The following is a 72,089-nucleotide window of genomic DNA, read 5'->3' as shown; positions in this document are numbered from 1 at the left end:
CTTCATGGTGACTTAGAGGAGGAGGTCTACATGACATTACTTCCGGGTTTTCGGGCTTCTGGTCCAAATAAGGTTTGTCGACTTCAAAAGTCTTTATATGGCTTACGGCAGGCACCACATTGTTGGTTTGCCAAGTTAACTACCGCCTTACTCGGGTATGGTTTTGTTCAGACATATGGTGATTATTCGTTGTTCTACTTAACACAGGGTGATATGCAGTTATATGTTCTAGTATATGTGGATGATTTGTTGATTGGTGGGAATGATTCGGGTGCTATCTGTCGATTTAAGGAGTATTTGAGTGAATGCTTCAGGATGAAAGATTTGGGTCATTTAAAATACTTCCTTGGTATTGAGGTTGCTCATTCACTGCAGGATATTTACTTGTCTCACCGGAAGTATATTTTGGATATTATTGATGAATGTGGGTTATTAGCCTCTCGACCGTTTCAAACTCCAATGGAACAAAATCACCGGTTAAAAATCGATGAAGATGGTCCCTATGCTGACCCAGGACGGTACCGTCGGCTGGTCGGACGATTAGTTTATCTGACGGTAACTCGCCCTGACCTAACTTATGTTATCCATATTCTTGCGCAATTTCTCAAGAAACCGCAAGTTAAACATTGGGAAGCTGCCCTGCGGGTTGTTTGTTATCTCAAAGGTTGTCCGGGACAAGGTATTTTGTTGAGTGCCAATAGTGATCTCACACTCTCAGCTTACTGCGATTCTGACTATTAGTCTTGTCCTCTTACACGGCGATCTTTGTCAGGTTATGTCATTTTTTATGGAGGTTCCCCTATTGCATGGAAAACAAAGAAGAAAAAGAAAGTTTCGATGTCCTCTGCTGAAGCTGAGTATCGGGCAATGCGTTATGCGACATGTGAATTGTAACGCCCGCGAACCAAAACTGTTCGTTTTGGGGGAGGGTGTCGACACCCACCAAGACACCACTAATTTCTGGTTCGACCAGATCGAGTTTTTGATCGTTTTGGTCCGGTTTGGTTTAAGGAAAACCATTGAACCGAGGTTTAAAAGGGGGAAAACGACCTAGGGTCGTGTTTTTGTTGTCTTACGCCGCTTGAGAGTGAGAGGAAGAGGAGAAAACAGTTCCTAAAGGTTCTTGAGAGAGTTTGTGAGATTTCAAGGTGTTTTTGGTGAGATCTTGCTGTGAGAGTGAAGATCCAGGGCCAAGAACGTGTTAGAAGGTTGCTGGGAGTGCAGGATTCGTTGCTGTTGGTCCAAATCTTCCTGCAAAGAGGTGAGTGCATGACCATGGCTAATCTAAGCCTTTGATTTCCTTGTTCTTGCTTGTGTGTTGTTGTTTGTGTGTTTTCTTGCTGGGGAATGGTTGCTACAGGTTTCTAAGGATGTTCCGGCTTGGTTTTTAAGTATTGGACGAGTTGGTGGAGTTTGGGAGCGAGATTCGACTCTCGACTTTGCAGCGGTACGCAGTTGCAGGTGGAGTGTCGATCAACACCAAGTGGTGTTGGTCGACACCAGCAAAATGGCATCGATCGACACTGTGGGATAGTGTCAGTCGACATTTGGCTAGTATCGATCGACACCTCCCTTCCAGCGAGACGACGTTTGTTTTCCTGGTTTGTATGTTTTGTTTGTTGTTTGTTTGGAACATTGGAATCACTGTTGCTTGTGTGTATAGCCCTAGTAGATGGGAGGATTATCTCACTGAGTGTTTATCAAATACTCATGCATCTCAATATGTGTTTGTGGTACAGGTAAAGGCAAAGTGTGATCGTGGAATCAAGGCGATGAAGAGGAGGATGTTCTAGGGACTCGATTATATGTTGTCTGACATTGCTAGGTTGCTAGAGTTGGGTTTTTAGGAACATTGTTAGGTTGCCGGTTTCTTGTTTCCTAATGTTTGATTATTGGATTGTTGTTATGGATATTTATTGGTTATATTATTATTGGATATTTATTGATATTACTATTTCCGTTGTTGTCTGTGGTTGTGGATAGGTGGCTAGTGGGTATGGGACCACTAGTTGTAGTTTATATTATATTTATATTTATTACCTATTAATTAAAAAAAAACGGGTCGGGTCGTTTCATGAATTAAAATGGGAACATGAACTCCTCTTTTACTTTGGTATCCAATATGCTGATCCTATACCATTTTTCTGTGATAATCAAGCAGCACTTCATATTGCTGTCAACCCAGATTTTCATGAGCGTGCCAAACACGTTGAAATGGATTGTCATTTTGTGAGAAATGCAATCAAGGCAGGACTTATTGCTACTTTCAAGATCCATACTACCAACTTACCCGGATTGGCCTTTTCGCCTTAACGAGCCAGACTATTAGTTCGTTCTGACCCGAGCTATTAGCCTCTGGAACAATCATTTAGGCGAAGTAGCCAATCGAGGTACCAACATATATTACAAATTAGCTATGGATCGAGTATTACAGATTCAATAATGAAAAAAAGAAAAAAAGCTATCAGTGATGTAGTAACTTTGAAGAGGTCACAAATCATATCAAATTAAAACTCAATATGGTGCTATCATTTTAAATTTGTTGTATTTATAAAAATAGGGGAATATGTAAGAGGTCACAAATCGAGGTCCTCTGCACGCGAAAAGTAAACTCCTCTTTCTATAAATGTGAACACGTCCTTGATTATTTAATACAGCTATGTAACTTGACTGAATAATATTGAACATATATAATATTAGGGAAATTTTAAAAATACCCTTTTTACAATACCACTCTTTTAAATTTTACAAAAAGCTACTAAAAATTGCTAATTTTCAAAATTTCTATGTAAATTTATAAATATATACACAAATTACCTTTATATGTGTAAACTTTTTTATATATTTTATAAATATAGTATAAATACCTTTTAAAAACCTTTTAAAAACTGTTTAAAAATCTTTTAAAAACTTTGTAAATCTTTTAAAAACCTTATAAAAACCTTTTAAAATGTTTTAAAACTTTATAAATATTTAGCTAGAGTCTAGAGCTAATAGTTATTATCCAGAAGTAACTTGTGAACCATATAAAACTTTATAATTTTTCATATTTAAAAAGAGTATTTTTGAAAATGGCTAGTTAAAAATGGTATTTTTGAAAAGGAATACACCAAAAAGAGTATTTCTCAAAATTCTTTCATTAAGGTTCCACCATTTCTTATCAAATATCTCATGATATCACTCTTATTTCTTTTGCAGAAAAAAGTCTCGTAGCAATCCAAAAGATTTGTGAATAGAAAAAGTTAGAATTTGGTTTTCAATTAATCGTTCCAGTTTGAAGTTTAAAATTTGAAAACATACGTTAGATGTTTAATCATCTACCACTGAATTAAATTTCAATAGCTATTACAAAATATAATGGCTAATTTAAGCATATAATCAATAGAACATGAATAATGTTAAAGGAAATAATACAACATATTGAAAAGGATCTTTACAAAAAATACCGGGTTTGTGGGTTTTCAGAAAACATAGGTAAAATTAAAATATAATAAATAGTTTTCTGTAATTAGTTGCACTGTTATGTGAATTAACTGATAATCCAATCTTAAATGTATATTAAAGTTTGTATTAGATAAAAGAATTGAAACTATAAACTTTGGTTAACTTGTCTGTTTCAGTATATAAACTTCAAATGTATTATTTTCACCTTGCAAATGTCAACCCATATATCTATATGTGAATATAATAAATAATATCTAACTTGAAAGTGATCTCTAATCTTCTGACTCTATCTAGGAATGTGTTGTACGGTTCCTTCTATCTAGGAATGTGTTGTACGGTTCCTTATATCTAGGAGTGTGTTGTACGGTTGCATTGACCTTTTGATGGTATATCTATATGCTTTGATAAGGGGGATCAAAATATCACATATAAACCACAATTTTCTTAGCTTTCTCGAGGACACAAAACTATTAAAAAGCTATAAGCTGGAATTTAGTAAACTATTATAGAATAGTACTAACTAAAAAAAAGGTATATAAAAGTTGTAAGAAAAATTGAAGGAAAATCAATATAAAATAATAAATTATTAAATATTCAGTTCCGGTTAATCGGAAAAGGTAAAAAACGATCAGAAGAGAGTAAAGGTGGGAAACACCGTTTTATTAATCTGATCCTAAAGTTTGTTACAATTGTTAACCTCAATTAATGTTCATCCTGGAGCTTATATGCTAAACACTAAACCAGAATACAATCTTGGTGTTATGAGTTAACCGGTTCAAATCATAAACCATCTATCCTAATACACCCCCTCATGTATTTACTTTCGAACTGTCTGGTTGGGAAGATAAAGACTTGACAATGACATGAGCTTGAGTAGATGATGGAAAGGACCGGGTTGAAGAGGCTTTGTGAGTATGTCAGCATGTTGGTTCTTGGTTGGAACATGTAATGTTCGTAAAGTACCTGCTTTCACCTGATCACGAACAGTGTGGCAATCAATTTTGATGTGTTTGGTGCTTTCATGGAACACTGGGTTCATAGCAATGTGAAGAGCAGACTTGTTATCACAGAACAACTTTGCAGGACATGTAACTTTGACGCGGAGGTCTTTGAGTAGTTGTTGTAACCACATGATCTCACAAGTCGCATGTGCCATAGCTCGATATTCCGACTCTGTACTACTCCGACTTGTGACAGCTTGTTTCTTCGACTTCCAAGAGATAAGGGAAGTACCAAGATAGATGCAATAGACTCTAATTGATCGTCTAGTTTCCTTTCAAGTACCCCAATCAGCATCTGCAAAACAATTTAAGCACAACTCCGTATCTGCAAAGTACATCAAACCTTGACCCGGATTAGCTTTGATATAGCGTAGAACTTTATGTGCAGCATGCAAATGAACATCGGAGGGAGCTGATATGAACTGACTCAATTGGTGTACTGCAAAAGTAATGTTAGGCCTTGTGATTGTTAAATATAACAATCGACCTACAAGTTCTCTGTAAGCTTTCAGACTAGGAAGAAGTGTGCCCATATCTGTAGTGAGATGCACATTAGGATCCATAGGAATAGAACTTGGCTTGCAATCCAGGAATCCAGCATCAGTCAACAAATTATGGGCATACTTTCTCTGACAGATAGAGATTCCCTTATCAGATCTAGCTATCTCCAAGCCTAAAAAAAAACTAGTTGGACCTAAGTTTTAATCTTGAATTCAGACTTTAATAGATCCTTTAAGTTCTCCATAGCCTTATCATTATCACTTGCTATCATGATGTCATCTACGTAGACAAGCACATAAAAAAAACACCAGACCCTTCTTTGACAAATAGTGTATTATCAGCTGGGGAATGGATATAATTGGCACCAAATAAGACAGAGGAGAGACAAGACAGAGGAGAGACGTTTGTACCATTGTCGAGAGGATTGTTTAAGTCCATATAAGGACTTAAGGAGACAGCAAACTGGATTTGGAGGCAACATAGTGTTTGTTGGAGGTGTATAACCGGGAGGCAAACACATGTAAATCTCCTCTTCAAGATCTCCATGTAAGAAAGCATTCGAAACATCCATTTGCGTGAGGCTCCAACCCTGTTTAGCAGCCAGACCAGGTATAAACTTCACACTAGTCAACTTAGCCACAAGTGAAATAGTATCTAAATAATCAACACCCTCTTGTTGAGTAAAGCCCTATGCCACCAAACGAGCCTTGTATCTCTCCATGGTGCCATCCGAATTGTATTTTATGGTAAAGATCCATTTGCAACCCACAACATTCTTACCCTCATGTAGTGTTTGAACCTCAAACGCCTTGTTCAGTTCAAGAGCCTGTAACTCGTCATTAGCTGCATTAGTCCATTTCTTCGATTTCATAGCCTCAACAAAGGAATTTGGTTCCTTTTCAAGACTATAAGAAAATATATAGGATCAAAATTCTGGCGAAAGTTGATCATAAGATATAGTAGAAGTAATAGGAAATGGAGTAGTAACTTTAGTAGTAGGTGGTAAAGTAGAAGTGAAAGGTACTAAAGAACAGTGATACTCAGACAGATAAATAGGGGACTTAGTAGTTCGTTTAGGCCTAGTAACAGTTAGAGAATCGCCCTCAATGTTATGCTCAGTTACAATATCGATGGTGCTAGAATTCAAATGCCTATTAGATGTAGTAGATGTTGATGCAGATGAATGATCAATCAAAGAACTTTCAAAATCGCTAGCAGACTCAGAATCAACAAAATGTAAAGGTGGAGGTAAAGGCATAACAGAGGAGGAAAGGAGATCACTAGTTTTAAAAGGAAATTGGTTTTCTTGGAAAATAACATTTGTGGAGATGGAAATTGAATTATAGTCTAAATCAAGAACCTTATACCCTTAAATACCAGCAGGATAACCAAGAAAAACACAAGGTTTAGCTATAGGTGAAAACTTATGTCTATCCTTTGAGTAAGTGGAAACATAACATAAACAACCAGAAGACTTTAAGAGACTGTAATCTGGCAATTTCTTAAGAAGAAGTTCAAAAGGAGATTTATTGTCTATTAAAGGTGATGGTATCCTATTGATTAAGAACACAACTGTTAAAACACAATCACTCCAATATTGTAAAGGAATATTAGATTGGAAAAGTAAAGAACGAGCTACATTAATCAAATGATGATGCTTACGTTCGACTACTGAATTTTGTTGTGGTGTGTAGGCACATGAGAAATAATGCACCATTCCATTTTCTTTAACAATGTCATTGAAAGCTAACTCAGGAGCATTGTCTGAACAAATAGCTTTAATCGTCGAGTCATATTGAGTAGAAATGAGTTTAATAAAAGCTGGAAAAATGGTGTAAACCTCACTTTTGGTCTCTGAATAGACATTGGCAATAGCATTAGCCTTCTGCATTGGATCATAAGGAGCCATTTGCATCCGAGGTTGAGTTTGCATCATTCGAGGCTGGAATTGAGAGACTGGCATACGTGGTTGAAGCTGGTTTTGACCATTTCCTTTGTATTTGTAACCCATAGAATTGGTTTTATATCCAGGAGGAAATCCATGTATCTTAAAACACTTCTGGATTGTATGTCATGTCTTTCCATAGTGTGTGCAAACCTTCTTTTGATAAGACTTGATCGTATTATAAGCTGCTACATAGGCACCGTCCATATCTCCATCTGATTGTGAAACCGTTTGAAAGGCAACATTGTCAACTCTAGTAAGAGGCTTGACATGATTCTGTCTCTCATCTTGAGTGACCATATTGAAAGCTTCCTCAATTGTAGGTATAGGCTTTAATATCAAAATGTGACGCCTAGTCTGATAATAGCTTTCATTCAAACCCATAAGGAACTTTGTCACTTTACTCCGCTACTGTAATTTCTCCCATTTAACCGCAGCATCACACTGACATCTCCCACAAGTACACACTGGAAGATCAATATAATTCTTGTATTCCTCCCATAAAGTGAGCAAATCAGTATAATAAGTAGAAACATCATTCGAATCCTGCTCAATCTTGCTATGTTTCTGTTCAATAGCAAACACTCGTGGCGCATCATCTTGCTTGAAACGGGAGACCAAATTGTTCCAAATACCTTCAACAGTAGCTATAAAAAGCAAACTCAGACCTATCTTTTTATCAACCGAATTCATTAACCATGTGGATACTAAATCATTACATCTAGTCCAAACTTCATAATCCCTATGATTTTCCGGAGGTCGAGTAATCGTACCATTGATAAATGTAACATCCGTGAACCAAATAGTGGAATTTGGGAATGGGTGTCGATCGACATCATGGAGTGTGTTGATCGACATCATGGAGTGTGTCTATCGACATCAGCGTTTTCTGGTTCGACCAAATTATTTTAATTCGCGATTTTGGATTGGTTTGGTTTAATTGGTCTGTCTAAACTGAGTATTTAAGGGGAGAAGTGACCCAGGTCGAGGTTTTTTGAGAAAGGAGAGAAAAACTGAGAGTTAGTGTTCTTTTGAGATTTTGGCTTGTTCTTGGTGATTTTGGCGAGATCTGTTGCTGTGGAAAGGAGTGTGGTTGCTGGGAACGAAGGAGTAGCTTCTTAAGGTGTTGTTTCCACCGTTTCTCAATCAAAACTTCCTGCAAAAGAGGTGAGTGCATGGCTAAGTCTGAGAATCATTTGTTTGCTTGATTTGTTGTGTTTTGTGGTGTTGTTCTTGCTTGTGGGGGTTGTTTTATGGTTCTTTTAGGTTCCCGAAGCTTTTGGGTGAGTTTGGGACAGATTGGAGATGATTGGAAACGGAGATTCGATGATCGGCTTCGAGCAGAACGTGTCTGCGGGGTCGGTGTCGATAGACACCAAGTGGGTGTCGGTCTACACCATGTTGGGGTTAGTGTCAATCAACACCAATTCGGTGTCGGTCGACACCAACTTGTCTGTTGCGGGTTTCCTGGATTGTTGTGTTTGTTTGTTGTTTGTTAAACATTGGTATCTCAGTTGCTTGTGTGTATAGCCCAGTAGATGAGAGGATTGCATCACTGAGTGTTTATTAAATACTCATGCATCTCAATTTGTGTTTGTGGTGCAGGTAAATGCAAAGTGTGATTGTGGAATCAAGGCGATGAGGAGGAGGATGATCTAGGGTCTCGTTTGTGTGTTGTTGGTTATGATATTGATGTTGGAACTTTGGATAGAGTTATGCTTGGTTGCTGGTTTGAATGGTTAGGAATGATATGGTATGAATGATATGTGGGTTTTGTATCGTTGGTATGTTTCCGCTATGCATATTGGTTGTTGTTGGTTTATTGTTGAATTGTGGTTTGGTTGGTTTAATTAAGTAGTATGAGATGCTTAATTATATATTATGTTATTAAAAAAACGGGTTGGGTTGTTACAATAAATCCCATCTTGTTCCTGATATTTAAACCCATCCACATCGAGCGTCGCCAAGAATGAAAATCTGAAGCCGTAGATAAGCGATCTGAGACTAGTACCAACCCTGCATGATCAGTATTATGTAAAGAATAGGGATTAGCATATTGATTTGTTGCACAATGTGACTGCTCGGTTATAATCGGCGGCGATGGAGGTCGATTGTTCGGAGCAAGCGACAGAAGAACATACAAACTCATTTTTATGTGATTTGTAAAGAAATGTCAAAGAAAAGTGAAATCGGAATCAAAAATGAAGCAAGATCCGTTCACCCAAAGCTCAATTAAAGAGAAATCAAAAGATCTGGATCAGAAACAAAATCCAAAAGTACAAATCACAAATCGTGATAACAAGAAGCTGAATAAAACGTGAAAGCGATGAAAGTGGAAGACTCATCTCCGATCAATGTAAGCGGAAGCAAAAGAGACTCAAAAGAACGAGCTATGATATCATATTAAGTTCCGGTTAACCGGAAAAGGTGAAGAACGACCGGAAGAAAGTAAAGGTGGGAAACACCGTTTTATGAATCTGATCCAAAAGTTTATTACAATTGTTAACCTCAATTAATGTTAATCCTCGAGCTTATATGCTAAACACTAAACCAGAATACAATCTTTGTTTACTGAGTTAACCGGTTTAAATCATAAACCATCTATCCTAATACAAACTGAAGGTAAACTATTCAAAAAAAACCTGTATAACACTTTTGATATCACATTGATAATTGATAATTATTGATAAAGCAGTATGCATTTACCAATCAAAATATATAGGATGGTAAAATAAATAACACAATATAAAATAAACAGTGTTATAAATAGCCAATATATATCTTATTTATAAAATAAACAGCGTTATAAATAACATGTTAGACTTTATTTTTATATCACCGGACTGTTTTGTATAAAGCCACAAGAATTTGATAGATCAAATCAGTGAGTACTTTCTATTTTCGCTTTCAACACATTTGGGTGTTTTTAAAGCTATGGATGTTGTAGTTCTAAAAGGGTTTTTGAATTTTGGTTTATGGTTTTTAATTTTTAGATTTTGATTTTTTTAGTTGTTTGATTTTTGATGCACATTTTACTTTTTTTACAAGCTTGAATGGGGAAGTGTTTTTAGTCAAGTAGTTATAACATCATCTCTACGATCGATTCCACCAAAATTTGATTCCACTAAGTAGCGTTACCTCACGTAATGAAACAACCTGACCCGTTTTTTTTTTTTTTTTTTAATAATAATAATATATAACTAAGCATCCCATACTACTTAATTAAACCAACCAAACTACAATACCTCATTAAACCAGCAAATACCATAAGCACAGCGGAAACATACCAATAATACAAAAACCGATACATCATCAACACAATAACCTCCCTAACCATTCTATCCATCAACCTAGCATATCTCTACACAAGGTTCCAATAACATAACCAACATCACACAAACGAGACTCTTGATCATCCTCCTCCTCATCGCCATGATTCCACGTCACATACCTTCACACCACAAACAACAATTGAAATGCGTAAGTATATCACAAATACTTAGTGAGACAATCCTCCCATCTACTAGGCTATACACACAAGCAACTGAGATTTCCATGTTTAACAAACCACAAACAAACATAACAAACCAGGAAATCACGAATCAGACAAGTTGGTGTCGACGATCGACACCGACCCCGCAGACACATTCTGCGTGAAGCCGATCATCGAATCTCCGTTTCCAATCATCTCCAAACTCACCCAAAAGCTTCAGGAACCTATAAGAACCATAGTACAACCACCACAAGCAAGAAAAACACCAAAACAACACCAAACAAGCAAAACATAAGAGAACTCAGGCTTAGATCAGCCATGGTCCTGCACTCACCTCTTCTGCAGGAAGATTTGATTGAGAAACGGTGGAACAACACCACGAGAAGCTTCTCCTTCTTTCCCAGCAACCACACTCCCTTCCACAGAAACAGATCTCACCAAAAACCACCAAGAACAAGCCAAAATCTCTCAAGAACACTCACAAACGTTTTCTCTCCTTTTTCTCTCTTTTTCTCACTAAACGGCGAAGAGAAACACTAAAACCCTCGACTCCTCTTTAAATACGTCGGTTTGGGAACCAACCAAACCAAATCAACCCAAAACGTCAATTAAAACTCAATCTGGTCAAACCAGAAAAGTTGGTGTCGATCGACACACCCCATAGTATCGATCGACACCTATCCCCAAATATCACTATTTGGTTCGCGGATGTTACACGTAATAAGTTGATTGATTATATTATTTTGAAAAAAATAAAAAAATGTGGATGATGGTTTTTGGAGGAAATTTTTCTTTGAAAAAATGTTAAAACACTTAAAAATTAGATTTCCTATTTTCTCAAAAAACTTTTTTTTTCAAAATTATGAAATGGATACAAAAGTGAAATAAAGCCAAAACCTATTTCAGGAACATAAAAAATTTCAAGGTCTTAACTTAATTACTCTGCTTTCTATTTTTGTTATTGTTTATGACCGACGACTCCCGAAGCAGGTTGAAAATAATTATCATAAAATAAGTACATATTTTCTTTCTTATTTCATTTATGAGGTCTAAAGTTGTTCAGTAATTTTTTTTTTCCTTTTTTTGTCATAGATAACATTTATTTCAATAAGGAAATGTTTGCAAGTGGAAGAAAGTAAGGGAATGATCGTGGATTTTAAAGGAATATGATGTGTTTAGAAATCAGGTGTTATTCAATTGTGTATTTTAAAAAATCCATTAAAACCTAGTGTTATTCAGTATCTAATAGATTTTGTATTATTTTGGATTTCAAAATACTTTGCTTCTAAAATATGAACAAACACAATACTACACTTTTCTCAAGCACTTCCTTTTTTTTTCCTCCCTCTCTCTCTCTTGATGGATCTCTAGCCTTTGACATATTATTTTTTCTTTATGGATAATTTTTTATTTTTTCTATAAATAACTTTAAAAAAATCCATAACAATCACCAAAAATATATTATCAATGACTTTCAAATTCACCTTATATGCATTATAAAATCCACACAAATACATTACACTTTTAAATCCACTAATGTTCTGAGTTAATTAAAATCCATTAAAATCTTTAATCCAATAATACCCCATAAATATTTAGGGGAAAAATGTCATTAAAATCACGATCTTTCAAATTGTGGCCATTTTAATTACCAACTTTATGAAAAGCAATTTTAAACATAAACTTCTTGACTTACCGTTTAAAACACCAAATTTTGTTGACCAGGACGGAAAAAACATGTCGTTAAATTCCTAAACAGAGCAATTAGTCAGCGTTAAGAGGTCGTTAATCCTCCCCTGTTAGTGTCAAAACGACACCATTTTAAATCGATCAAACACAACAAAAATCCCCAATTCGCATTGCAATCCCTAATTCTCATTTCCCCAATTTGATTTTTCGATTAACCCTAATTTTTGAATTTCCCCAATCGATTTCTCAGTCCCAAATGCCGAAAGTGAGAAATAAAGGTCTGATATCGTTTGTTGGAGGTCCACCGGAAGATGAATCACAAAGTTTAATTGTGTTTGATCGAAACCCTTTAGAGGAAGCTCCTCGAGTTGATGATGGAGTTCGAGCTCCACCGCAAGACATTGCAGTTTCTATTGTCAGAGGTGTATGCGTATCTGAATCTGTTGTTGGAGATAAAGGAAAGAGAGATAGAGGTGGAGCTTCACGTCGGTGTCGAAAACGGAAAAAAGAAGTGATGAAGATAACGAAGATGACAGTGATAGAGGTGGAGGATGACAGTGACGATGACTGTGTGGCTTATGGAGATGAAGATTGCAATGATGTTGATGATGCAATAGGTGGTGGGGATGAAGAAGCTAATGTCGAAGAAGCTAATGCTGATGAAGCTGCTCTTGAAAAAACTAACTTAAACATCGAAGATGATTTCCCTGAGATGGTTAGAACAGAGGAAGTTGGTTCCGATTCTGACAGTGGTGATGATATATGGGACGACGACAAGATACCGGATCATTTGTCATCAGACAATGGCTATGAAATATTACCCTTTCCTGAGTAACCACTAGTCAGAGGTGGGATAAATAATTGTAACATTCGTAAACCAATTTTTTGGTCTTGGGATAGGTATCGATTGACACTATAGGAGTATTGGTCGGCACCATCAGTTTCTGGTTCGAGCGAATTAGAGCGGTTTGGTTTAGGAAAAAAACCTAACACCGTGTTATTTAAGGGAAAATTCGATTTTATGGAACCTGTGACCGTTCATTTGTCGTTTCCAGAGAAAAGAAAGAAAGATAAGTTTTCCTAGTGTATTCATGTGAGGTATCCTTCCTGTGGAGTGGTGATCTGAGGCTAGGAAACGTGTTGGAGGTTTGCTGTGGTGTTATTTTCATCCTTCTAGAGTAAGAATCTTCTTATTTAAGAGGTGAGTGCATGACTATAGCTGATCTAAGCTTGAGATTCTCTTTTGTGGTGTTCTATGAGTTGTGTGATTAATTCCCTTGAATATTTGTGTGATTTTTGTGTTCTCTGTGGCTTGGTCTCGCTCTTGTGGATGCCTTGGTCGAGTAAGAAGCGATTGGAGGCATAGATCTAAGCTGGTGATCGAAGTCGAACGATGCTTGGCATCAGGTTCGATCGACACCAAGAGGGTTTCGGTCTCATCGCCACCAATGGGAGGACGATGGGAGGAATCTAACGGGTATTGATCGACATCATGGGGAGGTGTTGGTCGACACAGACTAGGATTTTCTAGGAATGTCGAGCAGGTGTCGATCGACACTAGGGGGTGTCTGTCGACACCAGGTTGAGAGTGTTGATCGACACCAGGAGGATGTCAGTCGACACCAGGAGGATGTCAATCGACACCGGATGATGTCAGTCGACACTAACCTTCAGCAACAATCTGGTTTGATTGTGTTATATGTTGTTTGTTGTTTGGAGATCTCAAATGCTTGTGTTTATAGTCCATAGATGGGAGGATTTCCTCACTGAGTATTTGTGATAATACTAACACATCTCAATTGTTGTTTGTGGTATATGTAAAGGAAAACTATGATCCTGAATCAGGGCGATGAAGAGGAGGATGTTCTAGAAGCTCGATTAATTGTTCTATGCTTCAGTTAGGTTGCTATAATGGAACATTGTTATCTAGAACGAATGTTAAGTTGCTGGATCTATGACTTGTTGTATGATTTTGGTATTGCTGGATTGTTGATGGATTTGTTTATTTATTTCATTCGTTCAATGATATTGGTATATTTTATTGTCTGTTATCTGCTGGTTGTATCAATTGGAGATAGATTGTTAGTGAATATGCGATCACTAGAGAATTATTATATTAAAAAAAAGGGTCAATAGCCAAAGCAAACTAACCTATAACACCCCAACCATAACCTTGCTTAGTGGATCCCATGTCCACTCCCGGCCAGTGAGCCCACCTTGCTTAGTGGGCCCTACATTCACTCCCTTCCCATGGGCCTATCCATATCCGACGGCCAGTTTGCTATGTCCGGAAAGCTTTAAAGACTTGTTTATTGTCCGTGCAAATCACCACATGATATTTTTATGTGTTTTGTCCTCACTCGCACTTTTCCTCACTCGCACAGTTCTGACAATCACTTCTCAGAAGCTCACCTATCCTGAAACTACTACAGCTCAAACACGCTTAGGTGGAAAAATCAATTCTTTTAAACCTCTTCACAAACTGGGGTGTCACATAACCAAACTAACTGAAAACTTTTGCTGTTTGGTTCGGTTTCGGTTACAGGTCTTGAAGGGATCGGCGATATGTTAATTTATTTTGATTGACCAAAAATATTTGTTCAGTTCTTATTTAACCAAATTTTTGTTTGGAATAACTGGATTAAACCACAATTACATGAATTTCACAAAAGTTTAAACCAGTTTTTGCTAATAACTCAAGTAAACTGAACCAAATTATCCGAATTTAACCAAAAGAACCCAAAATTATTTCACAATAACTTAAGGAAATCAGATTTGAAAAAGAAATTTGGTTAATTTTGATTTTAAAATTTAGAAACAAAGTTAACCGGAAACCCAACCAAATTTTATTTCGGTAACATTTGCAACACTTAAAATAACCGAAAATTAAACTTACTGAAATAACGGAATTTCCAAGGCTAAGTAACGAAAGTTCCGAGAATACAAATGAAGTAGAGCATATATTAATACTATTTCTACACAAACCTCTGATCATATTTCCTAATCATATTTCTATTTCCTCTTCAACAAAGTCTCTTTTGCTAAGTGTTAATACATACCAATTTTCTACACAAACCTCTTAGTATATTAATGGAAGTTCAGAAAGAAACTATATAACACATGATTTCTTTTCAAGAAAATAGATTAAAGAAATCGAATAAATAAAATAGAAACACACAAAAACAACCACAACTAAGTTCAAACCAATAATAAATAAAATAGAAATCGAATCCATTATATTGTTTACGACATGAAAGCAGCCACAATATGTGATGATTATAGCCTGTAAAAATAGTCTTTCAAATTTGTAATATACTAATGTGAATAACAATTCTTAAAAAGAAAGAACCCGAAAAGTCTATACTTGATCTTTAAGAATATTTTTCTTTTCATAACCCCATTTTCTTGCTAATCTCAAAGAGGTTTCCACAACTTCAACACCAGTGTTCATAGGAATCACTATATCATAACAAAACATATTTGTGAGATATCAAGTTTTCTGATTTCATGATGTAATATATATGTTCTTTGATATCAAGTTTCATAAGTTATTGATAATTCAATGGTTATTTGTATTTTTAGTATTATTTCTATTTTCATATGATACTTGAGTTTTTAATTTTATAAATTTAGTTTTTACATATATTTTAAATTTTATTATGTCAAGAAATACGTTTTTGTTTCTTTGACTTGAAAATTATATTCTTCTCTTACAAAAACAATACTGAATATTTTGGATGTTAATATAGTTAATCCAAAATGTTCAATTTTCATTGAACCAAAAAACTAGATGTATATTTGAAGAATTAAAATATCTTCCGATGAAATTAAAGTATATTTATACTTGTCTTGTCTTAGCTAACTGAAATTAAAGTATCTTCCAATAAAATTAAAGTATCTTCCAATTAAAGAATTAAAGTATCTTCCAATTAAAGTATCCAAAATGTTCAGTTTTCACAGCATATTATACTTGTCTTGTCTTAACTAACTCTTACACAAAACAAACCTATTTACACATATGGTCTTTACTACAATAATGGTCCAATGGCTTTTTTCCTATAGTGACCATGTTTTTTTTCCTACCTAACTCTTATACTAAACAAACCCATTTACACATATGGGTCTTCACTACAATAATGGCCCAATTGTCTTTTTCCTTTAGTGACCATGTTTCTTTTCTTTTACCAGACCTAGTTTTTTAGTTGGTCTACAAATCTTAGTTGTATTAATTCAAAGGTTTTTATTGACTATTGATTTTAACTGATGTGTCAACACTAGCTTGGATGTTAAACCTGATGTGTCATGCTCTGGTAAAAAAACATACAAGTTTTATTATATTGATTAAAGCATATGCATGCTGACCTATTAATTAATCTGGTCCAGAAAGAGATCTGATCACCCCATTAATTGAAGGACACAAAGAATGTCCAATTCCATCGAGATAGCTAAAAAAAAAACATTATCTGGCTATCTAGATTAATGGCTAGAAGAGCTATTATCTCAAGGGAGCGTGTGGAGAAAGATCCCACATTGGAAAATATGATGGGAGTTAAGTAATATATAAAGGGTCAGGGTCAATCCACTCATTGCCAATTGGTTTTAAATTAGAAGCTCATAACAAACCCTAATATAGCATGATATCACAGCCTCGACCTGAAATTTGCTTTGAATATCTCAACAGATCGTGAATCAAGCATGAATGGAGAGGACAAGAGTGATGGCAAGCTTGTGGTCAGCGATTTCAGTGGTGAATCAGCGTTGATCTCACCAAGTTTTCTCAACACAAGTGATAATATAGGATAGGTTTTAACACCAATCCTTTTGAACAGTACCAACTATTAAAGATAGTCAAAACTCATGATGAATGCCTTACGAACCAACCGTAAGTTGGGATTTCTTAATGGAAGTCTCAAACGACTAGTTGATGATGGCAAAAATGCGGAATGTTGGGATATGGTAAATTCAATGATCATAGGATGGTTGTACAGCGTTGTGGAACCAAGACTATGATCATCGATTTCCCTTGTCGATGATGCCTCCGTGATGTGGGCAAGTATGAAGAATCGTTGGTCTATTAGCGATGGTACGCGTGAGCATCAACTTCAAGGCTACAATGACAAGTACCTCCAACGCGACCCCAACCAAATTTCCACCACTTCGGATCATCAATGGAGCTCACTAGGTGAATTCATTGAGAAAAAACAAGAAAATCAACAGATCGAATCAAGATGGATATTCTGGTAAGAGAGAAAAACTTTTTTTATGTGGAGCTCATAGTCAGTTTGATTTGATTATTGACTCAGGCGCATCTCATCATATAACAGGTGATATAATTCTCTTGACTCAGGCGCATCTCATCATCGACTCATGTGCTATCAGATTAACAAATGACAAAGTTACTTGGGCAACACGACATATAACTCTTTTTCTTGGAGGAAAATTAATACTTCATCATGTGTTCTATGAAATTATCAATTACACTTATATTTGTTGCACAACTGTTACGTGATATTGCCATTGTTGTTATCTTTACTAAACAGTTTTGTGTGATACAGGACCAAGCTTTGAGGACTTTGATTGGAGCGGTAACTGAACGTGATGGGGTTTATCATTTGGTTGGTGTTGTGTTACCTCAGTCAAATCATGTTGCAACAGGGGATACTCGAGAGTTATGGCATAGGAGAGTGGGTCATCCTTTGTCGAAAGTCTTATCATTTCTTTTAAAAATTGGCGTTTTCAATAGTAGTATTAGTGCTTTGGAGGAATGTTGTGATGTTTAATTTAGAGCAAAACAATCTCATGTTTTCTTTTCCGAAAGTTCAAATAAAGCTGATGATAATTTCTTTAATTTATTGTGATGTTTGGAGATCCTATAGAACAAAGAGTACTTGTGGAGCAGTTTATTTTCTTTCTATGGTAGATGATTTTTCTCGAGTTGTCTGGACACATCTACTTCTTGAAAAATCGTCTGTATGTACGGTATTGAAAAACTTTGTGGCTAGGGTTCTTCGGCAATTTAACAAGAAGGTCAACACTATAGGAGGGGATAATGGCACCGAGTTCACATGTATGCGGTCTTACTTTGTAGAAAATGGTATCATTCACCAAATTTCTTGCGTCTATACCCCACAACAAAATGGGAGAGTTGAAAGTAAACATCGACATATATTGAATGTTGCACGTGTTTTTCTATAACAAGCACAACTACCAACACATTTTTGGGACGAAAGTATTCAAGCAGCTACATATTTGATAAATTGAACATCATCCCTTCTTTTTCAGGGGAAAATATTATTTGAACTCTTATTTCAGAAGCCTCCTCCATATAGAGAAATTAGGACGTTTGGGTATCTGTGTTATGCAAAGATTGTATGCCGCTCGAATAATAAGTTTGATGATCGCAATGCCCGATGTGTTTTCCTCGCCTATGTTTTTGGCAAGAAAGGGTGGCTTGTAGTGGATTTACAAACTGTACAAACGTTTGAATCTAGAGATGTCATTTTCAATGAGGATTGTTTTCCCTATTTCAATAGTACTCTTGTGAATGAAGACGATAACAAAAGTTTCTTTCTCTCCCAACAGACAGTTTGGTCACTCGTATCCCACAAATAATCGAACCTGTTGCTTGACCGATCGATCTGGACACAAGACCGGTTGATCGATCGATCTGGACACAAGACCGGTTGATCCCTTACCATCCTCGTGTGAAAGAAAACAACTTAAAGGCGAGAGACTAATTGATCCGGATTCAAGACCGATCGTTCCGTCAGGTGCTTCTCAACAATCTCAAGATGTTGGACCGATCAATCCATATTCTAGCCTGATCGGTCCTTCGACGAACTCCTTTGACAATCAAAGACTGGACCCAGACCGACCAATTGGTTTTTCAGATCAGATTCAACCAGTAGGCACAAGAGAAGTGGCTCGACTAGACCCTGCTCTTGGTGATATTGGGGTTGGCAAAGTAAAAAGATGCGGTCAGTGCTTCTTGAGTCGTATGTTACATATTCTGGCACGTAACTTGATAAACCCCCTCACGCATCATCTCTTTCTCTTCAACTTTCCTCAAGTAAGTGTCTCTATCCTCTCTATGATTATGTATCACTTGATCGTTTCTCTCCTCCACAACAGCTGTTTTTGGCCTCCATTAGTGCCAATTTCAAACTTGTTTCCTTTCAAGAGGCGATGCGTGATCCACGTTGGCATAATGATGTTGATAACGAGGTTGGATCACGTGAGGATAATCAGACTTGGTACACTACAACATTGCCTAAAACTGCTATTGGTTGCAAAAGGGTTTATCGTATCAAATATAACTCAGAAAGTTCTATTGAATGGTTCAAGGCTAGACTTGTTGCACTTGGCAATCGTCAAAAGGAGGGGATTGACTATACTGAAATTTTTGCCCTAGTTGTGAAGATGACAACAATTCGTACTTTGTTGAAAGTTGCTGCTACTCGTGATTGGGAATTATTCCAGATGGACATGCATAATGCTTTCTTACATGGTGATTTAGAGGAAGAGATATACATGAAGCTTTCTCCCGATGTCACCGCAACAGAAACTAATCAAGTATGCAAACTTAAAAAGTCACTCTATGGGATCAAACAAGTTCCATGGTGCTGGTTCGCAAAGCTTTCTACTGCCCTTTTACAGTTTGGATTTAAATCCAATTACAAGGACTCGTCTCTCTTTACATACTTCAAAGGAATTTCTTGTCTATATGTTCTGATATATGTGGATGATTTTATTGTTGGGGGTAACGATGAGGCTTTAACAACATCATTTAAGAAGTATATGAGTGAGTGCTTTCATATGAAGGATTTAGGTCCTGTGAAATTTTTTCTTGGGATTGAAGTGTCTAGAGGAAAACAAGGATTCTATATCTTTCAACGCAAATATATATTGGATATCATTTATGAATATGGCATACTTAGAGCTCAACCTATAGATACTCCCATGGAACAAAACCACGCTCTCCCTAAAGATGACGGTGTGTTGTATTCTGATCCATCTTGGTATTGTCGGTTGGACTTACTTCTTCTTTTTCATGTTCTTCATCCAGAACCCATCACTCTTCATTGTGATAATAAAACTGATCTTTATATTGCAGCAAATCCAGTGTTTCTAGAACGGACAAAACACATAGAAAAAGATTGCTATTTTGTTCGGGATACCATTAAAGAGGGCATTCTGTCTACTAAACATGTTCATACTACAGAGCAGTTGGCTGATTTCCTAACCAAGGCCCTTGGACGTCAACAATTTCAGTATCTACTTTGCAAGATGGGTATTCAAGATTTTCACTTCTCATCTTGAGGGGGAATTTTAGGCGGTGGATTGTTATTATGGACTTAGGGTGTAAGACAATGTTGTAGAAGATATAAAGAGATAGAAGAATAGAGGATTTACATTATTTTATGTCAAAGACTCGTATATATATATACTAGAAGAGGATCCGCCCGATGTGCGGGTTTAAAATTTTATAAATTAAATTAAATTTAATAAAAATATATTAAAATTTGTTGTACGTTATTTATAAATTTTATTTTTGTTATAATACACTGATTTATATCCATTTACTATTTTTTTTATGTATGTTACTATAAAAAGTGTATTTTTTACACCTAAATATACTTTATGTTACAAATATATTTTTTATCACCAACTATTTTACTCTCACTTTTGCATAGTTTTTTAATGAATAAAATTGTTGGCTCAAAAAACATTTTGAATAAAAAAAATATTACATAATATACTAGTTAATGATGTATCATCACAATAATGTATGACCACCATTGAAAAAACCTCGGCTCCGTCCTCATCTCTTATGAAAAGAACTTTGCGTACAACCTCTTCTACCATGGAGAAAACCTTGGCTTCGTCTTCCTCCCATGGGAAGATAACCTTGCGTCCAACCTCCTCCACCTTCTTCCCTTGGGGAGATAACCTTGTGTCCAACCTTCTCCACCATAGAGAGAACCTCGGCTCTGCCCTCCTCCTGTGTGGAGAGAACATGTTTATGTCTTTTTGCTATCTCAAAATAGCTTGCTCTAACAACCAATGAAAGTAAAAACATTTTTCTTATGTCACAAAATCTTTTGATAGTAACTAATGTTAAATTTTCCAATGTATTCATGAAATTGTCTTTGACACACCATGATGTAGCCTCTATCTCTGTAATGCCTCAACCGCCACCTTGATTAGTGAGCCCATGTCCACTTTTAATCTATGGGCCCACCTTCCTAAGTGGGCCCTACATCTATTCCTGGTCCGTAGACCCACCCATATTCGATGGCTGGTTAGTTAAGTATGAGTGGCTTTAAAAACTTGTTTACCAACCCTACAAATCAACAAGTGATCTTTCATTTGTTCTTCAACAAGGTGGAAATTCTCGTGTTCTCTATGTACATTGTCCTCACTCGCACAGTTCCAACAATCAGGACCCTTGACCGGAAAAATAAGTGCATTTTGGTGACATATGTGACCAAATCAATTCTTTTAAAGTTTTCCGTAAACCAGGATGTCACAAATTTTGAGCTCCTATGGATCTATCAACAACAATTTATGTTTTTCTAATCTATCTATCTATGTTTGTTGTAAACTTGTGTTTGATTAGCCTATTTTATCTATCCATTAGATTTATCTTCCTTTAGTATTGAATGAATAATGATAACAATAGAAAATTATAAGCACTCTAAATATGAATCCCAAATAAAATATAAAATAAATAAGACAATCTAAAAATACTACAATAAAATTTAAAGTATAGTATTAGGAAAAGAAGACGCATATATTATTTTTTTTTAGAAAAAATTTTGGTTAGAAAATTAAACAAAATTTATCTTCCCATTAAAAAATTTTCCCAATTAAACAAAGTTGAAAGCAGTGTTTTTGAATAAATTATTTAAATATAAGACGATCTATGTTTATATAGAAGTGAGTATTACAAAATTTAGAATTAATAATTAACTGTATATTTTACTTAATCACTTTTCCTATTTTTTAAAGAATTAATAACTTAAAATTAAAATAAGTAAATAATATTATAATTTCAAATTTTATGAAATATATATATATATAACCTCCCTTGTATTTTTTAATAAATTCAGTTAGTTTTGATAATTATCTTTTTACATTATTAATATTTTTAAAAACAAAATATTTTGTTTTGTTATAATCAAATTCTTCCTATTACATATTAATTTTTACACATGTCAAAATCTGAGATTGATAACTTGATACGACACATATCAAAATCTTGGCTAACTTTCAAAACTCAACTTTATATAATAAGATTTGTAATCTCTTCGTTCACATAATAACACAACACAATATTAGAGCAAGTCCTAGTTTAGCAAATTTCGGTCTGAACCCCACATTTTGCTCGTATCGCTAGAACATGTAGTACACCTTTGTACTTTGTTGGTTATTATATTCCACACCACCTCAAATTTAAGTAATAATAACCTTTTGATGTCAATTTATTTTTTCTTTTTAAAACAAGATGTATTCAAGAAAATAGCAATAGTAACATTTATTGCAATTAATTAATATTTTTTTCCTTCGTTAAGTTGATAAACTATTTTGTAATGTAAACGTCTAATTTATCACAGGATTTGTTACAAAACTAAACTTATAACACAAAATGTTAAACTCTAATTTTAATTAGTCTGATAAATTAGACGTGCGCATGAAAATAACATGTGTTAGGGTAAATCTTTCTTTCCAAAAACGTTAAAGAAAAAGTAAAATTTTCCAATATTTTACAATTACTATATTATTCATTTGTTGTTGAAAACTACTCTTTAAAGAATCATTATATGCTATGCATTAACTGTTAAACTAGTTTCAATAATACTGATGTGGAAGTATATACTCAAATGCAGTGAATAAAACGACTACTTCATAATATATAAGTATAACTACATGGATCAGAAATTTTAGTGGGAGCATTGTCTCTTGGATTTAGTTTGACTTACAAATATATCCAATTCAGCAAAGCGTAGCAGAAAATGATTTGAACATATCTTTGTATATATATCAAGGGTAATTATATTTAAATGGTTGACATTTAATTTGAAAGTAATGTTTAGATTAATCTAACTGGAAACGTTTTTTATTTTTAAAGTTGACTTTTCATGGACGATTAAAAAAGTTCGTTAAATGAAAGTCAACTTGATATTTAGGGAAATCTAGAAATATAATACGATTATACGAGTACAACAATATAATTAAAAGAATTATATTAAAATTTTAAAATTATTTGAGGAATTGTTATCTTGTTGCAAACTAGATAGTATTGTTATTCTGATGTTATGTGCATATACTTCTCATTACTGCCATGTCGATTACTCCAATATAGTTTCGTAGCTTTCCACATCTTCATCTATTTCGATTTGGGATTTTACTTTTGTGTGAAATTTCAACTCGAATGTAGTGATATATCCAAGATCACCATGAATAAATTCTCACTGAGGAATCACATCGTAGTAAATCACACATTGATAACATTTTTATAGACTACGCATTTCTTTTGCATATATTTAATTTATGATATTTACGGGTACTTATCCCCTTCATATCATATAAGAGCGAGAACTAATTTAATTAGTTGGACTTGGACCAAACATAGAATGGGTCCATGATAAGAAATCTGATAGATGTCATGGATGTCATGCTAGTAAATCATTACTAAAAGGAATAGAAATGATGTGTAGACCATTATACCATATCCAGAAAGGCAACAAAACATATAACAGAAAACTAATGGAAAATATGTTTGAATTGAATAAAGATGTGGATATACCCTTAAGATGCCGGAGACTATGTTTCTCCGATCTGCTCTATAAATATTGGCCGTCTCAGCCACCACAATCACAACCACCACCACCTTTCTTTCTCATTAGTTCTCTCTCTCTCTCTCTCTTGCATCGTCCTTCGCCGGTGAGATTAGTTACAACTTTACACACACATACATATACAGATTTTTATGAATAGTCAAAAGTTTTCTTTGCACTCAATCACTAGAATAAATTTGTTTATATAGTTTCATGTAGCTTAGATTAAACCACCAAAAAAAAAACATTTCCATTCATTTTATTTGTATATATTAAAGTAAAACAGACTAGCTGCGTGACCGAAAAAAGAAAAGATTAGTTGCATCTTTACAGTACCACAAGAAAGTATTTCTAAACTTTTACTCATGAAAACAGGAGAAGAAAAAGAGACTGAGATGGCCGATCAGCAACTAGGAGTGCTAAAAGCACTCGATGTTGCGAAGACGCAACTTTATCATTTCACGGCAATTGTCATCGCCGGTATGGGTTTCTTCACGGATGCCTATGATCTTTTTTGTGTGTCCTTGGTGACGAAGCTCCTAGGACGCCTCTACTACTTCAATCCAGAGTCAGCAAAGCCTGGCTCCCTTCCCCCTCATGTTGCGGCGGCAGTCAATGGTGTGGCCCTCTGTGGGACTCTTGCAGGTCAGCTCTTCTTCGGATGGCTTGGTGACAAGCTAGGAAGGAAAAAAGTCTATGGTCTCACTTTGATCATGATGATCGTGTGTTCTATTGCTTCCGGTCTCTCCTTTGGAAACCAAGCAAAGGGTGTAATGACCACTCTTTGCTTTTTTAGGTACAATTATCAGGGTCAAAACTGCTTTATCCATGAACATGAGATCATACACAAGATAGTTACAACCTCCAAATACAATAAAATAAATATATTAATATTTGAACGGTTATGTATAGGTTTTGGCTCGGGTTTGGCATTGGAGGTGACTACCCTCTTTCAGCCACAATCATGTCTGAATATGCTAACAAGAAGACTCGTGGGGCTTTCATCGCTGCCGTCTTTGCTATGCAAGGTGTAGGTATCTTGGCTGGTGGTTTTGTGGCTCTTGCAGTCTCTTCCATTTTCGACAAACAGTTTCCATCGCCGACCTATGACCAAGACAGGTTTCTCTCAACACCTCCTGAGGCTGATTACATTTGGCGTATCATTGTCATGTTTGGCGCTATACCTGCTGCCTTGACCTTCTATTGGCGTATGAAGATGCCTGAAACCGCTCGTTACACTGCTTTAGTTGCCAAGGACATTAAACAAGCCACAAAAGACATGTCTAAGGTCTTACAAGTTGAACTTGAGGTTGAAGAAAGGGCGGATGATCCAAAACTCAACTATGGCTTGTTCTCCAAGGAATTCCTTAGGCGCCATGGGCTTCCACTCCTTGGGTGTACCTCAACTTGGTTCTTGCTTGACATTGCATTCTACAGCCAAAATTTGTTTCAAAAGGATATTTTTTCGGCCATCGGATGGATTCCAAAGGCAGGGACAATGAATGCCATTCATGAGGTTTTCAAGATCGCTAGGGCTCAGACTCTCATCGCGCTTTGTAGTACGGTCCCAGGGTACTGGTTCACCGTGGCATTTATTGATATCATGGGAAGGTTTGCAATCCAACTTATGGGATTCTTCTTCATGACGGTGTTTATGTTTGCCATTGCCTTCCCTTACAACCACTGGATCAAACCAGACAACCGTATAGGATTCGTGATTATGTACTCCCTCACCTTTTTCTTCGCTAACTTTGGACCAAATGCAACCACTTTCATTGTTCCTGCTGAGATCTTCCCAGCTAGACTAAGGTCCACATGCCACGGAATATCAGCCGCGACAGGTAAGGCTGGAGCCATTGTTGGAGCCTTCGGGTTCTTGTATGCGGCTCAATCACAGGATCCGGCCAAGACAGATGCAGGATACCCACCGGGTATTGGAGTCAAGAACTCATTGATCATGCTTGGTGTTATTAACTTTATTGGTATGCTCTTCACATTCCTTGTCCCTGAGCCAAAGGGCAAGTCCCTCGAAGAACTCTCTGGTGAAGCTGAGGTTGAGAAATGATTACAAGACGATCATATATTTTCAATACATATGTGTTATTCGTTTTCCTCATTTCAATGTTTCATTTTTTTTCTGTGATATGATATATTGTGCACTTCTACTTTTGCTTTTTGTTTTTAGTGTGTAAAAGAACTCCTAACGCAAACAAATGAAAAATATGTATTTATCATATCTATTATATCTTTTGTTTTTTGTCAACCAACTTTATATCCATAACCAAAATAATATATATTATATACACCACTACAAGAAAATATGGAATTACTGACTACAAAAACAGTCACTATAGAGTCGCAAATTACTTAGTAACGACTGATTGGCGACTGACATACGTTGTCGCTAAACAAAGCATCGCTAAAATAATCAGTCGCTAAAAAGTTGACATAGAGCTACTAATTGGCGACTGATAATTTTGGTTGTTCTTCTCTCGCTAAACAGTCGTTAATGTTGCGACTGAATTGCAACGCTTTAGCGACTGATCTGGTTACTCATTTGCGATTGTTTTGGTTACTGATTTGTGTACGTTTCGGTGACTGTTTTACGACTGTTTAATTATCATGTTTTTTAAAAAATTCTGGTAAAAATGAATTATCTGATTTTGTAATACCAAAACTGATTATGAAAACTATAACTAAACAAAGACATACGTTTCAAGATACATCCAACATAAGTTCGAGAAAACATCCAAATAACCATTCCAAGAGTACAAGTTGCAAATATTACAAAAGTTTTTAAGGTCATGAGGGAAGGAGGGATAGTGAAGCAATTTGGAGGCAGAGAGTCTCAAGCTTGGTTCTCTGCAAATATAACTTATCTTATCAATAAGACAACAGATATATATGCTCTATTGAAATAGAAATAGACATCGGTCTGTACAGGTACATGTGCAGGAGCTATCTCTCTATATAAAAGACAGAAACACACTGGGGAAAAAAACTTAAAACTTACTTGTACAAGCATTTCAATAGAAAGTCTTTAGCCTCTAGTGAGAGGTCTTCTGGAATTGGAGGATGAGCTTTTGTTCTACCAATATGAAGGACATCGGCAAATTGGAAGCAAAAATTCTTAGTTCTTCTTAGGTTTCTAAAATAAAAGGCAGTTTCATATGCATCAACAATATTGAAATGTATCTTCACCCAGTGAATCTGTTTACCTGCTGCTGATACTGCTCGCTCCAGCGAGGCTTCCCCGTAGCCATCTCAATCACAGTGCACCCAACACTCCATATATCAGCAGAGCTACACAGGGAATTATTAATGAGAACCCTCTTCCACAACCCAGAACATGTATACTCGATCATCTTAAAAAGAGTTATAAGATAAGAGAAAGTAGGAAATGGGGAGAAACTGATAACTAGTAGGGTATTCTAGAAATACTTACAAGCTATGACCAGTCTGAAGAATAACCTCAGGAGCCATCCAACTTTCTTGGAAGCACCAAAATCTGCGTGTCTGATGCACCCTTTGTTATCGACCAAAATATTTTCTCCCTAGGAGAATCCGACAAGAATTAGAGAGGAATTTTTATCAACCATAGACACATTCACATGTTGAACTGGAAAGAGGAAAGTACCTTAATATCTCTATGCATGATCCCATTCTTGTGAAGATACTCTAAACCAAGCAAAATTTGCTTAGTGTACATTATAATTACCTATTCAGAAAAGTTCAAACACAACATTCATCACCTGTGATGCTCAAACACAAGAACTTAGCAAAGTTCAGGTATAGTGAGAAACTGACAGACTCAGGAAAAGATCCAAACTTTTCCAACAAAGAAAATATTGATCCACCAGGAACAAATTCCATCAAAATATTCAAGGAATCACTCTCTCTTACAGAATATAAGTTTCTCTACAAGCAAAAACAAGATAAATATGAGAAGAATACAAGACAAATCAATTGTAAATAAAAAGAACTAAATGGATTCGCCTACTCACAAAATGTATGGATGTGAAAGATTCTTAAGAAGTTGTACTTCTTCCTCAAGCTCTCGGATATGATCCTATGAAAGACCCAAAAAAAATAGTTCCTCAACCACTTAGGGAAACACAAATTGTTACCAAAATTGGGAACAAATTTTAATCAAAAAAAAAGGAAAATTTTGCCGTAACTCTCACTTGAGTCTTCTCCTTTGAAGCACTGCTAGGAGCGATTAAAACCTAAATCCCAAAAACAATCGCGAATCAGCAGAACAGATCATAAAATTACAACTAAGAATTTGAAAACCCACTTGTTTAATTGCAAGAAGCTCGTTGGAATCAAGGTTCATTCCCATGTAAACCCTCCCAAAAAGCACCGCACCGGAACCAAGAAGTTGTTATTGATACAAGGAGGTTTCTCGATTGAGAGGAATTTAGATCTAGGGTTTTGAGGATTCGTCTGAAATAATTTGCCGTTTCATCTCGAAGAAGAAGAAATAATTGAGAAAAGAAATGAGGGATTAGGGTTTGTTCGGGGAAGAAAACGAATAAGAATTGGGCTTTCGCCATTTTGTTACGGCCCAAATTTTGTTAAAGCCCAAATTAAATAAAGCAGTCGCTAAATAGTAGTTCTTTAGTCACAACTTTTAGCGACTGTCAAATTGGTATCAAAATTAGTCGCAAATTGGCGACTACACTGCGACATTATGCATGAGTCTCGAATTAGCGTCTACTAGGCGAATGTTTTATTTTAGTAGCCATTCAGTAGCAAAACAATCGTAATTCAGTCGCTAAATTTAATGACTGTGTTTTAAGTCACATCTCTATATTATTAAATAAAAAATACAAAAAAAAATATATCCATCAATTTCCAAAGTATGTACTTAAATTTTCATTGAAAAACACATATTCAAATTTAACATGTATCTTACAAATCACAAGTTACGTAATCAATAAGAATCTACCAAATATATTTTTTTATTTTATTCTAAAATATTATAAACAATATAAAGCTGTGCGCAATTTATTTCTTCTCCTATTGGTGTGGAAAAAAAAAAGAAAATAAATTGGGTTTTCTTTGTCTCTAAACTGTTCCCACAAGCCACGGTTTCTACATACAAGAACATGCTTAACAGAATTTTTCATTCAAGCCATCCAACAAAATTTTAACAGATAGTCCTCTGACCGATAAGGTGTTGTTGGAATACGCCGTTTCTAGCTAGTGAAAATCCCATTTAAGAGAATCAAAAGCTTTAGCAATGTCAACCTATAAGGTTATTCTCTTAGGTCCTGAGTCCTTATGATAACCGCTAACGATCTCTGATGCTAGTAGACAATTTTCTAGGAGTAACCTCCCTTTGATGAAGGCAGTCTGATTGGGGAGGATGATAGACGACAACAGAAGCTTAAGCTTCGCAACCAATATCTTTGAGATCACCTTGTAGAGGGTGTTGCAACAAGAAATAGGTTTGTAGTCTTTAATGATTGTGGCACCTGAAAACTTGGGGATCAGGGTTAGGATAGTTGAGTTAATGGCTGTGGGAATGTAGGGGTGAGTGAAGAACCGAATTATAGCATTTACAACCTCATCTCCAACAATAGACCATGCTGACATGTAAAACCCAGAAGTGAGACCATCAGGACCTGGACCTATTTCTTCTACAGACCTATTTCTTCTACAGTTGGAAGTCTTGACATCAAAGCAGCAGTTTGGGGAGAACAAGAGTACTTGGTAGAGTCGCATATTGGTTGTAGAGAGAGTTGGGACGAGAACTCGATGTCTGGACCTAGAATGTTGGTGAAGTGATTCGCAACCAGGGACCCCATAGCTTCCGGAGTAGTGGCTTCTTGACCATCTAGACCAATTAAAATATGTATGGTGTTAAAAGCATTTCTGGCTATTACAACTTTGTGGAAGTAGGAAGTGTTTTGATCTCTTGTTTGGAGCCAATTTGTTTAAAGTACTCTTCTTCAATTCCTTTTAGCATTGCCAGTTTGCTTCTGCTTGGAAATGTGAGGATGATGGTTGCTGTAAAGATAGTACCTGCGCATTTGTAAACAAACTGTTAACCTCACTTACTCTCTTTTGTATTTCTGAAAAATTCTCTCTATTTAAAGATTTCATTGCTCTCTTAATCTCTTTTTGCTGAATATTCAATGAGGTTAGGGAATAATCTTCATTTTCTGTGCAAATCCAGGCATTGGCAACGGTGGTAAGGAAGTCTGAGTGGGAGGAGAGGTAATTAAAGTACTTGAAAGGTTTGGTTCCAGCTAAGGGTATGGGGCAGTGGAGGTGGATGCAACAAAGGGTATGGTCTGAGATTTCTGGGGAGAGAAAGTTGGCCAAGCTTTGAGGGTAAGCAGTCAGCCAAAGCTCATTGATTAGAGCTCTGTCTAGCTTTTTTGCAATTGGGTCTTCTGATCTTTTATTAGACCAAGAATATTTAGTGCCATGGTATCTTAGGTCTCTGATTTCCATTTGGTCAACACAGGCTTTGAACTCAAGCATGGGGGCAGAGTATTGGCTGACATCCGGCGAAGAGTGTTCTGAGGGATGAAGGATCTCGTTAAAGTCTCCACCAACAATCCAAGGACTTGTGTCTGTTTGTAGAGAAGACTTAAGAGTAAGTAATTCAATCCACAAGTCATTTCTTTCTTCACTTGTATTAGCAGCATAAATAGCAGTGTCGAGAAAAGGAGGAGAGCTTGGAATAGTGACTTTACAGGTCATAGCTTGTTTTGACTTTTGCAGAACAACAACAGTAACTATTGACTTCCACAGCAAAATAATATGACCATCTTCATCTTCAGAGTGATTTGAAGCGAACGACCAATGGGGGCAGACATCATTCATAACTTGGTTTAAATTTTGCTCCTTAATATGGGTTTCAAAAATAGCTACAAAATAAACGTGGTGAGTTACAAGCCAACTTCTAAATGCAGTGTGCTTTCCAATGTCATTAAGTCCTCTAACATTCCAAAAAAATAGGTTTATTGACATAAATGTTTTTTATGTTTGGGACACTCCTAAGTGGGGGAGAGAACCCACTGTCGGGGTAGTGGCAGGATGATTGATGATTGATGGCACATCTTTATTGCAAACCGGCTCCTTAGACATATCTTCTTCAATGACATGATCTAAATCAGCCAGACAAGAGAAGGAGTTTGGGGATGCCACTACTTGAATATTGGGCAGACCAGTTTTGGACTTTTTGTAGGAATTGGTAGTGATAGGCCGAGCTTTAGGCTGAGCTTGGAGAGCAATGACATGAGTAACTTTGTTTTGGGGAATAAGAGAGAAGTCTGTTACTGATTCAGCAAATATCAATTCTATGCCAGTAGAAAGAGAAGTTGCTAGTTTGGAGGCTAGGGAAGATTTTGTGGGAGTAGTAGTAAGGGTAGTAGAAGGACCCTGAGAGGGGGGATCAGAGAGAAGGATTCCAGGGGTGGTCGAGAGAGAATGACAAATATCGGATAAGGTTGGAGTAGGGAGAGGGGAATGTTGAGTGGTAGTTTTGGTGGTTATAGTGGTTAAATTAGAGACATAAGCCTCAGGTATCACAGTTTGTGGCATGGTGGTATCGGAGTTTGTGATTGGGAAGGGAAGTTCAGGAGTAGTAGACTTTGGGATGGTGGAATCTGCGATTAAGGTAGAGATGTTTATTTCAGGAGTGGTGGAGTTTAGGTAGACGAATTCAGGTATGGTAGTTTTTGGAGTAGAGGTTTGAGAATTTGATTTTGTGGTAGAGGTTTTAGAAATAGGGTTAGGAGTCCAACGACTATTAGGACACAAGGTTTCAAGGTGTCCTATCTCCTTGCAGCATGGGCAAGTTGGAGGAATCCATGGGTAATCTATCGAGAGAGTTATGACTTCACCATTTTCTCTTTCAATTTCAGCTGTAGTAGGGAGAGGTTTAGTACAATCCACCTTTACCTTTAGGTGTGCAACATCGATATTCACCATTCTACGGGTGAACTCATCAACTTCTACCGGGATTCCCAAGAGATCTGCTACACGACTCAGCCCAGCTTGCGTATAGAGATCAAAAGGGATACCTCTTACATGGGCCCATAAAGGAATAGATGAGAAGGTTGGGGTTTTGACAGCAAGATTAGCAGACCATTGAGCAACATATAAGAGGGAGTTTCCTATGTGCCAAATCTCTTGATCCACAATCTTTTGTCTAATGGTTGAGTTTGGGATCCTGACTAACATTGATCTTGTTGCAGGCCGAAGGTGGATCTCTAGCTTCACACCTCTGCCCCAGATCTGAGTCAAAACACTTTGAATATGCCCATAAGGAGTTTTCCACATGAAGATGCCCAATACAAAGTCTTGGTGAAGTTGGGCACCCTTTTCAAACACTGCTTCTGGAATCTTAACTCTAGGTATTCCTTCTGGGGAAAGACTCAGAGAGGAGACCCTTTTTAGGGTTCTATCAGTCGAACTTTCCAACTTTTTAGCCCAATTTTTAACATTTCCTTGGGAAGCATGATTAGTTGCAGGAGAGGATGAGTTGGTGGTGACATTGGTAGTGGAGGTGGTGGTAGGAATTGGAAGGTTTGTGTTTGTGGGGTTAAGATTGGCATCAAGACCTGCAATAACTGTATCGCTAGTGATTCCCGGAGTTTTAGTACATAGAACTGGGCCAGAGGGTATTGTTGGAGGAGGTAGTGGTAATGCAGAGCTTTCAGACGCTTTTGCATCGTAACTTCAGCAGAGACTAGAGGATCCAACTGAGAACTCATGGCTATGGCACTTGGAGGAGAACCAACCATAGAGGAATGAGTGTCCATCTGCTGGGTGGGAGCAGTAGTAATAGTAACAGAAACATTCTTCACCAGAACAGGTGCCCAAGTTGAAGTTAGTAAGGAATGAGAACCAGATTGAGACCGAAGGGAAGGGGATAAGGCTGGTGGAAGTGGAGGGAATAATGCAAGGCTTGGGGGGGGGGGGGGGGGAGTTATCGGTGGGACGGAGGTGCGGCGGCCAAAGTGAGGTATCTTCGGCTCGAGTATCTATTTCTAAATGTCTAGCATTTTTTTAATTTTATAATGCAAAGATAGAATTTTTCCATATAGCTCAAAAATAAAAATCTAACATATAAAATTTCTGAGGACACACACGACTTGTTTCTCTTTAAAAGAAATTTTTGTGCACGTGTTAGTAAATTTGAAAATCTCTTTCTGTACTAAATTTGTAAATTTCATATTTTCATTATATAGTTGAGTCATCATCTCAAATATTATAATTCGAGAATCAAGAATAGAGAATATATCATTCAATGTGCGTCTGCATGCCACCACATCGGTTTTTTGTAGTTTTGTATTTCAATACGAATTATAGTTTCTACAGATTCAACCCATTTGCATGTTGAGTATTGAGTTTATGCTGGTTATTCATAAACTTTAACGTCTGATAATCATAATCTCACAAGTGAGCGAAAATTCTCACGATCGCATAAAAACTTCTTATGATATGCCAAGTATTTCTTCTTCGCTCATATTAGTTTTACATTGAAATAGGTAAAAGCTTGGTGTGTCTTTGGACACATTTATCTTCTGTCCAGACTCTACTACTATCATATTCAACTCTGCTCTAACCTCAAAATATCGCTTTGTTTGACTTTATCCCGTTGTCGCACTAATCGACAAAACGATACAACAATAACACCACGCTGACTTTTGAAGCAACTATATATATATATATATGTGTTATATATATATATAACATACTACTAATTAACAAAGATATTTTTGTGATTGCTACAGCTATTTATTTGTAGCAACTGTATAGGTTTAGCAATAACTGTAAAATTGCATTAATATTATTGATATGGAGTATATACCATGATGCATAAAATAAAATTGTAAACTACGTACGTATGATGAATACAACAGATCAGCTTGATTAGTGTGAGCCTTGTTACTTGAATTAGTTTTGACCCACAAATATCTATCTCTAAAATAGTTTGGACACGGTTTCGAAATTAAGGTTTGAACATAATTCACTTTCATTTCACAGATCGACTAAAGTTTTGTGGACTTTTTTTTAATTTGCCTTCTAAGAAAAGGGCTGACTTTTGTGACAGTGATTTTTTAATTAATCTAAGTTTTTTTAATTAATCTAAGTTGCAAAGCAACTAAAGTGGACCAGAGTACGGAGATACGTGATATATCATATATAAAAGATAACTTGTTAGATGGTTTGCAATAAAATAAAAGGTAATTAAATAAAAGAAACTTGTAACATGAAAACTCATATAAACAATTCATTTTCGTTTGCCTACTTAAAGTCAACTATCGGCAAATACGAATTGAGAGAAAAGTTTGTTAGAAATTTAAATTCTCATTAATTAAAGAAACAGTTGTTACAACGTTCTTATGTGAAATATGATTATAAAATCGAGACTAACCGGAACTATGCAATTAATTAAACTTATATACCGGATTTCCAGAGTCTTTAACTGATTATAATATGTACAAGTAAATTATATACAGTCATCTAATAAATTATATACAGTCATCTAATAGTCTCCTCAAAATGAAGGTGCAAAGATATTGCAAACACCTGCCAACTGATTCCCTGTTTTGACATACATTGTTTCGAGAAAACAAGAATCTATCCCCTCCCTCATCTTTTAGAAGTCCAAATCAACAAGTTTACTTCTCTCGTAGAAAACCGAGTTATTTGCAATATGTAAGACTGTTGTATTATCACTGTAAAGATAAGGAGAAGGAATAAATGGAATCTTTAAATTATGCATGAGCCGAGAAAGCCAAATAAGTTCTTTGGTTGCTAAAGCCATAGCCCGAAACTCTGATTCAGAACTTTGAGAAACTATAGCTTGCTTCTTTGATTTTCATGATATCAAAGAATCACCAATGAACATGCAATAACCTGTAATAAACCTGCTATCGTCAGTACAAGTACCCCAGTTTGCATCAGAGAATGCTCGCAAGTCAAACTTATTATCAGCCGGATAAAAGAATCCCTGACCCACTGTGCCTTTCAAATACCTCAATACCTCGTGAACTGCAAGCAAATGAGTATCTCTAGGATCATGAGAATACTGACAAAGCTTGTTGACTACAAAGTATATATCAGGTATTGTAATTTGTAAGTACATGAGTTTTCCCACAAACTTCTTGTACTGAGTTGAATCAGGTAACAAAGTGCCTATATCTTTTGTGATCTTCATATATGGATTCATTGGAGAAGCACAAGGTTTACTGCCAAGAAAACCTGTAGTAGATAACAACTCCAAAATATACTTCCTTTGACAAAGTGAAATGCCTTTAGACGACCTTGCAAACTCTATACGAAGAAGATACTTTGCAGGACCTAAGTCTTGCTATTTGAAATGAGATTTAAATTCATCCTTGAAATCTTCAACTAGATCATCACTACTACTGACAATCAATATGGCATCCACATACACCAAAACTCCAAGAATTATCCCACCCTGAGATTTGATAAACAAAGTATGTTCACAAACCGATTTTTCAAAACTCAAATGATGTAAAGTAGCAGATAACTTGATGAACCATTGCTGAAAGGCTTGTTTCAATCCATAAATGGACTTATGCAACCGAAGAACAACATTAGGTGGAAGGTTCTCTCCAAGTAAATCCGCAAAACCATGTGGAATCTTCATATAAATCTCCTCATCTAATTCTCCATTGAAGAAAGCATTATATATATATGATACAAGACAATGGTTAGGTAGATTAGAGTATGGTTAGGATGTTTTAATTAATTGGTTTTGGTGCTTTAGTTTATGCATTTGGTTTTCATAATTTCCATTCTACGTTAAAGTATTTTCTATATTTTACTAGGGTTTTGATTAAGTTGTATCAAGACCTATATAATGGTCTTTATTGATTAATGAGAAACGAATCCCCAAGAATTAACCTTAATATCTAAGAGAGAATTAGGGTTAAGAGAGAGCTAAGCTTTCAATCGTTTCTTAGTTCTCAAGCAAATAGTTGGTCCATAACAATTTGGTATCAGAACCGACCGATTCAATGGGAGGCGGAGGGATGTCAACGTCATAATTCGAGGAGCTTAAGAAGATGTTGGAGGAGATGAAGAACGAACTGAAGGCAGAACTGAAAAATATTTTTCACCCGATGGAAGCAAATATTGCAGAACCACAAGAGAAGACATCAACACAACAAGCCGTGGTGGAGATGTTGACATCAAAACCAGATCCGGTGTTGATTGCAGTTCCGGTTTCAAAGATAGAGGAACCAAACCACATGAGGAAAGAGGAGGTAAAGAGAATGACTTCAACACCGGCCGTGACGGTAGAGAAGCTTTGTACGGACCAGCTGGAACAAAGGGGGAGCTTCGCTTTACAAGTGGTGATGGTGCTAGAAGTTGCAGAGACGAAGCAACTGGAGCCACGAACTGTAGAAACAAAGGTGATCTCTACCATGTGTGAGTGTTACATATCGAAAGAAAAAGATGGGGTGTTTGAGGCAGCCATGGATTATCATTCGATGATGACCCACCAACAATTGTTGCATCTCTTGGATGTGATGCCATAATCACTACTACCACGTGGATGCTTGGACACCATGAGTTGGAGCTTGAGGACAAGCTCTGAATCGAAGGGTGGAGTAATGATACAAGACAATGGTTAGGTAGATTAGAGTATGGTTAGGACGTTTTAATTAATTGGTTTTGGTGCTTTAGTTTATGCATTTGGTTTTCATAATTTCCATTCTACGTTAAAGTATTTTCTATATTTTACTAGGGTTTTGATTAAGTTGTATCAAGACCTATATAATGGTCTTTATTGATTAATGAGAAACAAAACCCCAAGAATTAACCTTAATCTCTAAGAGAAAATTGGAGCTAAACTTTCAATCGTTTTTTAGTTCTCAAGCAAATAGTTGGTCCATAACAATATATATATATATATATATCAATATGACTAACATATCAATTTCCTTTAGCTGTAGTCAAGATTGATAATCGGACAGATGCCAATTTAGCAACAAGAGAAAAAGTTTCTTCATAGTCTACACCTTGTTCCTGTGTAAAACCTTTGGCAACTAATCTAGCCTTGTATCTCTCTATACTTCCATCTGCACAATATTTGATTGTAAAGACCCACTTACAACCAATAGCCTTTTTGTTAGGTGGCAACTGACCAACACTCCAAGTGTGAGTCCGAATCATAGAAACAACCTCCTCTTTCATTGCAGTACACCACACATCATACTCCTTAGCTTCTGAATACCTTTGTGGGATAATGTCATTTGTGACGATATTAGTTAAAGCACCAAAAGGCTCAAATAGATATGAATAAGAGATATAGTCAGAGATTAGATATTTAATAGTACTAGTAGTATTATCACAATGAAAACCCTGCATGTGTTTAGGGGGTTTTCTTTGTCTGCGAGATAATGGTTCAGAAGGAATTAAGATCTCAAAAGATGTCATATCCTGAGGTGGATGTGCACCATAAGATGTTTGCACAAGAGGCAAATCATCAAGGGTTGAAGGTGAATGAAGATGAGGAAAGAACATCTTTGTATCATCCTTAATAGTGGATGATACAAAAGGAAAAATATTCTCATAGAAAATGACATGTCTTGAAACAGAAACAGCATGTGTCTCCAAATCTAATAGCTTGCACCCCTTATATCCAGTAGGATAACCTAGAAAAACATAGGCCTTAGCACTAGATTCAAACTTAGTTCTATGCTTAGGAGAGGTTGAACTATAACACAAACAGCCAAAACTTTTCAAAGAAGTATATTCAGGAGCTTTGCTAGTCAATTTCTCAAAAGGAGACTTATTTGCTAATACTAGAATAGGTAATCTATTGATTAAAAACATTGCTGTCAAGACACAATCTCCCCAGAACTCTAAAAGAACATTAAACTAAAAAAGAAGAGCTATAGCTACATTCAAAATGTGTTGATGCTTTCTTTTTACTACCAAATTTTGTTCTGGAGTTTCAGGACATGAATGATATGATATGATGCCTTTTTCAGTAAACAATGCATTAAATTTCAACTCATGAGCATTATCAGATCTAACAGATTTAACATTTTTTTTAATATTGAGTTTCAACTATATTAATAAAACCAGAGAACACATGTAATACATCAGATTTTGATTTCATCAGATAGATCCATGTAGCACAACTATAATCATCAACTATGGATTAAAAATATTTAAAATCATCTTTAGTCTCTCTACAGAGAAAGGACCCCAAATATTAATATGAACAAATTCAAAAGAAGCATTACCCATGTTTTGTTTGGATTTAAAAGGAAGATGGCTTTGTTTTTACAAATGACAAGCATGACAAACATATAACTTTTCTTTATTTTCTTTAATACCTTTTAAACTCAATACATCAGATAACAAATCTATTTTAGATTTAGAGGGATAACCTAGACGTCTATGCCATATAGTGGAATCAACTATTACATTAGAAGAAGCAATACCTTTTAAAGGGACATTTTTAGTAAAAGAACCAGTACCTTTAAAAGAAACAGAATGATCAGACTCATCAAAATGCAAGATATATAAATTTCTAAGTTCAATCTCTTTTTCAATCATCAAGTCCTGCGTAAGATCCTGAATAAAGCATTCATCAGAGGTAAAACTCACTTTAGTTTTCAAAGTATTTGTTATAACACTAACACTCAGAAAAATGAATTTAAACTCAGGAACATAAAGCACATTATGCAGAATGATAGCATCAGTCAATTGAATGAATCATGTGCCCACTATTCTAACAGTATAACCACTAGGAAGAGTGACAAAGGTTCTATCTAGAGGTTTAAAATCTACAGAGACGAGTAAGTTTGGTATTCGCCAACTGTTCCCACAACATCTTCTTCTTAGTATAGTAAGTCGACAAATCCATATTTCCCTGCTTGAGTGTATTGATCGCTTGTTCAAGTTGATACTTCAGTGGAAGATTACTTACTTGAAACCTCTGAAATAAGTCATTCCATATTTCAACAACATCCTCATAGTACAAGATACTATCATAAATTTCCTGATTCAAAACATTCAAGATCCACGCCTTAACCATACTATTGTAGCGACTCCAAATCTTGAACAAATGACTATCAATCTCTGGCCTAAGAAGTGAACCATCCACAAAACTAAGCTTATTCTTAGAATCCAAGCTCATCCGCATAGCAATAGACCAACTGTTGTAGTTAGATCTGTTTAGAGTGTGAGAAACAATAGACAGACCTAGGTGATCCGATGCGTGAAGGAAAAAAGGACTATGAGCGTCACTGTATGATGTGATTGTGTTAGATCTGTCGCGAATTGTGTTAGATTGGTCGCAAATTGCCGTAAACGTAGGATTCGAACTTAGATCGATGTCATCGTCCGCGGGATGAGAAGATCCAGCTCGATTCTTCATCAGAGAACAATCCGAGACCATAGAGGCATTGTGAACCGTCGTCTTCTTGCGTAACTTCACCATTGGAAAGATCGAAGCTCAAATGTGCAATTTCAGATGAAATCAGAAGCTGGAAACATAAATCTCCTCCGCTTGAGCTCAAATTTTGCACAGATGTAGAATCGAGACTATGAATCAATGGAGAATCAAGAAGAAAACGAAGAAACAACGTGATTTATAGATCAAACGAGTGAAAAATTGCTCTACTACCATATCAGCAAACACAAATCGAGAGAAAAGTTGTTAGAAGCTCAAATTCTCATTAATTGAAGAAAAGAGTTGTTACAACATTCTTATGTGGAACGTGATTATCAAACCAGGACAAACTGGAGTTATACACTTACTTAAACCTATAAATCGGATATTCTAGAGTTCTTAACCGACTATAATATGTACAAGTATATAACTATATACACTCATCTAATATCAACCGAGTAATTTCGAGTACCAAAAAGGACTACGTTTTGTGAACAACAATAGCAGTCAGAAGACGTACTCGGAAAAATAAATAACCAGAACTATAACAAGTTATTAAAGAACTGCCAAAAATATCCAAATTTTTCGACAGATGAATACAACGATTATATTTTATAGACATATAATTTCTATAAAAAAATACGGCAAAATTTTTTATTTCCATCAAAAAACATTGTCGAAAACTTGTAAGAAAATACCAACGAACAATGGAACAACAGTCTTAAAAGAGTAAAAAAAAGTATCGGTTTTTAATGATAATAAAATTTGGCACTATTCAAAATTCTTACGACACATGGACAAGGAGAAGTTATTACCGTTGACCACCTGTAAAATATTGCCGGTTAAGTATTATTTTGAAATATATTTTTATTATAAAAAAAACGAAAAATTCAACATTACTATTCGGTGTATATATCGAGATTTATAAATAATTCTAACTCATATCAAATTTTATTTTCAACTTTTACGGGCACGTACGTACTTATTACATGAACTTATCCCCTTCAGATAACAGCTAATTGCCTATTTGTAAAACGCAAGAATTGATTAAATAAGTTGGACCATGGAGAAGTCATCTACACTAATAATAGATTATTAAAAAGAAGATACACTATGTGCAGACCATACAATTACGCAGAAGGGCAAGATAGATAAGTGACGAAAGTGCTGGCAAAAAAAAAACATTAAAATTGAATTAAAATGTGGATATACCCTTAAGATGCCGGAGACTATGTTTCTCCGATCTTCTCTATAAATGTCGACCGTCTCAGCCACCACAATGTCACAACCCTCACCACCTCTCTCTCTCTCTCTTTCGATCTCGATAGTTCTCTCTCTTGCCTCGTCCTTCAACACCAATTAACACAACGTGAGGGTAAGAATGCGTACAAGTTTATAATATGATTTCAAATATATGATAGTACTTGCTTAAATGATTTGATTATTATATGTATATTAATTAGCTTAACTTCAAAAGTTCTTCTCTTAATTGGTTAAGTATTTAGTCTGAAAAAAAACTTGTAGTACAAATTTACAAAAGGAAAATTTATACAAAAATTTTACTTTTACTTCATGAAAACAGGAGAGACAAAAGCGACAAAGATGGCCGATCAGCAACTAGGAGTGCTAAAGGCACTGGATGTTGCGAAGACGCAACTTTATCATTTCACGGCGATTGTCATCGCCGGTATGGGTTTCTTTACGGATGCCTATGATCTTTTTTGTGTGTCCTTGGTGACGAAGCTCCTAGGACGCCTCTACTACTTCAATCCAGAGTCAGCAAAGCCTGGCTCCCTTCCCCCTCATGTTGCGGCAGCAGTCAATGGTGTTGCCCTCTGTGGGACTCTTGCTGGTCAGCTCTTCTTCGGATGGCTTGGTGACAAGCTAGGAAGGAAAAAAGTCTACGGTCTGACTTTGATCATGATGATCGTGTGTTCTATTGCTTCGGGTCTCTCCTTTGGAAACCAAGCCAAGGGTGTCATGACTACTCTTTGCTTTTTCAGGTACAATTATCACGGTCAAAACTGTTTTATCTATGAACATGTTATCTAGTTACAACTTCCAAAAACAATTAAAATAAAAAATATTAATATTTGAACGGTTATGTATAGGTTTTGGCTCGGGTTTGGCATTGGAGGTGACTACCCTCTTTCAGCCACCATCATGTCTGAATATGCTAACAAGAAGACTCGTGGGGCTTTCATCGCTGCCGTCTTTGCTATGCAAGGTGTCGGTATCTTGGCTGGTGGTTTTGTGGCTCTTGCAGTCTCTTCCATTTTCGACAAACAGTTTCCATCGCCGACCTATGACCAAGACAGGTTTCTCTCAACACCTCCTGAGGCTGATTACATTTGGCGTATCATTGTCATGTTTGGCGCTATACCTGCGGCCATGACCTTCTATTGGCGTATGAAGATGCCTGAAACCGCTCGTTACACTGCTTTAGTTGCCAAGGATATTAAACAAGCAACAAAAGACATGTCCAAGGTCTTACAAGTAGAGCTTGAAGTTGAAGAAAGGGCCGAGGACCCAAAACTGAACTATGGATTGTTCTCCAAGGAATTCCTTAGACGCCATGGGCTTCCACTCCTTGGGTGTACTTCAACTTGGTTCTTGCTTGACATTGCTTTCTACAGCCAAAATTTGTTCCAAAAGGATATTTTTTCGGCCATTGGATGGATTCCAAAGGCAGGCACCATGAATGCTGTTCATGAGGTTTTTAAGATCGCTAGGGCACAGACTCTCATCGCGCTTTGCAGTACTGTCCCAGGGTACTGGTTCACCGTGGCATTTATTGATATCATGGGAAGGTTTGCAATCCAGCTAATGGGATTCTTCTTCATGACGGTGTTTATGTTTGCCATTGCCTTCCCTTACAACCACTGGATCAAACCAGACAACCGTATTGGATTCGTGATTATGTACTCCCTCACCTTTTTCTTCGCTAACTTTGGACCAAATGCAACCACTTTCATTGTCCCAGCTGAGATCTTCCCAGCTAGACTAAGGTCGACATGCCACGGAATATCAGCTGCGACAGGTAAGGCTGGAGCCATTGTTGGAGCCTTCGGGTTCCTATATGCGGCTCAATCCCAGGATCCAGCCAAGACAGACGCAGGATACCCACCGGGTATTGGAGTTAAGAACTCATTGATCATGCTTGGTGTTATCAACTTTATTGGTATGCTCTTCACATTCCTTGTCCCTGAGCCAAAGGGCAAGTCCCTTGAAGAACTCTCCGGTGAAGCTGAGGTTGAGAAATGATTACTCCGTCATATTGTTAATATATATTTGTTATTCGTTTTCGTCATTTTAATGTTTCATTTTTTTTTTGTGATCTGATATTGTGCACCTCTACGTTTGCTTTTTGTTTTTTTCTTAGTGTGTAAGTGTAACCATTGATCAGTTTTCAAAGAACTCCTAAGAAGCAAATTCATGTTATGTTTATTACTGTAAAACAAGTGTTCGCCTCTTAACAACGGCTCATGTAATACAAATGAAAAATATTTTTATACTTTTCCATAACTTTATTCAAAATAGCATATATACATTTCTATATTATTAGTTTATACATATATAAGTATTTACTTGAATTTACATTAAAAAAAAAATAACAGTCTTTTTTTCCGTCAATTGCATCAAGTCAATTATCTAATTCACTTCTATTTGTTTGTACACTTGAGTTATAGCATTTAAAAGTATTGCTTTGCAAGTAGATACCAGTGGTTTGGAAGAAGTGGTACACTCCCCAGTCGACCAGTCTGTTGCGTCTGATGAATGGTCTGTAGTGTCACCCTAAAAAATGAGTCGTAGTCCTAGTAAGTCCTCTGTTTCACAGTCAACTATTCCCCCCATAGTGTCAGCGTCCAAGTTTGCTGTACTTAGTGTCTCAGAGGATGAGGAGGAAGGTGAAATCATGGAAGATGTTGCCATAGAAGTTGCTGGGAAACTTTCAGCTGCTGGCTCTGATACCATGGTTGGTGTGACCTCTGAGGATATATCGAAACAAAATGTGTCACAAACGACAAATGCCACAAATGACATGGGTCGTGGTGGATGTCCCCCATCGGCGAGAATCACTCAACGTAAGCAGAAGGAAATAGCAGAAGCTTCAACTCAGGCAACTAAGGTTAGCACCTCCGTTGCTTCAAATAAGAGGCTTCCTAAATGTACTTTTTAAATGATGAGTTTCTCATGGCATGTGCGGGGCTTCAACAAAACTATTAAACATTCCGTGGTCCGTGAATGGACTAGTAATAAGGAGATGCAATTTGGTTGCCTCTTAGAGACAAGAGTCAAGGAAAAGAATGCAGCTAGACTAGCAGCTTCCGTTTTCAGAAACTGGTCTTTTCAGTCAAATTATGAATATCACCGGTTAGTTCGTATTTGGGTGCTTTGGAGACCTAATGTCCGCTTAACTCTGGTTTTCCAAAGTGATCAAATTTTCACTTGCTCTATTCTGTTGGAGGGTGAATCAGAGGAATTTTTCTGTTCTTTTGTCTACGCAAAAAACTTGGTTGAGGAGAGAAGAAGTCTGTGGGAAGATATGCGCCATCATAAGGACTCACAGCTTTTTCAGGATAAACCTTGGATTTTAATGAGAAATTGAGTGGAGAAGAGCATTCTGGCTACCTCCATTCAGCTACATTGTCTCCGAGTATGTGTGAGTTTCAAACAAATGTGAATCACTGTAATTTGTCGGATATGGGGGCTCAGGGCTCTTTGTTCAAATGGTGTAATAAACATGAGGATGGTTTAATTTGTAAAAAACTTGACCGTGTCCTTATTAATGATGTGTGGCTCCACCGGTTCCCGCGTTTCAACTGTGTATACGAAATCTGGAGGTTGTTCTGACCATCTTCGTAGCCATATCCAGTTTGATGTGGGAACACTTGCTCTGAAACGACCGTTCAAATTTGTCAATTCTGTAGCTCTCTTGCCGGAATTTCTGCATGTTGTTAAGTCGTTTTGGGATGAGACTGTTCCTTTATTTCTCTCCACAACTACAATGTTCCGGTTCACTAAAAAGTTAAAGGGTCTGAAACAGGGGATTAGAACCTTGACTCGAGACTGTCTGGGGGATCTAGTTAAGAGAACACGAGAAGCTCACACTGATTTATGTGAAAAACAAGTTGCAAACTTAGCTCATTCCACGATTGATGCAATGCAGTACGAGGCAGAAGCTTATGCACAGTGGCAACAACTCTCAGAACTAGAGGAGTGTCTAATGAAGCAGATGTCCAAACTACACTGGCTCTAGTTTGGAGATCAGAATAATCGTGTGTTCCACAATGCGGTCAAGCTTCGGGAAAATAAGAACTCCATCTGTGAGATACAATGGGAGGATGGCTCTGTTGCCAATACTTCATCTGATATCAAACACGAAACGGCTAGGTTCTTCTCGACCTTTCTTGGTCTTAACCCAAGTAATCTTTATAGTCCCTGTTGCATTTCCGCTGCACTGATCACAATAGAGCTATGTTAATTCAAGACGTGTCCGATGAAGAGATCAAGAGTGTCCTCTTCTCGATGCCTGCAAATACGAGCCCAGGGCCAGATGGTTATACAAGTGAGTTTTTTAAGCAAGTATGGCCCATACTGGGGAAGGATTTCACGGTCGCCATACAATCATTCTTCCACAAAGGCTTTCTCCCCAAGGGTATTAACACCACCATTCTTGCATTGATTCCTAAAAAAGACGATGCACGGGTCATGAAAGACTATCGTCCCATCTTCTGTTGGAACGTCATATATAAAGTGATTTCTTAGATTCTTGCGAATAGCCTCAAGGTATTGCTCCTAGAGATCATCTCTTCGAATCAAACAGCCTTTGTAAAAGATCACATCTTCATGGAAAACGTCCTTCTAGCATCTGAACAGGTAAAATATTCTCACATGGATGACATATTTTCACACTGTGCCATGAAGATTGACATCTCCAAAGCATTCGACTCAGAGCAATGGTCGTTCTTGCTTAATACACTTCAGGCTTTAGGTTTTCTTGAAATCTTTATAAACTGGATCTGACTGTGTATCTCCACAGCAACCTTCTCAGTTCAGTTGAACAGTGAGTTAGCTGGTTTTTTTGGGAGTGCTTGTGGTTTGAGGCAGGGCTGTTCCCTCTCTCCATATCTGTTTGTCATCTGCATGAACGTCCTCTCTCACTTGATCAATAAAGCAGCAACAGAAAACAGATTTGGTTATCACCCTCGATGTCATAATCTTCTCCTTACACACCTCTGTTTTGCAGACGACCTCATGGTTTTTGCTGAGGGTACTAAAAGATCAGTGGAAGGGATTATTCAAATATTTGATGAATTTGCTCGATATTCAGGGCTGAAGATAAGTCTAGAGAATTCTACACTGTACCCAAACATGAAACTGTTGAATCTGCTATGTTACACCATCGAGTCCGGCGGCATAGAGTGGACACTCTAAACGCAGTGGAAACGCAGATCGCTGGTGTCAAGGCTAAGCGAAGACATGATATAGCTGATGTGCATCTGTGGAGACACACATCTTTTCCTAAGAAAAAATTCTCGACTCAAGACACCTGGCTCCAACTGCGCATAGCAAAACCTGTGCAAAATTGGGCGAAAGGTTTGTGGTTTTCTCAGGCAACTCCAAAATTTGCGTTTCTGACATGGCTTGGAATGCTCAACAGACTCTCCACGGGTGATAGAATGTTGAACTGGAATCAGACGGTTGACACCTCCTGCTCTCTCTGCTCAGCACCTTTGGAAACACGATCTCATCTTTTTTTCCAATGCCCTTACTCGCAACAGGTCTGGAGTAAGCTCACCTCTGGTTTTCTTGGGGAATACTCAACCTCCGATTGGGAGCTCATCAAGATACTCATCTCTGACTCAACACTTGACAAACATCCCCATTTGTTACTGCGATTTTCCTTCAGGTAGCACTCCACACCATTTGGCAAGAACGAAATAACCGCAGGCATGGTGAATCCCTTATTTCTGCATCCCAACTTGATCAATGGATTGATAGAACCATTCAGAACAAGCTTCTACTCATTCAAGGTTCAGGAAATCGTCTGTATGAAGATGTTCTCATCCTCTGGTCCACCACCAGAACATAAATTTTTGTATGCTTTGCTAGAAGGATTTTAAACTAGTTTACACTTGTTGTAAAGAGAAAACGATTTTTTATGAATAAAATTTTATATTCATTAAAAAAAATATTGCTGGATGTTGTCAAAATCTGATTTGGATTTATAATCTTGAAGCAATTGTTTTCCATTAAAAAAAAAAAAAAGCTCTTGCAAAAATATTGTGATGAGTTTTCACAAAACCTTAGTTTTTACGTATTCCAAAATAGTATATATACATCTCTATATTATTAATTTATTTATATATATATATAAAATAACAGTCTTTTTTTCCGTCAGTTGCATCTAAAAGTATTGCTGGATGTTGTCGAAATCTGATTTGGATTTATAATCTCCAAAGAATTGTTTTCTATTAAAAAACAAAAAAAAAAACTCTTGCAAAAATATCGTGATGAGTTTTCACAAAACCTTAGTTTTTATGTATTCCAAAAATCAACAAATTATTAAATCTGTCCTTTAAAAGCTTACGCTGTGCCACTTTTAAACTAAATCAAAACACGATCGTTCGGGGTTCGGTCTTGAAAAAAACTGGCCCAAACAAAATTACGAATTCCAGGACGGTTCGGCAAAATTGTTTTTATTTCTTTTCCCAGCCTAAAAATATCGTTTTGACAGACTTTACCCGGTTGTCGCATTGATCGACAAATAACAAATTGATACAGCAATACGACGCTGACTTTTGCAGCAACTGTATACTACTATACTAGTTTTAATTAACAAAAATGATTTGTTGTGATTGCTACAGCTATTAAAATAATGCACGTATAGGTTTTGCATTAACTGTAAAACTGCATTGTATAGTATTGATATGGAGTATATACCATGATGCATAAAATAAAATTGTAAACTACGTATGAATACATCAGCTTAGCCTTTTTTAGTGGGAGCCTTGTTACTTGATACTTGTGTGTAAGAAAATAATTATTTCTTACCCATGTATGTGGTCTTATAGTTAGTAGGTTATTTAATTGGGTTTGTTATATTTTATTTTTAATCATTTGGGAACTAAAAGAACAGATGTTAAGCTATATGTGAAGCTTATGCTTATAAGGACAAGTATTAAGCTACATGTCATGCTAAAGCTTATAAGAGAACAAGTGTGAAGTTGCATGTTGTGTTTGAAGCAATGCTAGACACTTGTTCTCACACTTGTCACCACTGTCTTCATCTCTACTATGATGGATGGTTGAGATTAAATTAGAAGACAAAACCCTTATGAGGAGTAAGGTCCTCTTCCCTCCTATAAATTGATGGTTTGCTCCATCACAAATCATCACAAGAACAAAAACAACACATAAAGAAAAGAGTTTATAGAAAAGGGGAGAGAAACCTTATCTTCCACCTAAAGATAATCTAAGAGTTTCTTTTCAAGTCTTCAAGCCAAGCCATTGAAAGAAGAAGAAACCATTCAAGGAATCATCATTTCTACAATGAGTGGAGGTATTACTTTAACCCTCTTTATGATTCTATTATGTGATTAATATAGATGTTTAAGATCTTGGGGTTCATGTTAAAAGTATGTTTAACATGTGGTATCAGAGCTTATGGTTATGAATATCTAATTAATCCATTAAGAATAATAGATTTATGGTTTAAAGAACTGAAAATTAAAGCGTTAAGTTATGATGTTTGTACACTTGAATTTTTGTTTGATTTAAGTTTCAAGTTACAATCTGTGTTTAAATTAAAATATATATATATATATATATATATATATATATAAGTGATAAAAGATTAGTTTATCTTAATGTGTATAATTAAAAAATTGATTTAACCATAATGGTTTTATCTTATAATGATTTGCACATAGAAAACCAAAATATTTAAATTTTGATATGTTTATGTATTAATTAGCTACCCACAGGTAGGCTATTGACATAAAACATGATCAATAATTTATTAGAATGTTTGTATATGAGTTAATTAAGTATATCCACAGATAGCTTAATTAATCTGATACATCATTCAAGAAAAATTTTCTGAAAGCTATGACATTAGGATATATTATAATGACTACCCACAGGAGCATTATAATTTGAAGTCATATGCATTCAATAATTATTGTTAATGTGTTGTTTAAATTTTGAGCCCCAATTAAAGCTTGTTATATCTCTAAATCGCAGCATCATTTCCTGCTAATTTGCCATCTATGGTCTCTACTGTTCCGATCCTCACTGGAACCAACTTCTCAGAATGGAAAGAGAAAGTTGAGTTCACATTTGGAGTACTAGATATGGATTTAGCACTTCGTGAAGAAGAGCCAGATCCCTTAACTATAAATAGTATTGAGGAAGAAAAGGCTCTCCAAAAAGCTTGGGAGAAAGCGAACAGATTAAGCATGATGTTTTTAAAAATGACCATAGCTAGCAATATTAAAACTTCCCTTCCAGATGCAGATAAAGCTATAGATTATCTAGCAGCTATAGAAGAACGGTTTAAGACTGCAGACAAATCCCTTGCAGGGAAACTTATGGCAGATCTTACAACCATTAAGTATGATGGGACAAGGTCTACGCATGAACATTGCATTGAAATGACCAACCTTTCGGCTAAACTAAAGAATTTAGGAATGAGTGTGGACGATTCATTTCTTGTCCAATTTATCCTAAATTCACTACCTCCTCAGTATGGACCCTTTCATATCAATTATAATGCAATTGATGAAAGGTGGACATCTAAGGAATTGGCTAATAAACTAGTCCAAGAGGAGGCTAGACTTGGTCGTGAAGGAATTAAAGTTTCCCATCATGTTCAAGGAGCTGGACCTAAAGTTGGGTTTAGGCAGAAAAAGAGCCATCAAAGAGCACAACCCTCAATGAACGATTCCGATCAAGTTAATCCGAAGAAAAAGGCAAAGAAAGATTACATGTGCAACTTTTGTAAAAAGGTTGGACACTTTCAGAAAGATTGCCGTAAAAGAAAAGAATGGTTCGAAAAGAAAGGTAATCCTATGGGTTCCGTAAACTTTCTCGAATCTAATCTTACTTATGTTTCTTCCAAAACTTGGTGGATTGATAGCGGTGCTAATGTACATGTAACGAATTCCGTACTGGGATTCATTACGATCCAGACCATAAATTCAAGTGAAAACTACTTACTGATGGGAAATTGAGACAAGGCACCAGTTGAAGCTGTTGGCACCTATCGTCTCATTTTAGATGGTGGATTTTGTTTAGATTTATATCAGACTCTTTATGTTCCATCTATTTCCCGTAATTTAGTTTCTGTAAGCAAACTTGATTTGGCTGGTTTTAAATCTACTCAAGGAGATGGTTGTTTTAATATATTTCTGAACTCTAAACGAATTGGTTCTGGAATATTAGTTGATGGTCTTTATATGTTAAAACTGGATGATCAACCTTATGAGACACATCTCTCCTTTTATTCTGAAAGTAGACTTAACAATAAAACATGTACTGATGACTCATATTTCTTGTGGCATTAAAGATTAGGACATATTTCTTATGAAAGAATTAAAAGATTGGTAAAAGATGGAGTCATTCCGAATCTTGATTTTACCAATAAGAAAATGTGTATAGATTGCATTAAAGGTAAGCAAACTAAACACACTAAGAAAGGAGCCACAAGAAGTACACAGCTTCTTGAAATCATACATACATATATTTGTGGACCATTTGACGTTCCAACTTTTGGAGGTGAAAAGTACTTCATCACTTTTATTGATGATTATTCACGTTATTGTTATCTCTATTTATTGCATGAAAAATCTCAATCTGTGGATGATGTACAAGCATTCATTAATGAAGTTGAGAGGCAATTAGATAGAAAGGTGAAAATCATAAGGTCTGATAGAGGTGGTGAATTTAATTGCAGGTATAATGAAACAAGACAACATCATGGACCATTTGCCATACTCCTTCAAAAATTAGGAATTGTTGCGCAGTCCACAACGCCTGGTTCTCCATGGCCAGATGGTGTAGCTGAAAGGCGTAATCGTACTTATATGGAAATGGTTAGATTTATGATGAATCATGCTAACCTACCTATATCCTTGTGGATGGACGCATTACGTACTGTGGTCTATATTTTGAATAGGGTACCTAGCAAAGCAGTTTCAAACACCTTTTGAACTGTGGAAAGGCTGGAAACCTAGTCTGTCAAACCTCCAAGTTTGGGGGTGTCAAGCTGAAGTTAGAATATACAATCCACATGAAAAGAAATTGACTTCAGAAGGATCAGTGGTTTCTTTATAGGTTACCCTGAGAAGTCTAAAGGATATAGATTTTATTGTCCATCCCATAGTACGAGAATAGTAGAAACCAATAATGCCAGATTTTTTGAGAATGGTGAGATTAGTGCGAGTGATAAAGTTCGTGATATAACTATTCAGGAAACTAGGGTTGATATTCCATTACCCTTAGTTCTGAATGTTGGGATTCCTAACATTGTTGAACCGTTAAACAATGAGGAAACCCCATTGAATGATCACACACTCCATGATGAAAATCTTGCCAATAATGATCATGAAGCACAAGAGGAACCAGCATTAAGAAGATCAAATCGTACGAGGAGATCTGCTATTTCAGATGAATTTGTAATTTATCAAATAGAATCTGGAGAAGAAAACATTAAAGATCCGGTTTCTTATTCACAAGCCATGAAGGATGTTAATTCTGATAAATGGATTGATGCCAGTAGAGATGAAATAGACTCGATGGTTAAGAATGAAGTTTGGGACATCGTTCCATTGCATGATGGACACAAAGCAGTCGGGTGTAAGTGGATCTTTAAGACCAAATTCAACTGTAATGGCAATGTAGAACGATATATAGCCAGACTGGTAGCCAAAGGGTTTAGTCAAAAGGAAGGCATCAATTATAGTGAGACTTTTTCACCTGTGTCTAGAAAAGACTCTCTCAGAATTATCATGGCGTTAGTAGCTCAGTATGATCTGGAGTTACATCAAATGGATGTGAAAACTGCCTTTCTTAATGGAGACTTGCAAGAAGAAGTCTATATGCTTCAACCTGAAGGCTTCATAATCGAAGGTCAAGAAGATATGGTTTCCAAATTGAAGAAATCAATATATGGACTGAAACAAGCTTCGAGGCAATGGTATCTAAAGTTTGATGAAACCATCACGAAATTCGGTTTCAAAGAAAATGTTGTGGATCCATGTATATACCTCAAGATTAGTGGGAATAAGTTCATATTTTTGGTTTTGTCTGTTGATGACATCTTATTAGCCACTAATGGTCTTGGTCTACTACATGAGACTAAGAGTTATCTCTCTAAGAACTTTGATATGAAAGATATGGGTGAGGCATCCGATGTGATAGGAATTGAAATATTCCGTGATAGATCACTAGGAATTTTAGGATTGTCTCAGAAAGCATATATTGATAAAGTTCTTGAGAGATTTGGCATGATGATGTGTTCTTCTAATAATGTTCCTATGCAAAAGGGTGACAAGCTTAACCTTAAGCAATGTCCGCAGAATGAAATGGAACATAATGAAATGCAAAAGTACCCTTATGCATCTCTTGTGGGAAGTTTGATGTACCCACAGGTCTGCACTCGACCTGATATTAGTCATGCAGTCAGAATGTTGGGTAGATTTCATGAGTAACCTAGGACTTGCTCATTGGAAAGCTGCGAAGAAAGTTTTGAGATACCTAAAGGGAACAAGAAATTACATGTTGACATATCGAAAATCAACACATCCACAGATGGTTGGATTTTCATACTCTGATTTTGGTGGATGTGAAGATTCTAGGCACTGTACTCTCGGCTATGTGTATCTCCTTGGTGGAGGTGCCATTTCATGGAAAAGCCAGAAGTCAGAGTTGATTTATACATCCACCATGGAGGCTGAGTATGTAGCATGTTATGAGGCTTCTATTCAAGGAACATGGTTGCGGAATTTCGTGTCAGAGTTTGGGGTTTTGAATTTTGTTGACAAACCTCTAACTCTTTACTGTGACAATCAAGCCGCAATCTTCTTCTCTAAGCATGATAGGATATCTAAAGGAGCCAAGCATATGAAACTCAAATATCTATCATTAAAGCAAGATGTTAAAAGAGAAAAGTTTGTCATTGAACACATAGGCACTGAGCTAATGGTCGCAGACATATTTACGAAAGCATTACCTCCAAACACATTTATGAAGCATGCAGAAAGTATGGGTGTGGAGGATAGCAATTAATTATGTTGTCTGATAATGTTTTAGCCTATGTTTGACATTTATAAGTGCTCTCTTATGACTTTTACATCTTCTATTTTGTTTCCAACGTGCGCACACATTATTGTTTGTTGGAATTATTGATAACAGAATGTGTCTTAAAAGACATCAAAGAGACCATTAAAGATAACTCCTACTTATGGAATAATGTTTATGGTCTAGCTATGAAAAGTAGTCAATGTAGTAATACATGGAAGGAATCATGTTGCAAAATGATGTGTGACCGCCATGACTCTCATTGGTTACAAGATTAGCTAAGACACTTATGAAAGACCAAATGAAAATATAACATATTATGCCGGCCTTATGATTCCCGAGTAAAACCATTATACTAACGACCAAGTGGGAGAATGTAAGAAAATAATTATTTCTTACCCATGTATGTGGTCTTATAGTTAGTAGGTTATTTAATTGGATTTATTATATTTTGTTTTTAATCATTTGGGAACTAAAAGGAGAGGTGTTAAGCTACATGTGAAGCTTATGCTTATAAGGACAAGTATTAAGGTACATGTCATGCTAAAGCTTATAAGGGAACAAGTGTGAAGTTGCATGTTGTGTTTAAAGCAATGCTAGACACTTGTTCTCACACTTGTCACCACTGTCTTCATCTCTACTATGATGGATGGTTGAGATTAAATTAGAAGACAAAACCCTTATGAGGAGTAAGGTCGTCTTCCCTCCTATAAATAGATGGTTTGCTCCATCACAAATCATCACAAGAACAAAAACAACACATAAAGAAAAGAGTTTATAGGAAAGGGGAGAGAAACCTTAACTTCCACCTAAAGATCATCTAAGCGTTTATTTTCAAGTCTTCAAGCCAAGCCATTGAAAGAAGAAGAAACCATTCAAGGAAGCATCATTTCTACAATGAGTGAAGGTATTACTTTAACCCTCTTTATGATTCTATTCTGTGATTAATATAAATGTTTAAGATTTTGGGGTTCATGTTAAAAGAACGTTTAACAACTTAGTTTTCCCACAAATATCTAGCTCTAAAATTTTTTAATTTGGACATAGGTTTTAAAATAACATTTACCATAATTCACTTTTGTTTCACACAGACTAAAGTTTTGTGGTCTTATTTTTTCCTTTTACGAAAAGGGTTGACTTTTTTATGGACAATGATGTTTTTATTAATCTAAGTTGCGACCAGAGTTGAGATATGTGATATGTCATATATATATATATGTATGACTAGATTTTAATCCGCGATATTCCGCGTGCATATTTATATTTTATGTTGTATTTGTTTGTTAAATATTGTATGCTTTATAAATAGAAGAATAATTAAATTTTTCGGTCGTCTGTATAGTGAAATATTTATATTAATTTTTTAATCCGCAATATATTTCATGACCATTTGTTTGTTATATTTAGTTTGTTAGCTGGAAAAATGATTGCCAGTTACGCCAAATATAAGCCAACACATGACCACACATACAAACAATATAAATGTTTTGTTAGCTACACAAACTATTGTCTACATAAGGACATGCATAAACAAACATGAGTTATGTGTACAATGCCATAACAATCTAATACCGATGATTTTTTTGCCGGAATCCGATGTTGACCGGTATTGACTGGCGTTGACCAATATTGACCGGTGTTTACCAATGTTGACAAAAAATTAAAATTTTTGTTTATTTTTTATAAACAACAAAAGTTAAAAAAAAATACATAACTTTACTAAAAGATTATATAATAAATTTTTACTACAAAATAATACAACAAATATACAGTTTCCTTTTATAAATTCAAAAGTTGGTTTTTAATTTCATACCATATCATTTGTATACCTTATTATATTTTATCATGTAGCATGCTATTAAATATTTTTATAAAACAAATAATGGTAAATCAAAGTTTAAATATATAGCAAGATGCAATATACTTTAACAAAAAAAACAATATAACAAATTAGACTCAATTATAAATACTCTATTAATATTTTTAAGCCAAAAGATTTTAAGAAAAGATTATATGTCTCATCATTTCTTATATACCATATTATATTTTTTATATAATAAAGGAAATTTTTGTATAATAAAATTTTACTACAAAGTATTATAACAAATATAATATGGTATATAACAAATATACATTTCCCTGCCAAAAGATTTTAAGAAAAGATTATATGTCTCATCCTTTGTTATATACCATATTATATTTGTTATATAAAAAAGGGAATTTTTGTATATAATAAAATTTTACTACAAAGTATTATAACAAATATAATATGGTATATAACAAATATACATTTCCCTTTTGTATATAATATGGTATAAAATTTAAAACTAACTTTTGAATTTACAAAAAGAAAATGTATATTTGTTATACTATTTTGTAGTAAAATTTTATTATCTAATCTTTTAGTAAATTTATGTAATTATTTTGTTAATTTTTGTTGTTTATAAAAATAAATTTTGGTCAACGCCGGTCAATACCGGTCAACACCGGATTCCGGCAAAGAAGATATCAGAATTAGATTGTTCTGGTGTTGTATACATAACTCATGTTTGTTTATGCATGTTCGTATGTAATGACAATAGTTCGTGTAGTTAGTAAAACATTTATATTATTTGTATGTGTGGCGATGTGTTGGCCTATACTTGTTGTAGCTGGCAATCATTTTTCCTATTTAGTTTGTTTTGTTTAGTGTTTGAGATTCTATTTTGATTTTTAATTATTATAACAAAAAAATAAAGGATCTAAATACATAATAAGTCATTTATACGCTATGATTAAGTCACATTATTCCTAAGGATTTAATTATTTTACACAATTTTAGTTAAATCAACTTTATTTTATATGTCAAATATTCTAATATTAATAGTGTTGAAAAATAATAAAATGAGAATTTAACTCGTGTTAGCACAAATTTAATAATATATTATTAATTCCAACATGTCCTATTTATAAATCATAAACTATATAACCATATTATATTTTCTAAACTTTTTAAATTTTACATATTCGTAATATTCTAAAATTTTCTAAGTTTATATACAGTAGTTATAATATTTAAATAAATGTTAGTCGAAGTTTTTCTTCTGTTAAGAATCAAATCTCACAAGTATTGGAAAACAAAATAGAAATCAAATTGTTGTTTTCTTTGTTTGTAAATGATTCAGAGATAGAATATCTTTAAAACACAATAGAAAATGTCGTTAAAATGGAATGTAAAATATTATAAAACAAAATCTGAAGTAATGCTATTTTTGGAAATTGTTTAAGGATTTAAATCAGTACAAATAAAAAGATAAAACCCAAAATATACTTAAAAAAAAGAAACTTGTAACATGAAAACTCACATGAACATATCGATTGCGTTTGCCTAAAGTCAAATCAAAATACTGACAAAAAAAAAATCAGAACTATAAAAAGTTATTAAAGAACTGCCAAAACAACCAAATTTTCGACATTCCATGGCAGATAAAATACAACGACTATATTTTTATAGATTTTCTGGTAAACTAATCATTTCTTTGAAAAAATACGGCGAAAACAATTTCCGAGACCAGCGAAGAGTAAGTATTCTTTTAAGGATTCTTTACTTCAAATTAATGATCTTATTGATCGTTCTACAAACTCTTGGCGAATTGATCGACTAGCCGAACATTTCAATCCAGTTGGTGTGGTTTTGGTTGGGGCTCTACCTCTGAGTATCACTCCGCAAGGGGATTCTCTTTGTTGGCATTTTAAGAAATCGGATAAGTATACGGTTAAGTCAGGGTATCATACAGCTCTTTTGACAGTTTCTACGGGGACTCCGGTGGTTGTGTGTGGTCCTGATATAATATCATTAAAGGCTAGTGTTTGGAAAGTTAAGTGTCCTCCAAAAATACAACACTTTATGTGGCAGGTTCTATCTGGGTGTCTCTCGGTAACGACAAATTTACAACGTCGAGGGGGTTTCGTGTGACTCAGAATGCGCTCGTTGTGGTGTTCCGATGGAAACAATCAACCACGCTTTGTTTGAATGCCCGCCTGCGCATCAGGTTTGGTCTTTGTCCAATGTTCCGACCGGAACAATTGCTTTTCCCTCGGGTTTGGTGTATGCCAATGTGGACCATTTCCTCGGGGCACAAAATCCAGGGTCACAGATTTCAGTTTTTCCTTGGGTTATGTGGTATATTTGGAAGGCCAGAAATGCAAAGGTTTTTGAAAATGAGGTGGAACGGCCGGAAGAGATGGCACAGCAGGCGGATAGTGAGTCAAAGGCCTGGTTTGCGGCCCAGGTAGAGGAGGAGGAGTTATTCTCTGTAACTCAGAATCCTGGACCTCGGTTGGCGATGGGATGCGTTTCCCTCCCTCCTGTTTATACCGGTTACCGCTATTTCGTTTAAGGTTCGTGGATGGACACAGACAAGTTTGCAGGTGCAAGTTGGGTGTGTACTGTGTCCCAAGGATCCTCACGGCTTCAGGGCGCTTCGAATTTCCGCTGTAGCCTCTCATCCTTTCATGCTGAAATTGAACCTTTTGTTTGGGCTATGCGATGTATGCTAGGACATGACTTCAGGGATGTGGCTTTTCTCACAGACTGTTCAGATTTGGTGAAGGTGTCTTTCCCGTCCGACTTGCCAGCATTCTTAGCTATCTCGACGATATCAAGATGGATATGGAGGAATTTACAAGTTTCTCGTTGACATTGATCTCTAAAAATGCTAATGTGTTTGCGGACCATTTGGCACAACAAATTTGTACTCAACCGCATGTAATCTTATGTAGACAATTTCTTCTCTAATTGGCTCGTTTGAGCTAATCGTTTTCTTTTGTTGTTAAAAAAAATACGGCAAAAACTTTTAACCAAAAGAAGTGGATGATTTCTTTTTTGTTTCTCTGCACCAAAAGAAGTGGATGATATGCATCAAAAAATTACCAACGAACAAGTCTTAAAAAAAACAGTATTAATGGTAATAAATTTTTGGGAAAATTGGAAATAAAGGATATATTTTTAGAAAAATGTCTAAATATACTTTATTTTCACAAGTTTGGTCACATAGTTTTATAATAATCAAAAACCAATTTTGCCCTCAAATTTACATAAATTTAATAAACAAAAATATAGATTCCTAATTAAAAAATTCCTAACAGCAAAAACTCTAATCGATAAAGAGATTTCTATTATACTCATAAACCATCAAAATAAACTTTAGAGACATTTGGTGAGTTTCTTTATTCCTCCTTTTCTCATCTGGGCGAAGCTTCATTTGTCCACCTCTTGTTCTCGCGATTCATCTTTTTTTGTTTGCTCCTATTAATAGCTCAATTTCGTTTGCTTCTCATAACCATACTTTGAATTTCGTCTTCATATTTCAGTGTATCACATAGTTGTGAAAGAGGAACAGAGATAATCGTTAAGAATTTGCCAGAATATGTGAAAGAGGATCGACTTCGAGATGTCTTTTCACAAAAAGGAGAAATCACAGACGTGCAATTGATGCGTTTAAGGTACATATACTTGTAGATTCACAGCAGCTAATTTGTTGTGTGTGTTTATGTTGGAATCACTCTATATAGTTACGGTCGCTGCTTTTGCAGTAATGATGGCAGAAGTAGACAATTTGCTTTTATTGGATTTCGTAATGAACAAGAAGCTCAAGCTGCTATCACATATTTTAATAAGTCTTTCATTGATACGCTTAAAATATCTGTTGAGATGATTAATTTTCACTTAGCTAGATACTCAGTTAAGTTTCATGACTTGTGTAGTAGTAGTACTAGCTAGTTTTGAAATCCTAATTTAGATTCTCCTTTGGGACGCATATAGGTTGCGAAGCCTCCTCCGAGGAAAGAAGGGAAGGTTAATGATAATGCTAAAGGAGACAATTTTCTAACATTTTTCTCGACACTGGTCGCCTTTTCATCCGTAACCTGCCTTACACTACAATGTAATGGATCTTCATCTTGCGCTCTTTTTTCTTGTTTCCTGATTCCCCTTTGTGTTATTCATCTTTTATATATATATCTCTATTTGTTGTTAAAATAAATAAAGCTCATGAAACAGAGAAGAAGAGCTTACTGGACATTTCAGCAAATTCGGTGAAATATCAGAGGTCCATCTTGTTCTTGACAGGGAGACAAAAAGGTCCAAAGGAAGGGCGTACATCCTTTACCTGATCCCGGAATCTGTAGTAAGGTATTATAATTCATACCAATTAAAAAGTTCTTAAGTGCATGTTTTTCAAGAAGTAGATCTTTAGTTGTTAGTTAATGTTTTAAATAATTGATTTGGATGGTGTTGCAGGGCAATGGAGGAATTAGATGACACAGCTTTCGAGGGGCGACGGTTGCATATTTTACCAGCTAAGCCCCATGAAAAGTCTGATAAACAAGTGTCAGTGACCTCTACTCAATGTTTCGGTCTTCAAACTTGTAATCTACTAGGTTTTACCCCGTGGTACACCACAGGTCTATTATTTTGTTGATATATATACTGTTAACGGTTGTAGGTAGAGTTTTGTAGAAATTCTTGATTCGCAAGTTGAGAATATACATTTTACGATTTATTAGTTATGATTTAGGAATGAATGATCTGGCATATTCTTATTATGATTCCCAATTTTTATTATCGGATTAATAGTGTACATTTAAAGCTAATAAGATCTTACCAAATATGTAATCGTTTATTAAACTCAAATTAGATATTTCCTAAGATGTATTCATCTTGAATTAGTTGCTATATTATAGGGATGTGATTAAGAGGATGTGATTACATAAATTGGGTTATCAATTCTTTTTGTCAAACTCGGTCCTAAAAATTCGGCATGCAAATTAGATATTTCCTAAGATACAATGGGCATTAATTGGATGTAAATAAGTATGCTATGGATTAAAAACCGGCCCAAAATATTCGGCAATCTTCAGGAGGATCTGGATAATTGAATCGGTTATAATTTTAGTTAAAAACCCGACCCGAAGTTGGCAAAAAGTGATGGTACCCTATTATACTCCAAAAATGTATTTCGAGCTCTATATGTGGATATACTTGTTTGGTTACAATTATCCTAAGAAATTTTTTGATATATATCCGTTTGTAAAAATTCAAATCACATTATATGCTGAAAAAAACTAAAATTTTATTAACTTTATGTATTGAATAGTAATTAAAATAATTAAATATAAGATTAATAAAAATGAAAGGAGAATTATATTTTAATCTAACATATTTAGCTAAATTAGATAGATATATTTTAAGAAATTAATATTATCAAATAAGGACATAATTGTATTTGGATGTAAGAATTGTAGAGAATTTAGTTGAGACTTGTTTGGATACAAAGATAAGAGAGAATGGCACAAAAATGTACTTAAAAAAATGTTAAGATAGATTTTTTTTCATCAGTTGTGTTTGTTGGATATGCCAAAACAATATAATAGGACAAAAGCATTTCCCGATAACATTGTCCTAGGGATATTTTTGACCCAAAAGCACTTCCCGATAACAAAGAAAGCCTCTGTTCTTGGCCACATTCATTTTTTAACAAATGCAGATTCGGCCAAGTCAATGGCTCGAGCAAGACCAGCGGCTTTGTTCTCGCACTCACAGTGTTCGTCCTGCGGGTCACTATCAGCTACTACACGGGCTCCAGCTTGTAGATAAGCCACCCACTCACGGCTTTTGTTGGCATTTTTGTAAGAGTACATTGTAATGTATTGTATTGACACGCGGTCGGGAAAACGATTGTCCTAAAGGATAAAGCAATGTACATGTCACGAGTGAAGGAGACTCCACCAAAATCGCCACTGTATGGTCCACGCCTTGTTGCCTCTAGCTCATCGATTAATTCCATGGCTTTGACCTTTGGTGCACCACTAACTGAGTAACTGTTCCCTCGATAATGACTTGCCGCACGTAGTGTGTCCCAGCAAGTCAAATCATCTTGTAATTCTTTAGTCACCTACACGGATAGAAGTAGAACTTAACCGTTGAGCTTATATACATAACATGGGAATAGCGTTCGATGTTCATAAGCTTCTAGGTTTGAAATTCAAATTAGAACTTAATCCTAACAAACAAATATGATCTTAGATAAATATTTAGTGCTCTCAAATAGTTTCAGTGTATACATTCTACTTTTTCGTAGTAGATATCTACTAATTTTCTTAGAGATAGAGTAAAAGGAATAAAACATATTCTAACGTTTTCAGAGCATAGAGTAAATCGTAGAAAGATTGTACTAAAAAGTTTAGAACATAGAGTAAACCGTAGAATACACACTCTAAATTTTATAGAATTTAGAATTTCGGACTACTAAACTATTTAGAACAAAAACTATTCCTGAAATTAGTATAACATGTACAAAATGTTAGAACACATAATCCGTTTTTTTAGAACAGCAGAAAACGTTTTCTAAATGTTTTATATCAAATTTTATCCATAAAAAAAATTAACTTCTACATTTTTTTCTTTTTTTGTAAAAAATTATATTACCTCTATTATTATATATTTACTTATTTTCCTATATTTCAAGTCTTATAACTTGTTAAATTTAGGTTTATTAATTTGTATGGGTATTTTAGGTAAAAATGACCATTTTCAAAAAAAGGTGTATATGAACAAATTTTTTTTTTATGATCCTTTATTTCCAATTTTCCCTAAATTTTTTGCAATACCATCTATACGAAATTTCAACTTTTTTACAACAAGTACAAGGAGAGTTTACTGCCGTTGAAGTTTGAACACCTGTAAAATCATTACCGGGATAGGTTTCTCAAAACGAAAATCAAAAAGTTTTTTTTTTTAATTTATTCCACCCTATAATTTACATGTAAATGCGTGAAATTACAGCTAACAGTTATAATTACACAAACTGAAAATTTCCTTACGAACTTGCTTCTATTAAATTGTCAATTTATTAATAAATCGTAATATCTATGATTCACAACCCACAATTATTGGTTGAAAAATAATAATTTTTTTTTGTTTTGAATTAGTAAGAAGTTCCGGTCTTAGGCCTTCCATCCCCTCAGGCCAGGGACCAGAACATTTTATATGATCCCCTCCTACTCACCGTCCCTCAAAGAAAAATATTATTTAAACCTCTATCAACCATTGAACCAAATAAATTTCAACAAATCAAAATTTTAACATTAAATATATCATATATATGCACATATATAGATATTTATTAATAGATGTATAGATATAGATATTTATTAATAAATCTAAGTCATATTAAAAATTAAATTTTATTTTCAAATTTTATTGTCAATTACTCCCTCTCTTTCACATAAAGTGTCAAACTAGGATTTTTTTTTGTTTCAAAACGAGTGTCATTTTACATATCTATATATACATTTTTGGAGACATTTATGAAATAAATCCTGAAGTTCATACCTATTTACAAGCATACCATTAACATTAATTATTAATTTGTTTTTTATTTAATTAATTAATATTAAGTTTCTATTTTTGAAAACAAGATTTCCCATCCTAAATAAATTTCCAAAACAATTGGAACCACTCTCTTTAACATTAAGTATTAAGTTTTTTTTTTGACAAAAGTATTAAGTTTATAATTAATTTAATTAATATTAAGTTTCCAATTTTACAAAACAATATTTTCTCCATACACAAATTTCCTAAACAATCGGCCTAATCAATAAACGAATTGATTTTCGATCTTGGAGGAGGATCCGTAGCCGAGATTTTTGATCTCAACGCATTGATCTCAATGTATTTAATACTAATTTTTACTTTCATGGGTTTTCTATGATGAGTTTTTGCGGATTAAAAATCTTTGAACATGTTGCCTGACCTGCCTAGCATGGCGGGTTTGGACTATAGTTATAACACTAAAACTATTAGTTTATCTCCTATATACTATAGATTTGTAATCATAGTTTTGAAAATTAACTTATAAATTATTTAGTATTTGAACTACAAAATATTACACATACTATAGCACATTCTTAATATTCCAAAATAAATAAAATCTAAACAAAATTTTAAATTAATTAGACAAAAGTTAATTAATTGAGAATTTGAAAACTAAATAAATTAAAAATTATTATTTAAAATACAATAATTTATAATTTAGTTCCGCGGTGTACCGCGGGTAAAATCCTAGTTTCTAATATATTTTTAATGTTAAATTTTCTAATTTACTCCTAAACTCAAAGCTCATATCATTGAATTTAAATCAGTAACCATTTACTTACTCTCTATCATAAAGGATGATTTAAGGATTTTAACATAAATTAAGAAAACATTTAATGTTTACTATAAATATGTTATTTATCCATAATAACACATTTCTTATAACTATTAACCAATAATAATTCATCAAAATTTTAAATTCTTAATTAATGAATCTTGAAATCTACAATTTCCTAAAATTAATTGATAAAAAATTACAGAAAATTAATATTTGTAATACAAGAAAAATTCCTAAAAATCATCGTGTATAATTCAAGTTTTCCTTAATTTTTGTGAAATGTACAAAATTGACATTTTTTGTGAAAGAGAAAGAGTAATATTGACGGGTACGTACATACTTATTACGGACCTGAATTTGTCCCCTTGAGATAACAGCTATTTGCTAAGAGCAAGAATTGATCGAAGAAGTTGGACCATGGAATGTTTCCATGATTAGAAATCTCAAAGAGAAGTCATCTGTACTAATAATAGATTATTAAAAAGAAGATGCACTATGTGCAGACCATCCAAATTACCCAGAAGAGCAAGATAGATAATTAACGAAAGTGATGGCTAAACACATTAAAATTGAATTAAAATGTGGATATACCCTTAAGATGCTTCTCCGATCTTCTCTATAAATGTCGACCGTCTCAGCCACCACATTGTCACAACCATCACCACCTCTCTCTCTCTCTCTCTCTCTTTCGATATCGTTAGTTCTCTCTCTTGCCTCGTCCTCGAACATCAATCAACAAAACGTGAGGGTAAGATTACATACAAATTTATAATATGATCTTCATTCAAATACTAATTTGCACTTGTTTGAATGATTTGATTATTTATATGTATAACGACAAAAGCTCTTCTGTTATAATTAGATTAAATTTTAAATTTGAAAAAAGAAATTGTATTACAAAAAGAAATTTAATACGTAATTTTTACTTTTACTGCATGAAAACAGGAGAGACAAAAGAGACTCAGATGGCCGACCAGCAACTAGGAGTGCTAAAAGCACTTGATGTTGCGAAGACGCAACTTTATCATTTCACGGCGATTGTCATTGCCGGTATGGGTTTCTTTACGGATGCCTATGATCTTTTTTGTGTGTCCTTGGTGACGAAGCTCCTAGGACGCCTCTACTACTTCAATCCGGAGTCAGCAAAGCCTGGCTCCCTTCCCCCTCATGTTGCAGCAGCAGTCAATGGTGTGGCCCTCTGTGGGACTCTTGCTGGTCAGCTCTTCTTCGGATGGCTTGGTGACAAGCTAGGAAGGAAAAAGGTCTACGGTCTCACTTTGATCATGATGATCGTGTGTTCTATTGCTTCCGGTCTCTCCTTTGGAAACCAAGCCAAGGGTGTCATGACCACTCTTTGCTTTTTCAGGTACAACTATCACGGTCAAAACTATTTTATCCATGAACATGAGATCATACACATGATAGTTGAAACCTACAAAAACAAATAAATATAATTATTAACATTTAAACGGTTATGTATAGGTTTTGGCTCGGGTTTGGCATTGGAGGTGACTACCCTCTTTCAGCCACCATCATGTCTGAATATGCTAACAAGAAGACTCGTGGGGCTTTCATCGCTGCCGTCTTTGCTATGCAAGGTATCGGTATCTTGGCTGGTGGTTTTGTGGCTCTTGCAGTCTCTTCCATTTTCGACAAACAGTTTCCATCACCGACCTATGACCAAGATAGGGTTCTCTCAACGCCTCCGGAGGCTGATTACATTTGGCGTATCATTGTCATGTTTGGCGCTATACCTGCGGCCATGACCTTCTATTGGCGTATGAAGATGCCTGAAACTGCACGTTACACTGCTTTAGTTGCCAAGGACATTAAACAAGCAACAAAAGACATGTCCAAGGTCTTACAAGTAGAGCTTGAAGTTGAAGAAAGGGCTGAGGACCCAAAACTGAACTATGGATTGTTCTCCAAGGAATTCCTTAGACGCCATGGGCTTCCACTCCTTGGGTGTACCTCAACTTGGTTCTTGCTTGACATTGCTTTCTACAGCCAAAATTTGTTTCAAAAGGATATTTTTTCGGCCATTGGATGGATTCCAAAGGCAGGCACCATGAATGCCATTCATGAGGTTTTCAAGATTGCTAGGGCACAGACTCTCATCGCGCTTTGCAGTACTGTCCCAGGGTACTGGTTCACTGTCGCATTTATTGATATCATGGGAAGGTTTGCAATCCAACTTATGGGATTCTTCTTCATGACAGTGTTTATGTTTGCCATTGCCTTCCCATACAACCACTGGATCAAGCCAGACAACCGTATCGGATTCGTGATTATGTACTCCCTCACCTTTTTCTTCGCCAACTTTGGACCAAATGCAACCACTTTCATTGTCCCTGCTGAGATCTTCCCAGCTAGACTAAGGTCCACATGCCACGGAATATCAGCTGCGACAGGTAAGGCTGGAGCCATTGTTGGAGCCTTTGGGTTCCTCTATGCGGCTCAATCACAGGATCCGACCAAGACAGACGCAGGATACCCACCTGGTATTGGAGTTAAGAATTCATTGATCGTGCTCGGTGTCATAAACTTTATTGGCATGCTCTTCACGTTCCTTGTCCCTGAGCCAAAGGGCAAGTCCCTTGAAGAACTATCCGGTGAAGCTGAGGTTGAGAAATGATTACGCCGTCATATTGTCAATATATATTTGTTATTCGTTTTGTAACTTTGATTTTTCATTTTTTTTGTTGGTGATATGATAGTGTGCACCTCTACGTTTGCTTTTTGTGTTTTTCTTAGTGTGTAAGTGTAACCATTGACCCGTTTTCAAAGAACTACTAAGAAGCAAATTCATGTTATGTTTTGTACTGTAAAACAAGTCTTCGCCTCTTAATAACGGCTCATGTAATACAAATGAAAAATATTTTTATTTTAATACTTTTATACTTCTTTTTTTTTTTTGAATTGAATGTTAAATTTATTTATAAGTTCAAAGAGACTGTAATTATGATGAGAAGTATGGAAAACGATGCTCAAACCATTGGCAGAGCCCTTCGTCGTAAGCATGGTTGCCCTTATTCCGGATGGAGCTGAATCTGTTTCTAATAGTCTTGTCATGGTTGCTCTTTCACTAGACAGCTGGTGATGCGTGAGCTACTTCGTACCGTCTATTGTTTCTTTCACGCAAGACGTGATATAGAGTTGCTTGGAATGTGTATCGTATAGTGAAGAGTTTTATTCGGCTGTAGTTTGAGCTCGTGATTAGGGTGATCAAGTGATAGCAAGAGGTGAAGAAGTCAGTTGCCAAGAAACTTCCCATCAACGAAGTCCAGACTTCAGCTGAATAGTTGCATAAAAAAAAGAAATGGTCACGAGTTTCATCAATGGCTCCACAGAAAATACAATCAGTGCATTGGCCAGGGTGCCACTGTCTGATTCTAACTCCAGTGGAGATGTGGTCACTACAAGAAAACACACGAATAGCGACTGCACTATTTGTCACTTAATAGTCACTAAATAGAGTATAACGACCAAATAACGATTATACAATGTAGTCGTAAATCCTTCGTCGCTAAAATTAATAGTCGTAAAAACAGTCTTTAAATAGCGACTATGTTACGACTAATCTTAACTGTCGTAAAAGTAGTCGTAATATAGTCGTTATTATTTACGACTAATTGGCGACTAATTTTATGACTGCAAACATTTGTCGTAACATAGTCACCAAATTTAGTGACTAATTGGTGACTATTTAACGACTTTAATCGTATTTGTATAGTATTTATGTATTTATACATTATTTATACAAATTATATATATTATTTCAATAATAATATCTATAGTTTATTAATTATTATTAAATATATAGAAATTATGAATAATTTTTGTTTGGAGTAAATTGATATTAAAAATAAAATAATATATATTTCTATGAAACCATGATTTAAAAAAAAACTGTATTACAAAATAAAATAAAAAATATAATTAAAAACAAGAATACATCATACTCCCAAAAACAAGAAGATAACATCTACATAATTAATGGTTTGAACTTTGAAGCACACACTCAATTCCCAATTGCCTTGTATTCCATCTTTGAAGCCTTTTGTGTCCATTGAAATGATCTTAACATACCACATCCTTCTCTGCATCAGTCTTGAATCCCAGCCTGATTTGTGCTTTTGAAATCTCAGCTTTGCCTTACATGCTCACACACACGATTCCAGTCCATGCTCAACCACAAAAGCCATAGGTTCACGTACGTTACCAACGATGCCAACATTATCAAATCTCATTCATGTTTATGTCCTCATCATCTACAACAACTACCATCTGCAAACCCAAAAAATAAAATCCTCTCCTTCAAAGACAGCAAAAGCTAACACTATCACTACTACATATCACAAACCTTGCTCTGTCGAATATCCTCAATAGCTTGAGAAATACACACAAATCCATCAGTAGGTCGATCAAGATCAAACTCTTCATCCTAACATTGAACCTCTTTGATATAATCCTAGAACACACCCAGCTCGTTCTAGATAATTTGTTCCCTTTCACTGGAAAAAAAATCAAGGAGACACCATAATCAACAAAAGCCTAATCCAATTCAATTGCAAATACACATAGAGACTGAGTTCAATTGATCCAAAATCTCTAAGAAAGATTGATTCAATTTACCGCCAAGGGTAAGCGACACCATTTTCATGGAGAGAACCCGATATTTGGAAGAGAGCGAACCACCACCACCGTAGACTAGTGTAACACCCGTGAACCAAAACTGTGCGTTTTGGGGGAGGGTGTCGATCGACACCAAGGGGGTGTCGGTCGACACCAATGTTTTCTGGTTCGACCAGTTCGATTTAATTATCGATTTGGACCGGTTTGGTTTAAGAAAACCCACTAAACCGAGATATTTAAGTGTTTTGTCGACCAGAAGGATTTTGGGAAGTTTCTCTTGTCGTCGTTTAACGCTTTTGAGAAAAAAAGAGGAAAAAGAGAGTTATTGAGATTTTTGGTGAGATTTGTGATTTTCTTAGCTGTTCTTGTGAGATTTGGAGCTAGGAAGGATCTAGAGGCTTGATAGGAGGGTTGGATTCGTTGCTATTGGTCTGAATCTTCCTGCAAAGAGGTGAGTGCATGATCATGGCTAATCTAAGCCTTTGATTCCCTTGTTCTTGCTTGTTTGTTGTTGTTTTGTGTGTTTTTCTTGCTGGGATTGGTTGCTACAGGTTCCTATGGACGTATTTGTCTTGGGTTTTGAGTATTGGACGATTTGGAAGAGATTGGGGTGCGAGATTCGACTCTCGGCTTCAAGCGGATCGTGGTTTCAGAGGGAGTGTTTATCGACACCACTTGGTGTCGGTCGACACTAGCAAGTTAGGCATCGATCGATACTGTGGGGTAGTGTCGGTAGACACCAAGGCCAGTGTCGGTCGACACTTGGCTGGTGTCGGTTGACACCTCCCTTCCAGCGAGATGATTTTTGATTTCCTGGTTTGTGTGTCTTGTTTGTTGATTGTTTGGAACATTGGTATCACTGTTGCTTGTGTGTATAGCCTAGTAGATGGGAGGATTGCCTCACTAAGTGTTTATCAAATACTCATGCATCTCAATATGTGTTTGTGGTGCAGGTAAAGACAAAGTGTGATCGTGGAATCCAGGCGATGAAGAGGAGGACGTTCTAGGGAGTCGACTGTATGTTGTCTGGCGTTGCTAGGTTGCTAGAGTTGGGTGTTTAGAAACATTGTTAGGTTGCCGGTTTCATGTTTCCTGATGTTTGATTATTGGATTGTTGTTATGGATTATTATTGGATATTTTATTATTGGAATATTATTGGTTTTTGATATTGGTTATTTCCGCTGTTTGATTGTGGTTGTGGTTAGGTGGCTAGTGGGTATGGGACCACTAGTTGTAGTATATTATTATTATTATATTAGTTATTATTACAAAAAAAAAAAAAACGGGTCGGGTCGTTTCAAGTAGAATCATGAGAAAGACTTCAAATTTATAAATCCAAAATTGAGAAAATAAGAAGAAGAAGGAAGCAAATCTACCTTGTAACAATGAAACAATGGGGTTGAGATCTAAGATCTGAGATCCACGATAGAGTGCTTGGGTACAAGATCTAACAACTTGAGAGGATGAAAACAACGACATAGATGAATATGGAATTGATTGAAGCAGACAAAAAAAAAAGAATCGCCAAAGAAGAATCGCCAGACAAAAAAAAAGGAGACAAAGGAGAAGACGAGAGTCTCATCGGGAAAGGAGAAGAGAGAAGGGGAGAAAAAGAAGGAAGATATTTTGTCCGTTGGATTAAATCAATCAACAGTTGATAGTTTAATCCTTGTGTTTACATATCATCCAATGAAAAAACTTCATTATTTAAAGAATTATTATTTTTATTTTTTATTTTTTACAACAGGAAACAAGATTAATTATTCAAAGAATAATCAATTACATCAATACTTTATGATTTCATATGTTTTTGCAGTTTTAAATTCATACTTCAGGAAATGAGATTTAAATTTCAGGATTTAGAAGTTGGGGTCTTAGATTTAGAAGAATATTATGTTTGATTTAGATGTAAAAAATGATTAGTATTAGGTTTTAAAATGACTATATTAAATAAATTTATAAGTAAATAGTTTTTGGAAAATTAAATTATATGTAAATAATAAAAAGTTTTACACATTGCTTTTATACATATATAATGGTTATATCTTGGTTGAATGGTTTATGCTTTAATTTCTATATAAGTATTATAAAAGTTTAAATTTTGAAAGTTTAAGGTTTAAAGTATAGGATTTGGGGTATAGGTTTAAGATTTAGGGTTAAGTTTTGATAAAATATAAGATTTGGAAAACTATAATTTTTTTTCAGCCTTAGATATCAGTTTTTGGATATATTATATCAATTAGACTTTCTTAATAAGTATTAAAGCTTGGTTTTATGTATATATATAATAATGGTTAAGTTTTGATTTTATGGTTTATGAATTAATTTCTAAGATTAAGAATTGAAAGTTCAAGATTTAGAGTTTATAATATAAGTTTTAGAGTTTAGTAAGGGTTTGAGGTTAAATTTTAATTGTTTTTAATAGCAACTGATATGCGACTTCTTAGCGACTTTTACCATGAGTCATATATTAGTCGCTAAATTGTAAACTTTTACCATGAATCGCATATTAGTCGTTAAATTGATGATTATTTAGCGACTATTTGTTCGATATGCGATATAGTCATTAAGTAGTCGCTAAATTACGACTAAAATACCGACTACAATATGTAGTCGCAAAAAGGCGACTAATATACGACCACAAATTTGTGGTCGTAAAATGGTCACCTCATAGTTGCTACATAGTCGCCAACAATGACGACTACATATGTAGTCGCCAACAATGACGACTACATATGTAGTCGCCATTTGTAGTCGTAAAACCCGTGTTTTCTTGTAGTGGGTTATTGATAGCCAATCAAGTGAAGAAAGAGTACTTAGGCGTCTCATGCATAAACCAGACGCCTTTGTACTAATCTTTCAGTGGCTGTATTATTCAATCAGAGCTTGAGTGAGCTTCATGCCTAATTTAATCCTATACTTATCATATAGGTGAGATATGTAAGATGGGCCAGAAAACAGTCCAGCAAGAAAGAAGCCCAAATAAAAAGTCTAGTCAACATTCCCAAGTCAAAACAAAGTTGATTGTACCTGATGCTGAGCCTCTTCTCCATAACCGTTTTGGTGCTCTACAAGATAAGGATGATGACTAGCCTAAACACAGTTGTAATCATGAGTCACCTAGTTCTAGATTGTTCTCTAAGTCTCTATATAAGACAATGTGACTCAAGATTGTAAGGTGTCCTGAAATTATAATAAAGAATCAAAGTTTATCAAAGTTCTTCTTTTACCTTAACTGTATCAGAGCCATTGCAAACCTTCACAGGTGCTTCAATGGCTACTCGTATCCTTTTACTGACAACATTCATGTCACAAGTACTGTTACTATCAAGCTAAACAGAGTCTCTCTTGTCTTGTCAAAAGCTCATAGGATTCGTGAATGGCGCCGTCACAGCTCCACCTCGTACTACTTCAACAACAAATGACACCATTGTCACAGAGGTTCCCAACCCGCAGTATGAAGCCTGGTTCTGCACAAATCAGCTCATCTGTTCTTAGCTATTTGGCCTTCTGTCAGAAGAAGTACGCAGGTTTGTTCACAACATTACTATCTCTAGAGATGTCTGGATTTCCTTATCTGAGAACTTCAATAAGAGTAGCATTGCTAGGAAATTTACTCTTCGCCATAGTCTGTGGGTTCTGGAGAAAAAAAAACATGTCTTTTGCTGCTTATTGTCGTGAGTTTATAGCTATTTGTGATGCCTTGAGTTCTATTGGTAAACCCTGATGAGTCCTTAAAGATATTTGGGTTTTTGAATGGGTTGGGTCGTGAATATGATCCAATCACAACTGTTATTCAAACCTCTCTAAGCAAAGTCTTTCCTCTAAGCTTTGACACAGAGCTTAATTCATACAGTGTTCCTGACTTTATTACTCCACATCTATCGTTCCAAGCTCAACAAACTGGATATGGCAACTAACCCAGAGGAGGCTACTGTGGAAGGAAAGATCTTCAGGACAGAATAGAGGACATGGTGGCTTCTCTTCACGCGACAGGGTTTTTCTCAACATCAATCCAATCCTCAAGCATCTGGAGAACGACATGTCTGTTAGTTTTGTGGGTGTGTTGGTCATCTTGCTTCTGACTGTAAGAATTGGTTTGATCACAACTAATGGCATCCTGATGTTGCTCAAGTGTTCTCCTCTCTGCAAATCTCTAATGGTAATGACTAGGTCACAAACTCTGGTGCTAAAGCTCATGTCACTCTCTCCACTACTAATTTGCAGTTTGCAACAACATACAATGGGAGTGTTACTCTTTTGGTTGAAGATGGAACATACCTTCCGATAACCCATGTTGGATCAACCACCATTGCTTCTTCTACAGGTAAACTCTCATTAAATTACGTTTTGGTATGTCCAGATCTGCAAAAAGTCTCTTATTTCTATCTCTAAACTGTGTAATGATCTGCCTTGTGGAGTTTGGTTTGATGTTAATAAAGTTTGTGTTGTTGACTTAACCACTCAGAAGGTGGTGGCAAGAGGCCTCCAAATAGTGGGTTATATATGTTGGAGAATCAAGAATTTGTAGCTCTCTTCTCTAATCGTCAATGTGCAGCTTCTAAAGAAACTTGGCATCATAGGCAGGGTCGTGCCTATCCTTACAGAAAAAAGGCAAGTGCCTTATGCCACA

General features: G+C 35.6%; 5 protein-coding genes, 2 long non-coding RNA genes and 1 pseudogene across 7 annotated transcripts; 6 read left to right on the top strand and 2 right to left on the bottom strand.

Annotated features, from left to right (window-relative positions):
* Window positions 1-24,308: 24,308 nt before the first annotated feature.
* On the top strand, window positions 24,309-26,112 carry LOC104725122 (putative inorganic phosphate transporter 1-3). Its single transcript, XM_019232712.2, has 2 exons — window positions 24,309-24,709; window positions 24,826-26,112. The coding sequence occupies exons 1-2, from the start codon at window positions 24,309-24,311 to the stop codon at window positions 25,976-25,978; spliced, it is 1,554 nt and encodes a 517-aa protein (XP_019088257.1). The 3' UTR covers window positions 25,979-26,112.
* A 14,367-nt stretch (window positions 26,113-40,479) lies between these two features.
* Window positions 40,480-42,844, top strand: LOC104725124 (putative inorganic phosphate transporter 1-3). Its single transcript, XM_010443728.2, has 3 exons — window positions 40,480-40,697; window positions 40,905-41,325; window positions 41,434-42,844. Exons 2-3 carry the CDS (start codon window positions 40,925-40,927, stop codon window positions 42,584-42,586), a joined length of 1,554 nt encoding a protein of 517 aa, XP_010442030.2. The 5' UTR covers window positions 40,480-40,697; window positions 40,905-40,924; the 3' UTR covers window positions 42,587-42,844.
* A 1,956-nt stretch (window positions 42,845-44,800) lies between these two features.
* Window positions 44,801-46,239, top strand: LOC147934886 (uncharacterized). The gene is made up of 3 exons (XM_087472840.1): window positions 44,801-44,891; window positions 45,366-45,456; window positions 45,657-46,239. Exons 1-3 carry the CDS (start codon window positions 44,801-44,803, stop codon window positions 46,237-46,239), a joined length of 765 nt encoding a protein of 254 aa, XP_087328966.1.
* Window positions 46,240-47,878: 1,639 nt separating this feature from the next.
* Window positions 47,879-49,535, top strand: LOC147934885 (uncharacterized). Its single transcript, XM_087471126.1, has 3 exons — window positions 47,879-47,888; window positions 48,572-49,397; window positions 49,508-49,535. The coding sequence occupies exons 1-3, from the start codon at window positions 47,879-47,881 to the stop codon at window positions 49,533-49,535; spliced, it is 864 nt and encodes a 287-aa protein (XP_087327252.1).
* Window positions 49,536-57,839: 8,304 nt separating this feature from the next.
* On the top strand, window positions 57,840-59,136 carry LOC109127561 (uncharacterized). Its single transcript, XR_002034127.2, has 4 exons — window positions 57,840-58,111; window positions 58,431-58,551; window positions 58,668-58,799; window positions 58,908-59,136. It is a non-coding gene; the product is annotated as an uncharacterized LOC109127561 (long non-coding RNA).
* A 965-nt stretch (window positions 59,137-60,101) lies between these two features.
* Window positions 60,102-61,358, bottom strand: LOC147934884 (anthranilate synthase alpha subunit 1, chloroplastic pseudogene; annotated as a pseudogene).
* Window positions 61,359-63,785: 2,427 nt separating this feature from the next.
* LOC104725121 (putative inorganic phosphate transporter 1-3) lies at window positions 63,786-65,455 on the top strand. Its single transcript, XM_010443726.2, has 2 exons — window positions 63,786-64,186; window positions 64,303-65,455. The coding sequence occupies exons 1-2, from the start codon at window positions 63,786-63,788 to the stop codon at window positions 65,453-65,455; spliced, it is 1,554 nt and encodes a 517-aa protein (XP_010442028.1).
* A 1,281-nt stretch (window positions 65,456-66,736) lies between these two features.
* On the bottom strand, window positions 66,737-68,975 carry LOC147934883 (uncharacterized). Its single transcript, XR_015570641.1, has 3 exons — window positions 68,833-68,975; window positions 67,184-67,334; window positions 66,737-67,107 (listed from the first exon to the last, which is right to left on the bottom strand). It is a non-coding gene; the product is annotated as an uncharacterized LOC147934883 (long non-coding RNA).
* Between the last annotated feature and the right edge of the window lie 3,114 nt (window positions 68,976-72,089).

Source organism: Camelina sativa, chromosome 11 (genome assembly GCF_030686135.1).
Source record: "Camelina sativa cultivar CO46 ecotype springtype chromosome 11, ASM3068613v1".
Classification (NCBI taxonomy): Eukaryota; Viridiplantae; Streptophyta; class Magnoliopsida; order Brassicales; family Brassicaceae; genus Camelina; species Camelina sativa.
This window is presented reverse-complemented; position numbering and strand designations above follow the sequence as displayed.

Excerpts from the sequence above, each read along its gene's own strand:
- LOC104725122 (XM_019232712.2), top strand. The coding sequence starts at position 24,309 with ATGGCCGATCAGCAACTAGGAGTGCTAAAAGCACTCGATGTTGCGAAG. Across the intron at positions 24,710-24,825 it reads ACCACTCTTTGCTTTTTTAG|GTTTTGGCTCGGGTTTGGCA; the intron begins GTACAATTATCA and ends GGTTATGTATAG.
- LOC104725124 (XM_010443728.2), top strand. The coding sequence starts at position 40,925 with ATGGCCGATCAGCAACTAGGAGTGCTAAAGGCACTGGATGTTGCGAAG. Across the intron at positions 41,326-41,433 it reads ACTACTCTTTGCTTTTTCAG|GTTTTGGCTCGGGTTTGGCA; the intron begins GTACAATTATCA and ends GGTTATGTATAG.
- LOC147934886 (XM_087472840.1), top strand. The coding sequence starts at position 44,801 with ATGTTAATTCAAGACGTGTCCGATGAAGAGATCAAGAGTGTCCTCTTC. Across the intron at positions 44,892-45,365 it reads AGGGCCAGATGGTTATACAA|CAACCTTCTCAGTTCAGTTG; the intron begins GTGAGTTTTTTA and ends GTATCTCCACAG. Across the intron at positions 45,457-45,656 it reads TGTTCCCTCTCTCCATATCT|GGCTGAAGATAAGTCTAGAG; the intron begins GTTTGTCATCTG and ends CTCGATATTCAG.
- LOC147934885 (XM_087471126.1), top strand. Across the intron at positions 49,398-49,507 it reads TTCGAAAAGAAAGGTAATCC|TTACGATCCAGACCATAAAT; the intron begins TATGGGTTCCGT and ends TACTGGGATTCA.
- LOC104725121 (XM_010443726.2), top strand. The coding sequence starts at position 63,786 with ATGGCCGACCAGCAACTAGGAGTGCTAAAAGCACTTGATGTTGCGAAG. Across the intron at positions 64,187-64,302 it reads ACCACTCTTTGCTTTTTCAG|GTTTTGGCTCGGGTTTGGCA; the intron begins GTACAACTATCA and ends GGTTATGTATAG.